The sequence below is a fragment of the Muntiacus reevesi genome, chromosome 1 (assembly GCF_963930625.1).
Source record: "Muntiacus reevesi chromosome 1, mMunRee1.1, whole genome shotgun sequence".
Taxonomy (NCBI): Eukaryota; Metazoa; Chordata; class Mammalia; order Artiodactyla; family Cervidae; genus Muntiacus; species Muntiacus reevesi.
The window spans coordinates 21,441,207-21,506,162 of record NC_089249.1 but is presented as its reverse complement, the minus strand read 5'-3'; the positions used below and the strand labels follow the sequence as shown (position 1 = coordinate 21,506,162).

The 64,956-nt window shown below is 52.9% G+C and overlaps 3 protein-coding genes across 4 annotated transcripts; all 3 read left to right on the top strand.

Moving 5' to 3' along the window:
• The first annotated feature begins 3,497 nt into the window (after positions 1 to 3,497).
• Positions 3,498 to 21,856, top strand: RAC2 (Rac family small GTPase 2). Of its 2 annotated transcripts, none has more exons than XM_065921578.1 (7): positions 3,498 to 3,710; positions 5,951 to 6,022; positions 14,113 to 14,230; positions 14,927 to 14,989; positions 15,316 to 15,475; positions 18,724 to 18,856; positions 19,463 to 21,856. In XM_065921578.1, exons 1-6 carry the CDS (start codon positions 3,550 to 3,552, stop codon positions 18,852 to 18,854), a joined length of 705 nt encoding a protein of 234 aa, XP_065777650.1. In that variant the 5' UTR covers positions 3,498 to 3,549; the 3' UTR covers positions 18,855 to 18,856; positions 19,463 to 21,856. The 2 variants fall into 2 exon arrangements, with proteins under 2 accessions (XP_065777650.1, XP_065777658.1); XM_065921586.1 differs by lacking the exon at positions 3,498 to 3,710 and adding an exon at positions 3,739 to 3,894 and having other exon boundaries at positions 19,463 to 21,853.
• An 18,412-nt stretch (positions 21,857 to 40,268) lies between these two features.
• Positions 40,269 to 41,537, top strand: SSTR3 (somatostatin receptor 3). The gene has a single exon (XM_065921568.1). It carries the CDS (start codon positions 40,269 to 40,271, stop codon positions 41,535 to 41,537), a length of 1,269 nt encoding a protein of 422 aa, XP_065777640.1.
• Positions 41,538 to 53,525: 11,988 nt separating this feature from the next.
• C1QTNF6 (C1q and TNF related 6) lies at positions 53,526 to 60,893 on the top strand. Its single transcript, XM_065921557.1, has 3 exons — positions 53,526 to 53,681; positions 55,939 to 56,197; positions 58,544 to 60,893. Exons 2-3 carry the CDS (start codon positions 55,945 to 55,947, stop codon positions 59,089 to 59,091), a joined length of 801 nt encoding a protein of 266 aa, XP_065777629.1. The 5' UTR covers positions 53,526 to 53,681; positions 55,939 to 55,944; the 3' UTR covers positions 59,092 to 60,893.
• The last annotated feature ends 4,063 nt before the right edge of the window (positions 60,894 to 64,956 follow it).

Sequence of the window (64,956 nt, the reverse complement as noted above, 5' to 3'; positions counted from 1 at the left end):
AAATGTGGGCGAGGGTGTGGACCATGAGGGTCCCTGAAAAATGATTTCTCACTCTGCATTCAGGTGAAAGATGAAGGTACCTGACAGCTCTACTGTCCCTCTTCTAGAGAAACCTCATCCATCAGCTTTAGGTGTCCATAAACACCCACAGCAGAACCATTTGTAAAGCAAACATCGCAAGCCTCATGCATATCCAGTCACAGGAGATGGGATAAATGCACTTTGATGCAGTCATATCACACGATATTACACACAAACAAAGATAACTGAACAAAAGCTATAGGTTAAGCATTTACCAGCACACTGCTGGGTGGAGGTGATGCTTCCTGAATGCTAAGGCCTGTGGTTGGGGGAGGGAGCTGACCTGAGCAGCCCCTGGATAAAAACTAGGACCTCTGTGAGCACGATCTAGAGAGGTGGGTTGGATTGAAAATGAGGAAGGATTTTCTAACAGGCCCGGCTGCCCAAGGATGGAAGAGACTGTCCCCTAAGGGAATGAGTTCTCCATCATCGGAGGTATGTGAGTTGGACTGGGCAGCTGCTTCGTGGGCCAAGCCTTGGATACAAGAAGTTCAGAGGCAGGACTGGATACAGATGGCGTCTATGATCCCTCTGCGCGTGCCCAGAGACCCCGTGCTTCTGTGAGTCAGTGAGCTTGCACAGTGTGGTTAAGAGAGGACCGAATGAATAATCAAACTGTGACACATCCCTGGATGGAACTGCTCACTAACGGAAGGGGATGGACCATGGGCATACAACAGCACGGATGGAGCTCAAAAACACGCCGAGGGAAAGAATCTGTGCAAGAGGCTGGACACTGTGGTTCCATTTATGTGAAACACTAGAAAATGCATGGTCATCTGTAATGATAGAAAGCAGATCAGAGCTTCTGTGTGGGGGGTACGGGGGTGGGGGAATGGATGCACAGGAGTGAGAGGAAACCTTCCACAGGAATGGGAAAGTTCTCTGATGTTTGGCGTCTTGACTGTGGTAGAGATTTCATGCATGTATGTATTGGGTTGGCCAAAAAGTTATTTGGATTTTCTGTAAGATGTTATGGAAAAACTTGAACGATCTTTTGGGCAAACCCAGTATCTGCGAAAATGAATGGAACTGAACACTTTAAATGATTTCAGTTAATGTATGTAAACTATGTCTCAATATAGATAATTAAAAACAAAAAAGAAAAAGTGAAGAGGCCTGGACAGGAGGCCAGTGCTGCTTATTTTGATCTTGATCACATGCACAGGAGCTTCAGATGCCCCATCTGTAAAATGAGAGTGTGCTTCCAATGTAATGGTTACAAGTGCATCGAGTCACCCTGGGCAAATTTATGGACCACTCTGGGCCTCAGTTTTCTCATCTGTAAAGTGGGGGAACAATAGAGACACCACAAGCCAGGTTTAGAGCAGTGGTCACCTCATTGGAGGCCCACAGAGACTGCTACTGCCCTTCTTGCTTGCGGACACCTGGTAGTGGTCAACCAGGCTGCCTTACTCCCCATTTATTCTCCTGCTATCCCTGCCCTGTGCTCACAGCCATAGGGCCACCTGCAGATCGGGGCCATCCCAAGATGTTCTGTAGTCCTCAGGCCTCTGAGTCACTCTCGTTACAGGTTATAGATTCCTCAGGGGCAGCTTCTCGTCTTCCTGGTTTTGTATCCACTGCAGTGCCAAGACCAGAGCTAGGTATTCAAGTGGTATATAATGGATGCTTGCAGAATGAAGGAGGGATCTGGGTGGCCCTAAGTCAGGGAAGATTTTGCTTGTGTTGTCCTGGAGATCGGCTTTCTCATCATGGAGGGCAGGTACAAATTTATGGCCATCATGGCCATGTACAGTTGAGTAGATTGTTCACTGCACAAGGAAGTTCCACCCCAGGGGACAAATGGGGGATAAAACACAGTACATATATCTGCTCCAAGTCACATGGCTATCTTCATTGGCTGTGTCTTCTTAAAGAGGTGCATTCTTCTTTTTTCTTTTTAAGTAAACATTTTATTTTGGAATAAATTTAGATTTCCAGAAAAATTGCAAGGACAGTGAGAGAATTCACCGTATCCTTCAGCAAGCTTTCCCTTATGCTCACAGCATTTATATAACCACAGAACTTAACCTTGGTATAATACTATTATTTAATTTCAAATTTGTCTTGGAGTTTACTGCCTTTTCCATTAATACCATTTTTCCCCCCTTTGTTTCAGGATCCAGTCCAGGATCTCATACTGCACTTAGTACATTGTTTTCGTTAGATTAACACAGAGATTACCCTATGGGATCCCAGTGGTTGGGAAAAGAATGTGGATTTGGGGGGAGTAGCCAGAACAAAGTCCTTATGTGGCCTGTGAGGAGCCCAGCCTGGGTCGTGGGGGGACCCTTGACCTTCCTGACCCCGGCTGGGTGCCATTAAGTCTTTGCAGTGTCTCCGCTGAGCCCATGCAAAGCACAGAGAAAAGACATCAGAGTTGGTTGGCGAGTTTTAATCATTGGCTGGCCAAGTTTTTTCAGAGCAGGTCCTCAGGGAGGACCATTCCCTTTCTGTGGAAGCAGTTTTTGGCAACCCTGTAGCTTGCGTGGAAGGTTCAGCTCCTTGTGTCTGTGGGCGGGAGGGGGGGTCGTTGACCCAGCACCTGGCGTTCCACACTCTCTGGCTGGTGTCCTGGTTTGTCCTGAGTGACCAGTGAGCGACTCTGCCCACTGCCTCCCTCCCCTTTTCCCTAGAGCTGGAAGGGTGCTGGGTGTGGGGAGCTCTAGCAATGAGAGTAACAGCTAAGTGAACTTGGAGTTCCCTGCGGAAAACCAGTGCCCCTGGGATCCTGAGTCTCCTGGAGGCTGAGCGGGCTCACTCCCCTGCCCTACCCAGCTGCAGAACTCAAGTTTTGTCCCCCAGACAGCAGCTGGGGTGACAGAGGAGCTTGAAGTCACCTGTCCCTGGGTTTGACTTCGGGTTGGGCAATCTTAGTGAATCAACCGAAGTCTCAGATCTTCAGTTTCAGCATCGTTTAAACAGGCCACAGCTCCTGAGCCAGGGCGCCTGTCCTCAGGGCTCCCTCCAGCAAAGGGCCTGGCAGGTGTAGCATTAGTGGTCACTTCTCTTCTGTTTCCCCTTCTCCATCAGCTGACCCCCACCTCTCTTCCTGCCTCATCGTATTTCCCCCATCCTTGCACACTCAGGGAGTTCCACACTGGCCCCTGCTCATGGAATTCTTCCTGTCTTGCCTAAGCAGTCCCCTCTGGAGTGCCCTTTCTCTGACACCAGCTTTACCATACCTGCTTAAATGCCACCTTGAAGGTCCCAGCTCACCCTCTATGTGACTCTGAGATCCCCTCCCTCCCAATCTTCTGTGCCCCCATTACTTCCTGCTTTGTTTGATGGACACCTGTGATGAAGCTGTATCTTCCTGCTCACACCCTGGACTCACCAGTACTAGCTCCTGTTCCTGGCACACAGTAGATGCTCATTAAATGCTTATTGCTTAGAACTGAGGTGAACTCCACTCTTGGAAGCCTCAGGTTCTTAGAGAACAGCTCTGGCCCTGCTCGTGGAAGTATGTCTCCAGCCCCGAAGGTCCCAGGATCTCCTGCTGGTGCCTCAGGACAGCGATACCCGCCAGGGCCCAGCCCAGCACCTGAGGGCCACCCCGCCCTCGAGCCGTTCTGCCAGACCGCACGCTCCGCCTTCTGCAAACGGCCGTGGGGGCAGCAGCTTGGGTAAGTTCCCCTTCCGCTTCCTCCTGCCTCCTGTCCCGCTGCTGCTGCTCCCCGCTCAGGACGCCTCCCCAGCTCTCCACAGCCGCACGCCTGCAGAAACGCTCGGGCTCTGAGCTGTCACCACTACCAGCCCCCAGGCCTCAGACACCATGCAGGCCATCAAGTGTGTGGTGGTGGGAGATGGGTAGGTATCTGGCTGGACTTGCTCACAGCTCCCTCTGGGGGTAGCCCTGGGGCCCTCCCACCCTGGAGTCCCTGGGGAAGCCCCCTGCCTGCAGACGGAGGGGGTCCCTAGGAGGCAGCCAGAGGAACCCCTCCCTTTTTGTCCCAGGGCCCAGAGGGAACCCCAGGGGTGGGCTGCACACAGCTTCACTCTCTCTGCCTCACTCACCCCGGAAACTGCCTGGGTGGAGAGTAAAAGCCTGCGCTTAGGTGTACCTGGGGCCTCTCGCCTGCACCCTGAGAGCTGGGGCTGGTCTCCTATGAGCCTCTGGTCTCCAAATCTGTGGCTGCCGGTGGGGGGTGGGTCCCCAGGCTGGCCTGGGCTCTAGTCCCTGACTTGCTCTGCTGTGTGGCCTTGCGCAAGGCACAGTGCCTCTCTGAACCAAAGCTTGGCCATCTGGGAAGAGGCCCACACCCTCAGGGTTGATGTCGGGTCGCTGGAGCTATTTTGAGTGGTTGTCCTGCACGTATTTGTGCTCCGTAAAGTTCGCCTTCTAAGTCTCAGCCTGCGTGGCTGGGGAGGTGGTGTGGGGGATGCAGGTGAGGAGCAGAGGGGGAGGGGCGTGAGCGGCAGAGGAGGGAAGGAGGAGGGCGGGGTGGGGGTGGCTGTGGGGGTCGGCCAGGCTGGGACTGAAGGCCCTTCTCAGCGGTGGGATCTCTGTGACTTCAGCTTGTCATGTGCCCTTACAGGCCTCAGTTTCCTCATCTGTAAAATGACAGGTTTGATATCCCATCTCTTGGGCCTGCCAGCAACAATGCCTCAGGGTCCAACACACAGGCACCACCTGAGGTTTTCTCCCAATAGGTTAGGTTTCACCCAACGTATTCCAGCATGTTCTAGCCAGCAGGCCTCTGCTCCAGGCCTCCCATCCTACAGAGGGGCAGCCTGAGGCCTTAAGAGACTCGACTTTCCTGTTCAGGGGAGGGTGGTGTGGGGGGGGCTGGTGTATCACGGGGCTGGGGTGGGGAGAGTGGGGGTGGGGGCTGGTTTATCAGGCAGCCCTTAGCTGATTGTGATACACGGCTCCTGCCCGTTATCTGCCCGCCTGTCCAGCCCTGCTCACTTCTGCTTTGGATCTGATCTGAGGAGGGGAGGGCGGAAGCCGAGGGCAATGTTCCAGTCACTCAGAGGTACCTTGCTGGCAGGCGGGGGTGGGAGGGGATGGGGAGAGAAGAGGGTGGGCGGCCCCCGTCAGAGCCGGAAGTGACGAAGCCAAGGGGGGCAGGGAAAGGCCCAGGGCTACCTGTGGCCCCCACCCCCTCCCAGCCCAGCAGACTCAGGGCGCAGACAGCACCAGTCATGGCACTCAGTACTAACTTAGTGCTTGCCGTGTGCAGGCCCTCCCTGGGCTTCGTCACGCTCCTCTGTTTTATCCTCCCAGCAACCCTCATATCAGGCCCGTCTTACAGGTGGGAAAACTGTAGCTCAAAGAAGTTAAGTCATTTGCTTAAGAGCTCATGGGATCTGAGTCCCCCACATCTGGTGACTGCTATGCTGTGCCAGGACTGTGCTTCAGCCTTTTACCGGCTTCACCTAATTTACCTCTCTGTCCTTCCTGTGATGATGGACTCATCTCATCCCTATTTTCTGAATGGGGAAGCTACGGGGAGGTTTATGTGGCTTACCTGAGAGCGCACCCCTGCTGGGTGGGTGATGAAGGATCTGGATCCCAGGGCAGTAATGGCAGAGCCCTGGTCAAGCTTCTGGAGCCTCCCTGGGACCCCCTGCTCTTAAGCCTCTGTTTCACATCAGAGTCACCTGGGAAAGCCTGTTACAAATCCTCAGATCCACGCCTCACTCGTGATTCAGAATCTCGGGTAGGACCCCGAAGTCTGTCCTTTAATAGACATCTCAGGTGTGATAACACTGACACAGAGATTCTCAGATGGGGACACTGAGGCCCGTGGTGGTGGGGCTTGGGTTAGCCCTGAAGGCTGGGCTAGGGGTCCTCAGAAAACCTCCCCGGGTCTTGGGCAGGGCCCCTGACTGCTGTCCTCTTGAACTTCCTGTCTTTCAGAGCCGTGGGCAAGACCTGCCTGCTCATCAGTTACACCACCAACGCCTTCCCTGGAGAGTACATCCCCACCGTGTGAGTTCTGCGCGTGGGTGGGACGCTCAGAGGTTGGGGAGACACGCATCGATCACCAGGCTCATCCCCCTTTTAGGCACTTCCTGTGTGCCAGGCACTTGGGGGTCAGGCTCCAGGCAGTCTCAGGCCGGCAGAGCTGCCTGCTGATCCAGAAGGGGAGGTAGCCAGCTGCGCCAGGATGAGCGCCCTGGGCTCCCAGAGGGGAGGGAGGTGCAGGAGGCAAGCCAGGGAACAGGGGCCTTCAAGCAGGGAGACGTGGAGAGCTGGCCTGAGCAGAGTTGGGTAGAAGGGGACTGGGACAGAGGAGTGGAGTGCATGCAGGAGGAGGGCCTTGACACTAGGAGACCAGAGATGTCAGGCCACACGCGTGTGCAGGGGGAGAGGATGGTGCCACCGCAGGCCAGTCAGGACCCACCCCCGTGTTGGATGTGGAGCAGGGGGATGGCTGTCACCTGATGTGCAGGTATGGAGGAGTATGTGGGGTGAACGGAAGCACCAGCCCCTCTCTCCTTGTTGTTCGGCAGCCCCACCCCAGCTCTGCAGCACAACACCCAGGGCTCTGCGTGGCCTTCTCCAACCTTCCCTTCTGGCTTCACCACCCAGTACTTCGCTTCTTGTTCTGTTTCTGGCCGCCTGCTCACCAGCCACACCCTGGACATTTCTACGTCAGGATCTTTGCTCCAGCTGCTCCTTCTGCCTCAAGTGCTTTTCCTTCCTATGCCCGTGTGTCTAAGACCTCCAGGCCAGCTCCAGCATCCCTCCTCCAGAAAGCCTTTCTGACATAGCCTGAAGGGGTCTCTCACTCCCTAGACAGACTTTATCTGATCTTTTCCATGACCAAGAGTCTACAGAGGGTGGGGTGCCATGTCCAGTTCTTTAAGGGTCTTAGGGTCTTACGTGCAGTATAATCTACACATTGTCTTGTGTAGATGTATATATCTTGAGTTGACCTGAACTGAACTTCACAGAGAGGCCCTAGGAGAATGGATCACAGCTACCATCTCTCAAGGGCCTACTGGGTGCCGGTCCCTGGAAATGTCACACATGTGACCTCATTTGATGCTCGTGGGGGGAGTTGGGATTATTTCAGTCCCACAGTGTCCATGGGGGGAGCTGAGGCTCACAGAAGCTAAGGGACCTGTCCCCCAGGGTCACCAGGTGGGCTAGGATCTCTCTATTTCTCCCTGGCACAAGGGGCCAGGCTCCAGTTGCCTCAGGGACCTCCGCCCAGGCAGGAGGATGGCAGCTAGGAGAAGGCAGAGAAACCTGGGTAGGGAAAACTGGGAAAGCAATTTCTAGCCCAGTTCTGTTTCCAACTCCCCATAAGGGCACCAGTGGCCCTCTTCGCATCAGCCTGTATCTGCCCACTCACATCCAACACCAAACGTTTGTCAGCGCCTCCTGGTGCTGAGGGATGGTGGGCTCTGGACCTGGCAGGGAGGCAGGTGTAACATTAGGCCAACCAGCTCGTGCAGAAAGTTCTCGTCACCAGGACAGTCACTGGCACCACCTACTCTCCTGCCTCTGCCTGTCACAGCTGGGCTGAAGGGTCCACTTGCTCAAAGACCTTAGACCAAATGCTTCCCCTTTCTGAGCCTCAGTTTCTCTTTAAGAAATGGGGCGGGGCTGGGAGGTGCCAAGTTCCTTGCCCAGGCACCTTCCCTGTGCAGGGAGATGGGAGGTGAGTTCTCTGACGCAAGGTGGGGGGACCAGCGGAGGCCAAGGAAGGGCCAGGTGCTCTCAGCAACCCCTGGTGGCCCCGAGCAGATTCGGTGGTCCTGGACAGCTTTATAGGACAGACAGGATGGATCAAACAGGGTTTACCTTCCCAGGAGTCAGGAGCTGGGTCAGAGATCAGGGCCTGCTCCCAGGTGGGCCATCCAGGCAGGCTCAGAGCATCCCACGCAGGAGGTTCCTGCACTTTATTTAATGCTCTGAGGCCCCCATCCCCAAATGCTTAATGTTTGAACAAGGGGCCCTACGTTTTCATTTTGTGTTGGGCCCTGCATGGTATGTAGCCAGACCTGCACCCCACCCTCTTTGTCTTTCATACGGAGTCACTTGGCTCTGGACAAGCCCCTGGAGGGGCTCCTGCTTCAAAGCCTGCACTCCTGTGACAGAGAGGGGAAAATAAGCCCCCCTGAGCCCTTGACACTGGAGGGTGGGGACAGCTGGGGAGAGTAGAGTTGAGGAAAACAGGCAGCCTGAGATCTCCAGCAGAGAGATAAAGGTCAGGGCTCTGGGGCTCAGGGTGGCAGGGTTTGCTGGGGCCAGAGGCCTGTGCTACCGGAACCAGATCAGATAAGAGAGCGAGCGAGTTCAGCTTGCTGATTGGGGTTGGGGGATAAGAGCTCGAAGTCAAAGCCATGTCTTACAGACAGGGAGACTGAAGCCTGCTCTGTGAATGCTCAGGTGCTGGGCGTGGAAGATACAAAGACAAGGTAGAAAGACCCTGCTCTGGGGCATCTGTGACCTGGGGATCTCCCCCTTACCCTCTCCTTATGACCATTCTCAAAGGGAAGCCCAGGTGAGCTTTCAAATGCAAAATTTAGATAGAGGAATACCTTGCTGAAATTCTCCTCTCAAAACCCATTTCCTACCCACTCCCTTTTGGTCCTTGGGGACCAGACATGCCAGCCTCCCCCAGGCCTCTGCACCGGCCGCTTCCCATCACTCGGTTCCCTGCTGAAGTAGCCCATCCCTGACCCCCTGTCTAAACAATCCCTCCCTCCACCCAGGCCCCCTCCATCCCTCCACACCCTGCTTGATGGTCTCCGTAGCCCATCCTGATCTGACTTCTCCTGCCAGGATGTCAGCACTGGTGAAGACAGGGCCCTGGGCCATCTAGTTCCCTAGACCGGCTGCTAGAACAGAGTTGAGCACCTCACCCTGGCAGGCAGAGAGGGCATGCTCCGGTCTGCCCTGAGAAAGTGCTGGAACTCAGCCACCACCAGGGAGCTCAGCTCTGCGGGGCTTCTCTCTGGGAAGAACACAAGGAGTTAATTTGGGTCAGATGGGTCAGTATTTGGTTTTCACTTTCCTTTGTACACTGGCAGTCCAGCCTGGATTCCCATGGACAGGATGGCACGCAGCCTCCCTAGTGGAGACACCAGGGGTCCTGCCAGGTTTTCCCACCTGGCCTCACAACCCCCCCTTGCCCCACACTGCTGCCACTGGGTGTGTTAATCCCTCCCTGTGTCCAGCTGGCTCAAGCCTCCTCACTGTTCCTACACAGCTTCTGTCCCCTCCCATCCCGTCTGGGATACCCATGCCTCCGTGTCTTCCCCAACCACCCGCCTCTCTCACTGGCGGTTCTGTCTTTCAGCTTCCCCTCTGACCCTTCTCCAAGATGTTCCCACCCAGTGACCAAGAGAACCTTTTCCAAATGCAAAGCTGAGCACGTCACCCCCACCTGGTGAAGGCCTTCGGTGGCTCCCTATTGTCCCGAGGACCGGGCCGCGAATCCTCACAGTGGTCCATGCCTGGCCTGACATATCAGTCCTCCCTGGTCCCCAGATCAGGAGCCATGCGTGCCCCGTGGTCTTTGTGTTCTGTGAGTCCACCTTCCTTCCCCTGGAGGCTTGGGTGGTGGTCAAGTGATGCCCAGGGCTGAGAGTCATTTCATCTGTTGCATGCCCCTCCTCCTCTCCATGGGGGAGGGCGGCAGAGCTGGGTGTGCAGCCTAGGGGTGCAGAAAGAGGCCACATAGATTCTGGGTAAAGGTACACCAGCTGTGTGACCGTGGGCAGGTTACTCCTGGGCTCTGAATCCCAGACACTGTGTAGAATCCACTTCCTGGGTCCACTGAATGATCTAAGTATAAAGGACCCGGGTGCTCAGCAAGCATGGATTCCCTGCCCTCTGCACAGGCCCGGGTCAGCCCCACGTGCTGTGCTGTGCTCAGTCGCTCAGTTGTGTCCGACTCTTTGCGACTCCGTGGACTATAGCCTGCCAAGCTCCTCTGTCCATGGAATTCTCCAGGCAGAAATGCTGCAGTGGGTTGCCATGCCCTCCTCCAGGGGATCTTCCTGACCCAGGGATCGAACCCATGTCTCCTGCACTGCAGGCAGATTCTTTACCGTCTGAGCTACCAGGGAAGCCCAAGAATACTGGAGTGGGTAGCCTATCCCTTCTCCAGGGGATCTTCCCAACCCAGGGATGGAACCCACATCTCCCAGACTGCAGGCAGATTCTTCACCATCTGAGCCACTAGGGAGCCCCTGCGCCTGAGCTCAAACTTCCCTGAGCCTCCAGCCATGAACTCGCAGTGATCCTTTCATCACAGGCTTTTCTGAACTGGGTAATAGGGTCTAGTCCTGGCTCTGCCACCAACTGACTGTGAAATCTTGGGCAAGCCCCTTCCTATTTGTGAGCCTCAGTTTCCTCATCTGAAAGATAAGAGTGAGGGTTGGCCACAGTGGTGGTGTAGGTTCCGTTGGTCCTGGCTGCCTGTGGGTCTCTGGAGTGGGGGACTCAGGGGTTGTGGATCACTGTCTCTGCAGGAATCCCTCAGACTCTGGGGAGGGGCCAGTGAGGGGGGTGTTTCGGGATGAGGTTGCTCCGCTTCTCAGCATCTCCCCATGGGATGGCTTGAAGGTCCTCTGTGCCTGGATCCTCTTAGTGGCCCTAAGAGATGGGGCTTTTTTTTTTTTCATAGTGAAGAAACTGAGGCTCAGAGAAGCTGGGCTACTCACCCGGGGTCACATAGCCAGGACAGGGCTTCACAAGGAACTTTCTGCTCTCTCCCCACTCTGGGGGGCTGTCCCCAGGCAAATCCACCCTCCCATGGAGCATTAGTCTACTTTCTCTCGCTTATAAATGAGTGCTCAGAAGGAGACCAGATCAAATCCCAGCTCCTGTGCTCCTGAGCTGGCTGGCTTTGGAAAAGTTATTTGACTTCTTGGGGCCTTGATTTCCTCAACTGTCTAAAGGGAATAATTTGAGGTTCTTTTGTCTTGGGTCACATGGGACTTAAGTCCCAGATATGAAGGTCCCTAGCCCTCTGCCTGGCCCCAGAGCAAGTGCTTAGTCCTGTGACAGGTCCTACCAATCAGCTCTTTCCCCATCACCATGGCCTCTGAGACCCTAGAGCTGGTTCAGAGAAGATAGATATCTTTGGCTCAAGGAATCTTGGGGGACTTTTTGGTGTCAGAATTTCAGACTAGAGATTAGAGGAGATAATGTCCCTGTATCCTAAACTCGCCCCAAAGGAGTGTTTCTGGCCGAAGCCAAAGAAAACACGGGGACTTCTTTTCCCGTTGTGCCCTGCGGTGTCTCCCTGAATGTGCCTTTGGCCTGAAATCCCATGGCAGTATGGGTGGTACCCAGAGCAGACACAGGGCATCTGTTGCTGTTGTCGTTAAGCCGCTCAGTCGTGTCTGACTCCTTTGTGACCCCATGGACTGTAGCCTGCCAGGCTCCTCTGTCCATGGGATTTCCCGGGCAAGAATACTGGAATGCATTGCCATTTCCTTAACCAGGGACTTAACCTGGGTCTCCTGCATTGGCAGGATTCTTTACCACTGAGCCACTGTGTGCCAAATGTGATGCTGGCCTCAGTGCAGTGAGGAGCAAGCCAAGCCTGATGCCTTTGGGTGCTGAGTTCACCACAGACTACTGAGTGGGAGTGGGGTGGGGGCCCTGACCTGGCTGGGGCTCAGGGAAGGCTTCCTGGAGGAGGTGACCTTGAGATGGGGCTGGAAAGAGGATGAGTAAGAGTCAGCCTGGCACCAGGAAAGAAGAGCAGGAAGCCAGGGGAAGGGCATTTGCAGGAACTTCTCAGGCAGGAGGGAGCAGGGCCATCTGAGGAAATGAAGGCTGGACAAGCACGGGGTATTAAATGCATCAGGTGGCCCACTTTTTTGGTGGAGGGTGTCCATCACAAGACAGATGTCTTTGAGTTGCTCTGAAGCACTAGGGCTTCTGCAGCCTGTCACTGAGCAATGTTTTGGGAGGGCTTCGTGGAGGAGGTGGCATGCCAAGTGCTTTGGTTCAGTTTCACTCTGTTCTACCTACAGTCACTAGGCACCAGTCCTGAGACTTCAGAGATAAAGAGACATGGGCCCTGCCCCCACGGAGCCCACAGCCACATGGCAGGAGAGACACATTAATGCCAGCTCATAGTCTAGGCAAAGCAGTTGCCGGAGGGAGGGGATGACAAACTCTTTCCAAGTGAGGGACAGGGAAAAAGGTGGCTGGGATGTTTCCCCACAGAGGAGGAACTGCCTGGGCAGGGTTTTGAAGCATGAATGGGAGACAGGGTGATGAGGGCACAGAAGGATGTTCCCAAGAGAGGCATGTGCAGACAGGAGCACAGGCTGGAGAGTGCGGCAGACTGTGTGGTCTGGGAGGGAGGATACACCTTCGACAAGGAGAGGGTGGGAGGGCATTCCAGGCAGGGGGCACAGCGTGAACAGACTCAAGGAGGCAGGAAGTCTGAGCCTTGCCAGAAATGGAAACGGCTTGGCTGATGTGTGAAGGGAGGAGCAGGGGGAGAAGCTGGAGGAGACAGGGGTCTCAGTGGGCCAGGTCAGGGGACAGGAAGCAGGACCTGTGTGGGTGACCTCAATGCAGAGAGAGAAGGTGGTGGTCCCTCGCCCGCAGGGAAGCTGCGGAAGCAGCTGTGGCACCCGGTAGTGAACACTGGACGTGGAATCAGAACTGGCTTCACACCTGGTTGGATCACTTGCTCACTGGCTGTGTGGCCTAGGGTCAGTCACTCTACCTCTGTGATCCCAGTTTCTTTTTGCACAGCATTAGGCCAGCTGCTGCCTCTCAGGAAGTGTGTAGCGAGAAATACTATTGAACTGAACCTTTAAAAAAATCTGGAAGCTCGTGTGACTGTCCCAGAGGCCTCTCTGGTGTCAGCAGCGAGATTTTAGCATGTACACATCCTTCAGCATGTGTCTTTCCAGTGTGTGCCAATGGCATTTCCTGAAATCTCCGGTGACTGGCAGCGTTTGGAGTGGGCTGGAAGGCCACTGAATTAATACCCCAGGATATCCCTCTGCCAGTGGGAGATGGAGAAGGCAGATAAATAACCCAGCTCTCTGCCTTCTCAGGGGGATGCCCTGAGCTCAGAGGCCCCAGCAAGATGGAGTCCCAGTTCCACTTTGCCCCCCAATAACACCTCAATATCTTCTTCCCCCTCCCTTGGCTCCTGGGATCACTTCCCAAGTAAACTTTCATCTCAGGGTTTGCTTCTGGGGGGACCCAAACTAAGATGGGAATGAGCATTCATTCAACAAATAATGGTACCCGCAGGACTTCCCTGGGCGTCCAGTGATAAAGACTTTGCCTTCCAATGCAGGGGGTGCGGGTTTGATCACCGGTTGGGGAACTAAGATCCCACAAGGCTCTAGGCCAAAAAACCCACAGTATAAGACAGAAGCAATACTGTTAACAGATTCAATAAAGACTGTAAACATGGTCCACATAAAAAAATAACTTAAAAAAAATTGGTTGACCAGTTGCAGCGTTTAGCCTCAGAGGTGGGTAAAGTTTATTCTGATTGTGCCTTCGAGAGAATGTTATACAGTCTTGAAAAATCATCTCTTCAAAGGATGTGTGCTGTGTGCTGGGCTTAGTCGCTCAGTCATGTCCACCTCTTTGGGACCCCGTGGACTGTAGCCCACCAGGCTCCTCTGTCCATGGGATTCTCCAGGCAAGAATTCCAGAGTGGGTGGCCCTGCCCTCCTCCAGGGGACCTTCCCAATCCAGGGATGGAACCCAGTTCTCCTGCATTGCAGGCAGATTCTTTACCAGCTGAACCACGAGGGAAGCCTAAGAATACTGGAGTGGACAGTCTATCCCTTCTCCAGGGGATCTTCCTGACCCAGGAAGGATAGACAGGGCAGAAAAAGAGTAGAGACAATGTTTTGTTCTCTATGCTCTCCTGCTTAAATGCATTTTTTTTAATATAATGGGTTGGCATTAAAAAATTAAAAATTAACCGCAACTGCAGAGTGCGGTGTGACGTGGGTCCCACTGTAGTCCCTGTCTGGGTCTTGGCCTCTGTCTTGGAACCAGGGGCTGCAAGTCCCCAGACTCTGGGGCTGGAGACGGACCCTCTGTCTTGCTTGTTGCCACAGGTTTGACAACTATTCAGCCAATGTGATGGTGGACAGCAAGCCCGTGAACCTGGGGCTGTGGGACACGGCCGGACAGGAAGACTACGACCGCCTCCGGCCACTCTCCTACCCGCAGACGGTACACCGCCCGCCCCTCCTCATGGTCCTGGCCTTCACATCCCTGTTTCCTCCGCCTGGAATGCCAGCTCAGCCTGGTGAACCCTGACCCTCCCCTTAAGGCCCAGCTCAAGGAGTCCCCGCCCTCCATCCATCTCTGTCATCACTGTGCCTTCCCCGTCTTCCCGTGGGCTCTGGCTCCTCCTGGTGCCCAGTGGGTGCGGCAGGCAGACCCCGGATAGGGATCCAAAGGAAGCTCAGGATGACCAGCCCCCGGGGGGCGTAGCAGGGGGAGGGGAGATAGGGGCACGCCAGCAGGTGGTTCTGTGACTTCTCGGCTCTCCCTCCAGGGTGGCAGAGAAGGGTCTGGGACCAACAAACCGACAGAGGGGTAGTGAGAGCATGGATTCTGGAATCCTAGATGGCACACCCTTTAATCCTTGTAAACCTCACCTTCCCTGTCTGTAGAATGGGGTAGCAGCAGCATCGCTACAGTGTGATGTGAGGATTGCCCTCTTAGAACAGACCCTGGCCTTTAGGAAGTGTCGGATAAACAAGCAGCAGCCTGATATAGAGAAAGGAAACCCTGCTCTGCCAGATCCTAAAAGCCCAGCATCCCCTGGGCGGCTCCAGCCCTCAGTGGCTGCCCAGGTGCGGAGGGCCCAGGTTGGATGCCTCCAGGCCTCCCCTCACCAGTAACCCTTGCTTGATTCCCCAGGATGTCTTCCTCATCTGCTTCTCCCTTGTCAGCCCAGCCTCCTATGAGAACGTCCGGGCCAAGGTGAGTGGGACGGAGAGGGACCTTAGGGGTTAGGGCAGGCGACCCTGAAGAGGGGAGCATGAAAGGGAGGGACTGGAGACTTTGGCCTTCCCCTGGGCAGCAGAGAATGTGGGCAGAGAGGGTTCCCAGTGCCAACCACGGCTGGTGGGCGGGGATGGGGGGGAATTCGGGTCTCAGAGACGTTTGGGATAGTTAGCTTTACTCTCTGACCTTGTCCTCTCTCCTTTCTGCACACCCTCATGCCCCCTTCTTATCTTCTCCCAACCTGGGGCCCCTCGTCTCCCCTGACTCCTTGCATGGCCTCCTGCTTCCGTCCGCCGGCCAAGTGGTTCCCCGAGGTGCGGCATCACTGTCCGAGCACACCCATCATCCTGGTGGGTACCAAGTTGGACCTGAGGGACGACAAGGACACCATCGAGAAGCTGAAGGAGAAGAAGCTGGCGCCCATCACCTACCCGCAGGGCCTGGCACTGGCCAAGGAAATTGGTAGGGGTTTGGGCTCAGAGAGGGGAACTCCGACACAGCCTCGAGGTGACCGCTAACATAGCCTCCAGGGCCAGACTGTGCATTCCAGCCCTGGCTGTGCCGGATACTAGCTGTGTGACCCAGGACGAGTCACTTAGCCTCTCTGTACCTGTGTTTCCTTATCAGTGAAATATGGCAATAGAAGTGGTTCTGAGTGGTTAGGCAAATTCAATGAATTCACACCCATGAAGCCCCTAGAGAAGCACTGTGCATGGGAAGCACTCTATGTTAATCATTATTAGTATTAGAGGAATCCATAAGCAGATACTGACATGACAGACAGAAGCAGGGTTGGAGTTGGGGGTGCTGTGGTTTCTCAGAGGACGAGCAGTCAACTCAAGCTTGGGTTTTCCGGGAAGGCTTCCTGGAGGAGTTGTTTCAGCTTGGGTTTGAAGGGTGACGCCTTCCCTTCTGCCTCCTTCTCACGCCCCATTCCCCACCCTCCTGGCTTCTCAGCCCAGCTCCTCTTTGCTTCCCGGTCACTGGGCCAGAGACGTGAAGCGACTTCTCAGGGTCACACAACTGGTAGGTGGCAGAAGCAGGATTCGAAGACAGGACCACAAGGCACTGGCGTGGGGGCCTCCTCGCGGCGGCCCAGAGCTGCCTGCACCAGCTATGACTGGTGTGTCCGGCCTCTTCCCTGGTCCAGGCCCTGACCTGCCTGCCACCTGGAGGCAGGGCACTTGCCCAAGAGCCTGGGACCACCAGCAGGGTTTGGCCACTATGAATTGCAATCCAGTCACCCAGGGCTCTCTGTGTCACCACAGGCTCCCACAGACCCAGGGTCTGGCCCCTGAACTAGTGGGGCCTCCTCCAGCCCCTCCCTCCCTCAACCCTAACCCTCTTCCTTCCGCCGGAACTGGGAGGGCTCTGGGGACTCACATCTCTCCACAGGAAGAGAAACCGCAGCCTCCACCTCCCCTTTCTCATGACTTGCCCAGTGACATGGCCATCTTTCCCAGGGGGCCTCTGCTGCCGCTTAAACACTGGGTCCTATGTCCCATCCTGGAGGCTCTGACCCCCAGGCTCTCTGATCCTTCCTCACGGATACTGGGGATTGACCCTGCCTTCTCTTCTTTCTGATCAGCCTGCCCCCGGACTCCTTCCACCCAAGACAGTGCCTCTGAGCCTGAGAACTTTTCCATTTTAAAGCAGAGGCTTTGGGATAAGATGGGGCCTGGAAACCTGGATTCCAGTACTAGCTCTGGCACTATCTGTGTGACCTTGGACCAGGGGCTCCCCTTCTCTGGACCTCAGTTTTTCCATCTGTACAAGCCAGCCTCCACACTCCCTAAAGGTCCTTTCTCTGCCAGAAGGAGATGACTTGGGGATCCTGCCTTGGCCTCTAGCCAGTTTTTCTTGGAGCTGATCCCAGATGAAAGTGGGGCAGGGGCAGTGACTAATGACTTTGAACTTGCCTCAGACCGGCCCAGGCCAAGGGGGAGGCCTGGGGGGCCTTCAGGGCTGATGAGACAGTGGTGGCCTCTGTCCACCAGCCCAGTGTGCTGACTTGTGCTGCAGCTGCCAATTCCAGCTGACATGGATTAAGCACTTCCTGGGTGCTGGGCCTGTGCATTCTCCTGCTTCATCATCATAGCACCTGGGAAGGAGGGACTCTCATCACCCAACTTTACAGAGGATGAAACTGAGGCTCAGGTAGAAGTCAAGAGCTCAAGGTCACCCAGCTGGGATGTGGCAGAGCTAAGACTGGAACCCAGGCTGCATGGCTCCCTCAGTCATGATCAACATGGTCTACTGCCCCCAGAGGTGGGAGACTGGGGTGCAGAGCCAGGCCAGGCCCCACAGTCAGGACTCTTTCTCTAGATACTCCTAGCCAAGAAGTAGGAGGGTGGCAGGTGCCAGGGAGGACACAGTTGGTGGGTGTGAAAGGAAGAAGTGGACATTGGCCACAGTCCCTCACAGTCCCTTGCAAGGAGACAATGGCCAAATGCCCAGGGAGACTCTTCTGGGCTCAGAGGGTTATGTGAGACTCCCAGACCTAAGTCATGGTGTTTCGTGCCTGCCAGCCTTGCCCTGGGACCACAGCCCATGCTCCCTGCTGGGACAATGCTCCCATATGCAAGGGTGATGGGAGAGTCCAGAGTGTGACTTTAGACAAATGACATCCTCTCTGAGCTTCACTTTCCTTGTTCCTGCCCCATCCTTTCTTTCCCTCGTCCTGGGTTACCCCTCCTGAGATCCTGGCTCCCCTCTCCAAGCTGTGTGTCTCTGGACCTGGGGCATCCCCTCTCTGGGCCCGTTTCCTCACCCAGGAAGTGGGGACTCACAGAATTTCTTCACAGGGTTGTCGGAAGCACCCAGCTCAGCGCCTGGCAGGGAGCAGGTGCCGATCAGTGTCAGCCTGCTTCCTTCCTCACAGAGTGAGCTCTAGGGAGGAGGCAAAGTTCCCCGCTCCCGCCCCTCTCCTCCTCTGGTTCCTAAAATCGGCCCCCAGGCTTCTCTCAGGGAGAACTTCTCAATTGCTCACTTCAGGGAGACAGATTGGGTTGTTGTGGACACAGAAACTCACACAGGTTCCTTCCAGAAGTTCATGGAACACTGCCCTGGAAGTGGGGCTCAGCCTGCCTTCCTCACTGTGCCCTGGGCTCCAGCCCTGAGTGGTCACATGGGAGAAGGACAGTCCCCTCACAGGTGAACAAGGCTCCCCATTTCTCATTCTTCTTGCTGAGAGTTCTCAGCATCCCCTGGGGGCTGAGAAATGTCTAGTGTGTGACTTTGGACTAGCAACTTTTCTGAGCCTCAGCTTTCTCATCTGTGAAACGGGGTGATCCGAAGGACCAGTTCGATATTTGGAAGGGCCTGGTGAGCAGGCCATGGGTTCTTCAGGCCTCCCATGGGAAGGTGGAGGCAGGTATGTGGCAGTCTTTTGAAAGAAAGTGAAGTGCTGAGATATTTGGTCACTGTAGCTTGAGCTCTTTTCTCCACAAGAAGGTATCAAAATTCCTGCCACCTTCCATAAATTACGGGCTTATGTGTTAGAGAAAGACACAAACCTGCTGTCATGGGTCTTAATCTTTCCCCCTGAATAAAGCTCCTCCTTTCAGATATGAGGAAACTGATGCACAGAGGGGTAAATGTGTGAGGGACACAGCCCGGGGGCCCCCACAGCCTGGTGTGGTTGTATGACTTGGGAGGGGGTTTTGTGCAGCCCTGACTTAGGCCTCTGTTCTCTTGCTGCCCTGACCCAGACTCAGTGAAATACTTGGAGTGCTCGGCCCTCACCCAGCGAGGCCTGAAAACTGTCTTTGATGAGGCGATCCGGGCCGTCCTGTGCCCGCAGCCCACGCGGCCACAGAAGCGCCCCTGCAGCATCCTCTAGGGGTAAGAGTCCCGCCCCCACGGCTTCGTGACACTCCCTGGCCCTTCCCCCACTCCGCACACACAGCAGGCCGTGGCTGGGAGGGAGGCGTTCAGCCACTGCTTGGTAGCCCTAGGTTTCACCAGGAGTGGCATTTAGGCCAGGACAGAAGAGGGACCACTGAAGGGGCCTCAGTTTGCCCATTTGCCTGAGCTGGGCCTGCTCTGTGAGCCCAATTCCCAGAAAGAAGGTTCAGAGTACCAGAAAAAAATGCCAGGTCACAGGAGCCAAGCGTGGTGTCACTGAGCTCCCAATCTGCCATCCCTGCAGGAGGGCGGAGAGGACCAGGGTGAAGAGATGCTTCAGCTCCTGTCCCTCAAGAGAGCCCAGTTGAGCCGGGGGGACCCGACACTCACATATGGGATAGAGGCAGGGCAGACTCAGCTCTGAGGCTATTAGGGCAGAAGAGGGATGGGTGGGGGTGGGAGGCACCCACAAGGATAGAGAGAACTTGGCCAACCTTGAGCACAAGCTAGGAGCTGGAATGAGCCGGGAGCCAGGAGAGCTGGGAGCGGACTGTGGATTCTGCTTGGCCCCAAATTCTCACCCCCTGTTTGTCTTCCTTCCAGGACGCACCCAGCCTTCCCAGCCAGATGATTCTGCCTCTCCAAGGCCTGCCACCCAACGCCCAGTGGCCCCCCTGGCTGGCCATGCTGTTCCCTTCCTGTGGCGTTTCTTAGCAAGATGCTGCAGAGCTTGGTTGACCATCTTCTCTGTGCCGAAGGTCCCCCTGGGGGCCCAAAGAGTGTAAATTTGTAGGTGCTGTGCCCCCATCCCCTCGTGCTCCAGCCTTCTCAAGGGCCAGAGGGGGGCCCTAGCACCCAATAAGCCACCCCTGCATTTCTGTGGTCAGATGCCACACATGGCGTCGTCTACCCGTTTACGCCTCCCCTCACCCCTCAACGCCTGAATCCCCTCTAGGAACTTCAGGCCAGATGGTCGCTGGCCACCACTTATATACCTTCAGAGATGGGTCTCTCACTCCCTCCTGGGGCAGTAGTATATACTGCAGTATTGATGGTCTTTCTTATCTGAGAGTTCTCCTACTGAGCTAAATTAAGTGTCTCAGAAAGTTTGTTCCTCTATGGTCTTATTTCTCCTTTGGGGACAACATATTACCTTCAGATTTTCTAAATCTCCGTGAGTACCTGCCCAGTCAATCAAAAACCAGGGCTCTGCTGACTCCTGCCATCTCTCAAGTCTTTCTGCTCCACTCACAGGACCCTGAGCTGCATTTATCTGTGAGAGTCTTAAAACTTTCAGACCCTGCCAGTCAGGACTTTTGCCGTTGCAGATAGAAACCCTGCTTAAGCAGAAAATAAATTTATTGATTCAAGATTGGAAATATCATGACTTCACGTGCAGCTTGATCAAGGGGGCTCAAATGAAGTCATCAGGGCTCACTTTCCTATACCTTCTGTTGTCTGGTTCATTCTTAGGCACAGTGACTCTCAGGGCTTCACCCTTCCAATTTCAAGTTCAGCAAAAAAAGAGCAAGTGTCTTGCCCCGGGCAAAGTTCTGATTAAGGCTTACTCTGATTGGTCCAGCTTAGATCTTGGGCCCCCTCTCAACCAATCACATTTGTCAGGAGAATCCTGTGCTCTGATTGGCCAAATCTAGACTACTTGAACCGCTAAAGCGTGGAGAGTAGGGTGAAGGTGGGGGGATTTGGTTCTCAAGAAGAGGCAGAGAGCTTTGTCAGAATTTGGGAATATGGGTGTCGAGCAGCCAGAAACCCCAGTCTCCAATATTGGCAGTCCCAGGAAAGTGTCCAAACAGTGTAAGGAACCAATGCCGGACCCAGCAGGCGCTAAGCACAGGCAAGTTTCTTTAAGAGATGGGGCTGCTGTCAGGATTAACGAAGCTCATCCCTAAAGCTCCACTGACGGGTATGGAGCCAATCTCCCCTTAATGTTTGTTGATTCACGAATGCTGGACTTTCCAATCCTGTAGATGATTGTGCTTCTCTATCTGAGCTTCATCCTCCCATTCAACACAAATTTACGAAGCACCTACTGTGTTCCAGGCACTGTTCTGTTGTCCTGCGATGCACCCGAGTTATTGCCCTCAGGGGCTGTCTAGAGAAGCTAAAATAATGAATTTTTAAAAAGAGATAGGAGACCCTGTCCCAACAATCCAGAAGTCTCCCAATTCCCAGCCAGTGAAATGCTTTGAATTTCCATTTCCGGCTCCCCCAGGGCTCCTAGCCATTTCTACTGCCCCAAGACCTGAAGTTCTGATGCAAGATCTCAACTCACTGACCTTCCCTCTTGAGAGCCCCACCCTCTAGAAAGGGATGGGGTGTAGGCGGGGAAGCCCCATAGCCTTTCTCAGTTTCAGCTCAGACAAGGTTGTTGTGTTTTTAAAGTTATCTCTGTTCTGAAACAAACCAAAAAAACCATTAACACTGTTACCTCACCCCACCCCCAGCCCACTCGACACAAACATAGATATGTGTGGGTCAGAACCCACACTCTAAAATGTCTAATGTTTAAAAACCCTGAGAAGGCCTTTTCCAGCAGGCCACAGTCTAGAAGAACCTTTTTCTGTTCCCTGCTCTTCTGGGGCCTCGGGATAAATTCAGGACCATCCTGGTGGCCTCAAGCCTGGCCATACCCTGCCTTCCTCTCTCCTGTGCTCACACCTCCTCTGCCAGGTACCTCTTCTACCAAGCCTACCCCAGTGAATACAGTCCTTGTTTTATACCAGTAAAAAAGTCAGGAAATAAAAACTCTCACCATTGTGTAGTTTCACGTAGAACATATGATCTCATTTAATTCTGGCAGCCTCCCAATGTAGTACTAACAACTCTGTTTTGCAAAGAAGGAAACAGAAACATAAGAATTAGGGCTCAATTCACTGAGGCAGACACTGTACTTTTCAACCCACTATCACTACTTGCATCCCCCTTGCTAACAGAATCCTAGTTGTGTTCAGAGCAACAATGTATCTAACCCCAGACAAAAATACTTGTTCCCTGTCTGCTTTGCAGCTGGAGTTCCAAGTTCATACAGTTCCAGTCAATAAAACATAAATGAAAGTAATTGGAGAGGCAGCTTCTGTGAAAGTTTTGGTTTTCCTCCATAAAAAAAATGATAGGACCAACCAACACTGCTCTGTGTCCTGGCTCCTTCTCTAATGAATTCTGATGAGATGTCTGGAGCTGCAGCAGCCATCTCATGAACTTGAAACCACAAACAGGAAAATACAACCTAACATGCTAAGAATGGAGAAGCAGAAAGATTAAAAAGCCTGGATTCCTCAAAACTTTGGTCAGCAGTTGAACTACTGCCGATGGCTGCCTTGTTAAGGGAACCGAACAAAAATGAAACCACTTATTTGTTTACGCTGCTGTTACTATAGTTTGAGGTCTTAGGACTCCTAGCTCTGTGCTCCTTCCTCTGTATCATTGCGTACAGAACTTGCTGGACATTGGGTGAGTCACTTGTTTCTGCTTTGCAAATTGGCTGAGGACCAGAAGGCCTTCAGATAGGAAAGAGAAACCTTGAGGGAAGTCAGTGAAGAATTTTGAAACAGGAAGAACTGTTAGTTATGGGCAAGAGCTGACAACATGGTGATGTTCGCTCATTTGACAGCAGCCACTTCCAAGCACCCTGCTACTGCCAGGCTTGGACTGGGTATCAGGGATTGGCCTCTTGCAATGAAATCATCACCTGATGGGCAGGAAAGCTCCTGCCAGATAAGCCTACTTCATTTGGGACCCTCTGTCTTGGAGTCTGGCTTATCCTTGTATCTTCTAAAACAGAGGCCAGTGGTGCCCTGGCTTTTCCCATTCTGTGCTCCCAGCATTCACTGGTTACCAAGACTGGAAAATTCAGCTTCCCAATATCTGTTAAACCTACCCTGTCATCTGGCCCATCGTCACTTCCTGCTCTAGGCCTTGCAATCATCCCCTAGACAGTAGCTATACCTTCTCACAAGCCTTCCTGTCTGCACTCTCCCTGCCTTGTCTAGCCTCTATCGGGCATCTTGGGAGATCATCTTCATTTACAAATGTAATTATGCCACTCAGAATCCTCGATGTAGGGTCCCCATGATCCTAGCAAGTACCTGGCATCTAGTGGATGCTGGATAAGCCTCAGTTGCTTATATAAATGAACAAGCAGACAAAAATACGGACTTTAATAGAGAGAGAGACCCAATCCTTCTAGTGTCCCAGCTGAGCCCAGCCTTCCAGCATCCTCATCAAGGCATCAGTCATGTGTGGGAGCCACCTTGGATGCCTGCCCAGTCGAGTCCCCAGATGACTGCAGGCCCCAGCCAACATCCTGTGGAACAGAAGAGCCAGCCGACTGAGCCCAGCCATCTCACAGGATCATGAAAGATAATACGATGGTATACTGAAACAATGCCACTTCTGGGCCAAAGTCCCTGCTGACTCTTCCTTTGATCTCTTAACTCTCCTCCCTATCCTCTTAATTCCTCCACTGCCCAAGAAATAATCACCACTGGGGCCATTTGACTCCATCTAGGCCTCATGGGATGTGGGAGGTAGGGCAGAGCAGGCTCTGTGGAGTTAAATAGAGATCTAGGATATTTCTAGAAGACTTTGGAAGGCTTTGGGAAAGTGAAATAATGAGCAGTCATCCATGTAGTCTGAAGTTCAGTTCAATTCAGTTCCCATATGCTAACAGTACACTCTGTGCCAAGTGCTGGGAGCTGGAGGGGCAAAGAGGGGTGAGACCCAGCCTCCTGCTCCCCAGAGGCTCAGAAGACAGACGTGTAACTCAACACCTGCCACAGGGTTTGATCAACATACCACAAAAGTGTATTCAACAGAAAAAGGAAGAGACCTTGGTTTCAAGGTGCCAGGTAGAGATGCTTCCGCCCCCTCACCCCTGGCCAAAAAGCAGCCTGACAACAAGGAGAACATGAAACAGAAACACAGAACTCTCATCTTCAAAGAAACCAGGAGACACCTGTGGCCCCAAACCGCAGCACATAAGCATGAAGAGCAGATGGAGGGGTGGTAAATGATTTAACAGAGCCCAGGAAAGACAAATCTAAGTGCCTGCTCTTCCATGGCGGGGTGGGGTCAGGGGGGCTGGAGACAGGAGAGATGCAACCAACTGGCCTTACAGAACCATGAGGGGGCTCCAAAGTGGCAGACCCAGGTACCACAGATGGTGAGGAAGGAGGCTGAAAACAGGCGGTTGTTTGGAAGTCTGTATAGTTAGTTAGACTGCCTGGTCCTCTCCCCTGCACTATGCAGCCAGGCAACCACCCTTCCCTAACCCAGGCAGGGAAATCCAACCAGAGAGTTCTGGACCCGAGGACACTAGCCACAAAGCAGACGGGGTGAGGCCCCAGACCGATTTACTGAGGATGTGGTAGATTTGATTACACTTAGCAGATAATCACTCCCTCCTTCCTCTCCCTCTGGGGGAGGGGTGTGCTTCCCCACTCCGCTGGTGCTGCCTCGGCTGTGTGACTTGCTTTTGGCCAATGGCATGTCAGCATATGCCTCAAAAGGAGAGGCTTGATGAACTTGCACCATGTTCTCTTGTACTGATGAAAGAAATCCTAGGAAGCCTGCCATTTCCAAGAGTATATAAGGAACAGGGAGCAGGAGTGTCCAGATGACCTGCAGACCTGTAGCTCAAAGCAGATCAGCCTATCTGAGCCCTGCCTAGATCAACCAATCCCAGCGAACCTGAGGGTGTGTAGTGAAATAAAAGCTCATTGTTGTGCACCACAGAGGATTTTTGTGGTTGTTTGTTACACAGTAGTAGCTGACTGACACGAGAGGATTCAGTGAAAGTTTGAAGACTTAACAGAGAAGACCCCAACCTCCTTCTCTTATCCAGTTTAGGAATGCAAGCACCCAGGGATACGTTCATCCCAAATAGGGAACCATGGACAGGCTTTGACCACCCCAGTGAAAAGCCATATAGATGGTGACCGCTGATGACATCTGGATGTTCTTGACAAAACATCCAGCTACTCCTACAGAAATGTTCACTATTTTGCAAGTCCTGCCTTCCTACTTTTTAATACTTTATTCTGTAAAATGAATGGATAACCAAAGATGACTAGTTAATTGAGGAAAATTCTAACATGAAAGAGATCCAATCAAACAAATAGAAAAAAAGGAACTAGCGTGAAATAGAGACATAGTAGTGATCAGAAGAAAACTTCAAAGAAACTACCATTGCTATCCTTAGAGAGAAAAGGAAATGCGTTATATCCACAAATAAATATACAATGCCAAACAAAGCAATAATCAGGAAACAGAACTCTTAGAAATTAAAATGTGCTGATGAAAATTTTTAAAAATAGAAGAGTTGGAAGATAGAGTAGACTAAAAAAAAAAAAGAGAGAGAGAGAGAGAAAATCCCTCAGAATATAGAGTAATATGGTAAAAGTAAACAACAAGAAAACTAAAGGATTAATCTATGAAACCAGTAGTAAAATAATAAAAGTTCCAGCAGGAAATAATAAAAAAAAATCTTTCCTAGAGCTTAATAATATAAATCTTCAGATTAAAATGTTTCACTGAAAATAAAATAAAATAAAATGTTTCACTGAGTGCCCCCAAACACTTGAGGTTGGTGAAGACACAACCGTAGCATTATAAAATTTCAGAAATTTAGGGATAAAGCAAAGATCCTAGTAGCTTCCAGAATGATATTTAAAAAATTACCTAAAGTTATACACAAAGGATTGAAGATAAGAATACAGCTTGAAGCTAGAGACCTGGACAACTGCCCTTTGCCAATCTAGAGTCAGTCTAGATTTTCAACCTAGAATTCTAAGCACAGCTGGGCCATCAATAAGGGCAAGAGGAGAATTAATGGTTTTCAAGCCTGCATGAATCCTTTCTCAGGAAGTTACTAGAGGATGTATGTCAACAAAATAAAGGAGTAAACAACTAAAAAGGAAGACATTGGATTCAAGAAACAGGACCCAACAAAGGAAAAAAAGGAAGGGAATCCCAGGTATGATGGTGGAGAAAGAATTCTGGGATGTCAGAGAGGAGGAGTTTAGGAGTCTCCAAGAAAAAAATTACCACTGAGATTAAATCCTGGAAACTCCATTACATGGTTTTTATGGAGCTTCAGGAGTGTATGGAAAAGCTTAGTCCAAGAAAACTAAGATTAAAAAAACCCTAAGCAAATGAAGGCTTTCTTATCTCCCTTTGCTATTCTTTGGAACTCTGCACTCAAATGGGTTTATCTTTCCTTTTCTCCTTTGCCTGTCACTTCTCTTCCTTTCATAGCTATTTGTAAGGCCTCCTCAGGCAAGCATTTTGCCTTTTTGCATTCCTTTTTCTTGGGGATGGTCTTGATCATTGCCTCCTGTACAGTGTCACAAATCCCAGTCCATAGTTCTTCAGGCACTCTGTCTATCAGATCTAATCCCTTGAATCTATTGCTTACTTCCACTGTGTAATTGTAAGGGATTTGATTTAGGTTATACCTGAATGGTCTAGTGTTTTTCTCTACTTTCTTCAATTCAAGCCTGAATTTGGCAATAAGGAGTTCATGATCTGAGCCACGGTCATCTCCTGGTCTTGTTTTTGCTGACTGTATAGAGCTTCTTCATCATTGGCTGCAATCTGGTTTCGATACTGACCATCTGGTGATGTCCATGTGTAGAGTCTTCTCTTGTTTTGTTGGAAGAGGGTGTTTGCTATGACCAGTGCATTCTCTTGGCAAAACTCTGTTAGCCTTTGCCTTGCTTCATTCTGTACTCCAAGGCCAAATTTGCCTGTTACTCCAGGTATTTCTTTCTTTTTTTTTTTTTATATTGTAGTGGGTTTTGTCATACATTGACATGAATCAGCCATGGATTTACATGTATTCCCCATCCCGATCCCCCCTCCCACCTCCCTCTCTACCCAATCCCTCTGAGTTTTCCCAGTGCACCAGGCTCGAGCACTTGTCTCATGCATCCAACCTGGGCTGGTGATCTGTTTCATTATAGATAATATACATGTTTTGATGCTGTTCTCTCGAAACATCCCACCCTTGCCTTCTCCCACAGAGTCCAAAAGTCTGTTCTGCACATCTGTGTCTCTTTTTCTGTTTTGCATATAGGCTTATCATTACCATCTTTCTAAATTCCATATATATGTGTTAGTATGCTGTAATGTTCTTTATCTTTCTGGCTTACTTCATTCTGTATAATAGGCTCCAGTTTCATCCATCTCATTAGAACTGATTCAAATGAATTCTTTTTAATGGCTGAGTAATATTCCATGGTGTATATGTACCACAGCTTCCTTATCCATTCGTCTGCTGATGGGCATCTAGGTTGCATCCATGTCCTGGCTATTATAAACAGTGCTGCGATGAACACTGAAGTGCACGTGTCTCTTTCAGATCTGGTTTCCTCGGTGTGTATGCCCAGAAGTGGGATTGCTGGGTCGTATGGCAGTTCTATTTCCAGTTTTTTAAGAAATCTCGACACTGTTCTCCATAGCGGCTGTACTAGTGATGTCCATGTGTAGAGTCTTCTCTTGTTTTGTTGGAAGAGGGTGTTTGCTATGACCAGTGCATTCTCTTGGCAAAATTCTGTTAGCCTTTGCCTTGCTTCATTCTGTACTCCAAGGCCAAATTTGCCTGTTACTCCAGGTATTTCTTGACTTCCTACTTTTGCATTCCAGTCCCCTATAATGAAAAGAACATCTTTTTTGGGTGAAGGTCTTATAGGTCATAGAACCATTCAACTTCAGCTTCTTCAGCATTACTGGTTGGGGCATAGATTTGGATTATTGTGATATTGAATGGTTGGCCTTGGAAATGACCAGAGATCATTCTGTCACTTTGAGATTGCATCCAAGTACTGCATTTTGAACTCTTATGTTGACTATGTTGGCTACTCCATTTCTTCTAAGAGATTCTTGCCTACAGTAATGGACATCTGAGTTAAATTCACCTATTCCAGTCCATTTTAGTTTGCTGATCGCTAAAATTCCTAACAGAAGCAGAAGATATTAAGAAGAGGTGGCAAGAGTACACAGAAGAACTGTACAAAAATATCTTCACGACCCAGATAATCATGATGGTGTGATCACTCACCTAGAGCCAGACATCTTGGAATGCAAAATCAAGTGGGCTTTAGGGAAGCATCACTACAAACAAAGCTAGTGGAGGTGATGGAATTCCAGTTGAGCTATTTCAAATCCAAAAGATGATGCTGTGAAAGTGCTGCACTCAATGTGCCACCAAGTTTGGAAAACTCAGCAGTGGCCATAGGACTGGTAAAGGTCAGTTTTCATTCCAATCCCAAAGGAAGACAACGCCAAAGAATGCTCAAACTACCGCACAATTGCAGTCGTCTCACACACTAGCAAAGTAATGCTCAAAATTCTCCAAGCCAGGCTTTATCAGTATGTGAACTATGAACTTCCAGATGCTCAAGTTGGATTTAGAAAAGGCCAAGGAACCAGAGATCAAATTGCCAACATTTGCTGGATCATTGAAAAAGCAAGAGAGCTCCAGAGAAACATCTATTTCTGCATTATTAACTATGTGAAAGACTTTGACTGTGTGGATCACCACAAACTGTGGAAAATTCTTTAAGAGATGGGAGTACCAGACCACCTTACCTGCCTCCTGAGAAATCTGTATGCAGGTCAAAAAGCAACAGTTAGAACTGGACATGGAACAACAGATTGGTCTCAAATTGGGAAAGGAGTATGTCAAGGCTGTATATTGTCACCCTGCTTATTTAACTTATATGCAGATTGCATCATGAGAAATGCTGAACTGGATGAAGCACAAGTTGGAAACAAGTTTGCCAGGAGAAATATCAATAACCTCAGATACGCAGATGACACCATCCTTATGGCAGAAACACTGAAGAAGAACTAAAGAGCTTCTTGATGAAAGTAAAAAAGGAGATTAAAAAGTTGACTTAAAATTCAGCATTCAGAAAACTAAAATCGTGGCATCTGGTCCCATCACTTCATGGCAAATTGATGGAGAAACAGCAGAAACAGTATCAGACTTTATATTCTGGGGCTCCAAAATCACTACAGATGATGACTACAGCCATGAAATTAAAAGAAACTTGCTCCTTGGAAGAAAAGCTATGACCAACCTAGACAGCATATTAAAAAGCAGAGACATTACTTTGCCAACAAAGTTCTGTCTAGTCAAAGTTATGGTTTTTCCAGTAGTCTTGTACGGATGTGAGAGTTGGATTATAAAGAAAGCTGAGTGCTGAAGAATTGATGTTCTTGAACTGTGGTGTTGGAGAAGACTCTTGAGAGTCCCTTGGACAGCAAGGAGATTCAACCAGTACATCCTAAAGGAAATCAGTTCTGAATATTCATTGGAAGGACTGATGTTGAAGCTAAAACTCCAATACTTTGGTTACCTGATGCTAAGAACTGACTCTTTGAAAAGACCCTGATGCTGGGAAAGATTGAAGGTGGGAGGAGAAGGAGACGATGGAGAATAAGATGGTGGGATGGCAACACCAACTCAATGGACATGAGTCTGAGTAAACTCCAGGAGTTGGTGATAGACAGGGAAGCCTGTTGTGCTGCAGTCCCTGGGGTCACAAAGAGTCAGACATGACTGAGCGAATGAGCTGAACTGAACTGAAGCAAATGAAAAAATGAGACAATTATTAACTCCTGGCTGAGCAGGGAATAATATTTACATTGAATTAATAACAAAAACACGCATTTAACAGAAAGTATGCTATGTTGAGAGGATGGGGAAAAGAGACTAGAGTGTTCAAGAAGTCTAAAATCTTTTTACCATAATATGAAGTCAGTATTGATGGGTAAAACTGGGGATTAAAGTGATAGAAAAATAAATGGGGTATTTAACAAAATGGAGATAAATACAAGGAGAAATAGCTAATGGGGTGAAATTTCCTCTGGGATAGAGAATGGATCAGGGCCAAAGGAGAACTCCCTTTTTTTTTTTTTTTTTTTTTTTTTTTTTTTGCTGTTACAAATCTGTTTAGCACCATTGGTTTTTAACATATACTTACAAATGGTACTTTGATAAAAGCAAATTAAAAATAAATGCATTACAGATAAAAAGGAAGCACAGAGGAACAAGTTCAGAGGATAAAAAGGCTTCAGAGAAGGTTTCCCTGAGCATCTGACACCCCAAACTGTTGAAGGATGGTGAGAGAGCCTGGGAATAACTTGTGCAAAGGGCCTGGGGCATATGTGTTTTCCCTGAAGGCCATGTCTCTTAGAAAGAGAGGAAGGGTACGTGGGAAGAGACACAGGCAGAGGCAGCTTAAATGGGTACCCAGCCATGGTGGGGACCGTGGATTTCATTCTACAGTTACAGGTGGTCTTAGAATGGTGTCAAGATGGAAGCAATTGACATGACTTGTTTTTAACAGACTCTTTCTCCTTGGTGAGGAGGGGATGAGGGCAGAAGCAGGCGGATCAATAAGAGGTAATGGTGGTCTGGCCCAGAAGGGAGCTTTCAGGGATGGAGAGCAGGGGACAGGTAGAAAGATGAGAATTTCAAGTTAAAGCAGTAAAGCTTGGTGCAGGGAAGGGCAGAGACAAGCTGGCAGGCATTTCCTTCATCTGATCTTTTCATGAAACTTTGGGGCTGGGTGAGACGTGGGGGCACATGATACTGAAGAAGAAAATTTGCAGACGAGTTTCTCAAAGTCATGCTGCTTGACTGAAGCAGACCAGGGACTCAAACTCACCAGCCCAGTCTGCTAACCCATCTCTCTCGACTGCAGGAAGTGTCCCTGGGAACTGTTGCTGGGTAAAAGAGTTAACTAATTCTCATTCCCTGTGATCTTGTGCAGTAGGTGTTTAAGATGATGGACTACGGTTCAGAGAGGTTAAGTCACATATCTAAGGTCACACAGTCAAATAGTGGCAAAGCTGAGATCCAACCCCAGGAGGACACAGCAGGGGCTGATGAACCAGAAAAGAAAGTGAAAGTGAAGTCGCTCAGTTGTGTCCGACTCTTTGCGACCCCATGAACTGTAGCCAACCAGGCTTCTTGGTCCATGGGATTTTCCAGGCAAGAGTACCAGATTGGGTTACCATTCCCTTCTCCAGGGGATCTTCTTGACCCAGGAATTGAACCTGGGTCTCCTGCACTGCAGGCAGACGCTTTACCCTCTGAGCCAGGACACGCTTAATAGGGACTTTAGTGATGATGAAACCCCAGGGCCTGGGCTGGGAAAGGGTTTTGGCTAATCTCTTCTTAGTTGAGAGGACAGGTCTCAGCATCAGTAGCTGCCCAGTGGCCGGCTCTAACCTGTGCGTTGTGGAGGAGAAGGAGGAGGAGAATCTATCCTGCTTCTCAGGAATAGGAGGAGTCTGGGCCCCAGTTTTTGGAAAACCACCCATCTGATGGCAGAGACACAGTCAGTCTTGGGGTCAGACACAAGTTAGACACAGTCAGTCTAGGCTGAGGCTGGAGGCATGACCCTAGGTTTGAGGAGGTCAGAGTCTGATGGGGGAGACATAACATTGTTCTGTTTGGGGGAGTTGGGCTCGACAGCCCCTCCAGGACACCAGGTAGACGTGACAGACCAAGGTGCCAGGTTCAGGCCCAGGTTAGAGGTGCACCATGGACCTCAGTGTCAAGCAGGGCAGGGCCACTCCACCGCTCCCAGACACAGCATCCCAGCTCCCCAGAGCTCACAGGTATGGAGTTGCATTTCCTTCCGCCTTGCCATCATCAGGAGGGGCTGATGGAGGTTCCAGGGCCACTCCTGTTGAGGGAAGTCTCCCTGAGTGGAATCAGTGTCTGACTAAGGTCACGCTTCCCCCAACCTGGTGCCCGGGATCCCTCACCACCTCTTCAACCTCCAGCTGATGTTCAGCAGATCGGTCCCCCCTTCTTCCCTTCACTGCAGCTACCCATCCATCCATCCATCCATCCATTCTCTCCTCACTGGACGTGCAGTGCCAGGCGGGTGCCAGGTCTGGGGACACCACGGGGACACACACAGAGTCTGCTCTTCTGGAGCTCACAGCCCAGCACAGAAGACATGAAGAGTATCCAAACAAACGGCACAGCCTGTGCAAAAGCCCCGAGGATGGCCAACACTTTCTCACTGGTTCCGGACTGGTGAGCCTTTGAAAACCATACACCAGATCACAAGACTCCTCTGCTCATGTCCTGCGAGACTCCCAACACATTCAGCCTGAGATGACAAATCCCTGTGTGTTCTGGCCTCGGCAGCCTCCCTGCCTTCCTCTTCTCCAGCCATGCTGGTCTTCTCTGGTCCCTCAAAAACACGAGCAGGTCCTCACCTCGGCACAGAGCACAGCCCTTCCCACCCCATCTCTCTCGCCAGCGGAAGGTCTTCTGAGATCACCCGTCTAATGAATTAATGAAAGACACAGAAGAGTGACTGAAAGAGGCTGGATGTGCCTAACCCACAGGTAGGTGAAGGAAATCAGCAGAGGAGACTCAGGCAGGCGTCAAGGCCGGGAGGATGCAAAGCCTGCTGGATTGCAGGGGCTGAGAAGCTGCCAGAGGGCCTTGGGTGAGAGAGGGACAGTGTCTCTGATGTCACCCCTCATTCCTAGGAGTCTCAGAGCCTACCTACCCCTTTTAACTTGTGCACACAGGTCACTGATGCCTGGAGGGAGAGCCTTGTTGGGGAATGGGCTCTAGGCAGAAGCGCTGTGTCCCCCATAGTCCTACTGTGTGCTGACTGCCACCTCTGCAGGCATTGTCTTGCTGGCTCTCTGAGGGTCTATAACACACGAGCACTGGGGACCTAACCAGAGTCAGTCCAGCCCTGATCCTGAGGAATGGCCCTGTGTGGAAAGAGGCCTGGTGCCTAGTAGGTGCTCAATAAAGATTCCTGCCCTACTTCCTTCCCTTTCTGGCTCTTACCTCCCCTTGCCTTCTGAGAAGGGGTCAGGCCACCCAAGTGGGTAAGGTACTTAAGAAGATGTCTTTGGCACAAAGTCACTCTGCCTCTCCACTCACTAGCTGTGTGATCTGAGCAAACTGCTCACCCTCTCTGACCCTGACTTCTCCATCTGGAAACTGGATATGCTAACACTGCTCACCACTGGCGGTGTGGTGGCCAGGAGGCTCGGTGATGCGGCCGGTTGGGGATGCAGGCTTCATAAAAGAAATGAAAGTGAAAGTCACTCAGTCATCTCTGACTCTTTGCAACCCCATGGACTAGTCCATGGAATTCTCCAGGCCAGAATGCTGGAATAGGTTGCTGTTCCCTTCTCCAGGTAGTCGTCCCAAACCAGGGATCAAACCCAGGTCTCCTGCATTGCAGGCAGATTCTTTACCAGCTGAGCCACCAGGGAAGCCCAAAGGGCTGTTGTTTCTACCTGATACTCATGTGCTTATGATGCTCTTGTTGAAAGAGGAACTTAGGAATGACTGAGTCCCTTCTGCCCAGAATCTGGAATCAAGATTGCCAGGAGAAATATCAGCAACCTCAGGTATGCAGATGATACCATTTTAATGGCAGAGAGCAAAGAGGAACTAAAGAGCCTCTTGATGAAGTTGAAAGAGGAGAGTGAAAAAGCTGGTTTAAAACTTAACATTCAAAAAACGAAGGTCATGGCATCCGGTCCCATCATTTCATGGCAAATAGAAGGGGAAAAAGTGGAAGCAGTGACAGATTTTATTTTCTTGGGCTCCGAAATCACTGTGAATGGTGACTGCAGCCACGAAATTAAAAGGTGCTTGTTCTTTGGAAGAAAAACTGTGACAAACCTGGACAGCATATTAACAAGCAGAGACGTCACTTTGCTGAGAAATGTCAGTTAAAGCTATGGTCTTTCCAGTAGTCATGTTCGGTTGTGAAAGCGGGACCATAAAGAAGGCTGAGTGCCAAAGAATTGATGCTTTCAAACTGTGTTGCTGGAGAATACTCTTGAGAGTCCCTTGGACAGGAGATCAAACCAATCAGTCCTAAAGGAAAGCAACCCTCGATATTCATTGGAAGGATTGATGCTGAAGCTGAAGCTCCAATACTTTTGCTACCTGATGTGAAGACCCAATTCATTGGAAAAGACCCTGATGCTGGGAAAGACTGAGGGCAGGAGGAGAAGGGGGCAACAAAGGACGAGTTGGTATCACCGACTCAATGGACATGAGTTTGAGCAAACTCCGGGAGATGGTGAAGGACAGGGAAGCCTGGCGTGCTGCAGTTCATGGGGTCACAAAGAGTTAGACACGATGTAGCAGATGAACAACAACCTCCCCATGGTCCGGATGAGGAAACTCCCCACGGCCCAGAGAGGGGACAACTTACCTATGGTCACATGGTTGGTTGGCACGAGCCGGGGCATGGCATCCAGGGGCAATCAGGCCTGTGTTCAAGCTCTAGACAGAGATCTTAAGGGTTGGCAAATATGGTCCAGGGGCCAAGTCTGGCTCACTGCCTGCTTTTTTTTTTTTTACAGCCTGCCAGCTAAGGATGGGTTTTACAGAAGACCATTTGCAACTGATTTGATGAAAGGAAATGCTAACTTTGAACTCCAATGTAGCAAAATATTACCCTTCTCCAAAAAAAAAAGGGAAAAAAAGAATTCTTCTCTTCTCAGTAGTAGATCTGCATCACCAAAAAAAAAAAAAAAGTCCTCGATTACTATTATTATATTTGAAATGTTGTCAGTTGACAAAGAGTGGGAATTTGTTTTCTCCTGTATAGCAGCTTTCATGTTGTCTCTTGGCCCCCAAAGCCTGAAGTAGTTATTCTTTACCCCACATTTCTATTCCTCACCCTGCCTGGGGGCTCCCCAGACTCAACCAGTCTCAGGGCTGAGAGCCCCCACCCAGGGTCCCTCTGTGGCTGGGGGACCCAGACCATAGCACTGTGGACTCCCCACCCAGTGCTCACCCCATGCTCTCAGCCCTCCTTGCAGCACTGACCTTGGAACCCAGCTGTCTCCCTGGGGGATGTGTGCACCGTGGCCTCGGAGGCGTCGTCCCGCCACTGGCTCTCAGCCCCCAGCTCCCCTGAGTACCACACTCTCCTTTCCAACCCCTTGTGAGAGCCAAGGCCAGCGTGGGTGGCTGAAATCTCCCCGGTAACAAGATCTGTCCCCCCCCCAGCCTCCTCCCCTAACCTGCCGCCCCTCCTCCCTCACCCGCACCTGCGCTCTGGCCCCTCCTCCGGCCCCTCCTCCCGGCCCCTCCCGCACCCCCACTCCTGCCGCCTCCTTGCCTGGCTCTCCATGTCACCATCTGTGGCACAATCCTTCTCTGTCACTCTCCCTGCCACCCCCTCCTTCCCCTCCCTCCTTCCCCGCACTCTCTCCCTGCATCTCTCTCTGCATCCCTCCCTCTGGCCCCTTCTCTGCTCTTTCCTCCTCTTTCTCTTCTCCTGTCACGCATTTCTCATCACTCCCCCTCATTCTGGCTTTCCACCCACTCACCGTCTTCTCTCTCTGTCTCTTCCAGTCTTTCCACCTCCGACCGACCCCCTTTCCCCCTCTCTTTCTATTGGTTTCTCATAGTCCTCTGGTCCTCATTTCTCTTCTTTTCCTTGGGAGGTTTCTCCCTGCACCCCACCCCCGCCTCCTGCCTGCAGACCCCCCATCGGTGTCCCTTCCCCCCACCACCCAGGACGTGTCCTGCAGTTGGGGGGGGGTGACGCACCAGGCGGTGGGAAGTCAGGGCCGGAGACCAGATGGGAGCGGCTCTGTGGGCAGACGTGGCCGTGGCCGCTGCAGGCCTAGGAGGGGGCCCGGTCCCGCCAGCAGTCTAGAAGTGGGCACTGTGGGGGGACCCCAGCTCAGGGGTGCTCAGGGACGCCTGGGGACTGGGCAGGGAGAGGGGACAGCGGAATGATAACCAGCCTGGCTGCAAGGAGGGAAGCCCTCGCCCCATGGGCAGGTAAGGAGGCTGGGGCCTGGATGGGGTCCCAGAGGGTGGGGTGCTGGAGCCCACTCTCTGCCCAGGATGAACTTGGGAGGCTGGGACTGGGGGCTGGGAGAGGATAGGAAGGTCCAGGGAGAAAAGAGGACTTCCTGTGACCTCTTGGTGGACAGAAGGGGCCTGGGGGTGGGGGGTGGGCATTAATCTCGGAATCTCATATCATGACTCCAGAGTCTTGGAATCACAAAACAGCAGTGTCGGAGCTGGACAAACCAGATGCTTCATGGCATTTAGCTTAAGTTCCAGCTTTCCTGAGCTCCTCTTCTGGACTGGGCACTGTGCTCAGCACACTCCTATTTAATCTTTACAACAACCCTGGGAGGTGGGTATACTCGTCTTCATTTTAATAGGAGGAAATTGAGGTCCAGAGGTGGAAAGTGAGTTGTCCAAGGTCACAGCAATTTGGCATCATTCCTTTGTGGCAGACCCTAAGTCCCCAACCTAGGGGCTGTGGGCTTGTGGGCTGTGCTCCTGGGAGTCAGGTCTGAAGCAGGCACAGACCATCTGGGCCTCTTCCTGGCGGGCAGGCCCAGGGGAGCAGAGAGCAAGCAGAATGCGGAGTCAGCCAGGGATCATCAGCCTATGTTGGCCAGGGCTGTCTCAGTCCTTGCTGTCTCTCAGCCCAAGGCCTTCAGGGAAGCCTGCAGAACCAGGAGGCACTGACGGTTTACTAATAGGCAGAACTGAGCTCAACTTCTGGCCTCTCATTTACCAGATGATTGACGTTGTACAACTTACCAAACTTTTCTGAGCCTCAACTTCCTCCTCTCTGAAAACCCTCCCTCTTGGACTTGGTGAGGATTTCATGCTGTATGTTTGAGGCCTATCCCAGGAGCATCCCCCCACCTGGCTTTGAGTTCTACTTGCTGAACTTCTTGGTCTATTCACATCTGCAGATGTCTTGGGTGCTGCCCTGGGTGCTGTGCTGGGTGCTAGGGTTACAGGTACAAATAACTCAGGGTCCTGTACCTAAAAGCCAGCAATCTAGAAGGGAAGGGGGTGGGATATAGACAAACAGGGAATGATCTGGCATCCCTGAGGGCGGTTCTGAATTGCTATGGGGCTCAGGGCAGTCACTCATCCTCTGGACCCTTGTTCCTTCTGGAAAAGTCTTCCAGGGAGTCTGCCCACGGTTTTCTGGCAAGCTTGTGCCAAAGATAAACCAGACAGGGAGAAAAAGGCCCTCTTCTCCAAAGGATGAACCAGATCATGCACAGTACCCCAGCTCCTTAAAAGACAGCATCTAAATTGCAGGTCTGACTTACACCCAAGGAAAGCTATAATTTCCTTGCTTCTGGCACTCTGGCCTGTTAAACTTTGACAGGGAAGATCTGCCCAGATAAAGGCGGAGGCAGGGAGTCTTCCAGGGGGGCCAGCGGCTCTGGGAGGGGCTATTTAATTCTCCTGCACGAAGGCAGGGCCTGGCTGGTACACTGTGTTCCTGTCAAGGCCATGTGTGTTAGCACGTGTGTGTGTGTGTGTGTGTGGGTACACAGGTGTGTGTCTGGGCAGGAGATGCCATCCTCAGAGCTCACCCTCCGGCTTCCCCCAGGGCATCTGTCCCTGCAGCCTGGAAATTAGGTTTGCCTGGCTCACTGCTCCTCTCTTAGGAGCCTCCCTCCTTCAGCCCTGGGCTGTGATTGGCCACCTGATGGGGATGCTGTAAAGAGGATCTGCACACAAGGAGGTGAGGTGGATGGATCGGTGACGTAGAGCTCCCCAGCCCAGGAGGTTCGGACTCTTAAGTGCCCAGATTCACAATTCTGCGTCTAAGGGCTGATTCCAGCATTCTGGAAATCTGACTTTCTCCAATTCAAAGACACAGAGTCTAAAAATCTATGACTCTACAAGTCAGTTCTAAGATTCTAAAATTCAATTTTTAAGTCTCTAAGGGTCTAGGGACTTGGGTCCCTGATCTTAATAGTTTAAGAGCCTAAGGAGCAGTAAAGAGAGTTCTGAATAGGCTGGTAGGAAAGCTGGATGCCAGCTGGTTTCCCTGACCAGTTATGATCCTAAAATAAGTGCCTTCTCTAGGCCTGGCCTCAGTCTGCCGGCCTGTGAAATGGATGGGTCGGGAGTTGGTGTAACGCATCCTCCCAGCTTTGCCCCTTCCCAACTGCATGAGCTGAGCGCAAGGCCTCATTTGGTCCCTGTGTGTACTGTGGGGACAGCCTAGTGCCTTCCTCATGAGACCCTATACGATGCGGCACGTCACTGCTGAGCCGGAGCCTGGCAGTCAGGGCTCAGTCACCAGGGACTGGCAGTACTGTGAAGGTCCTGTGAGCCCACCATTCAGACTGCCCCTCAACTAGTACCTGGGGTGACGGCAGGTTGAGGGCTCTCCTGAGGCTTGGAGGAGCAAGGAGGGGATGCTCTGAGCCCAGTTGGCCTGGGGAAGCATCAGGAGGAACCAGGGTGAAGGGGTTCTTTCCCATTCTTGGCATCACCCTGCCTACTCAGAGTCCTTGGAAAATCCAGGTCATCGGGCAAGGGCAACCAGCCATGCTCACCCACCCAGAGGCGTCTGCTCTGAGTTGGAGTGCCTCCCCTCTGAAGGAGCTTCGCATCTGAAAAGCAGTGTCAGGACAGGGCAGTGGGGACCATAGGTCCTGCTGAAGGCATTTCAGGTCCAGTGCTGGGAAGGCAGGGGGACACTGGAGGAAGGTTCCCCTGAGAGCTTTCTTTCTCCCTTGGGGTTTCCCTAGGGAGTCAGGGAAGCCAGCAGCCGAGGGACTTGAAGAGGGGGCATCATTTGGAAAAGGGAGAAGGTCCAGTCCCAGAGGAGGCTCTGGCCTTCAGTCCTGGCCTATAACTGGGTCTCCAGAGAGCCAGGGAGTCCTGCTGAGGAGGCGAGGGCATCCTAGGCTGGGGCCCTTCCCCAGCAGGGCCTGGATCACCTCCATCAGCAGTTCACCCTCCCTTTGTGTTGAGATTTGTCCACCTGGATTTTCTCTGATTCACTCAGTGCCTCAGACACTGAGACAGAACTTGTGTGGAAGGGACGCCAGAAAGGACCAGAGCTGAATATGAGCATCTCCATGTTTAAGGAGAGTCAAGTCCAGCAGGGACGCCGGGAGGAGGCCCGGCTCCTCATAACACAGAAGTGCAGTAAGGAGGGTCTCACACAGTGGATGGGGTGCTGGTTCCCACTGAGCCGCTGGGCAAGCTCTTACTCACCCTTCAAGGCCCCCTTGAAGCGCCCTCTTCTCAGAGGAGCCCACCCCACCGGTACAGGGGGGAGCTGACTATTCTCGTCCTCACCTCCAGCGTGTTGTGAATTTCTCCACCATCAGTCAGCCTTGGGAGCAGGAGGGATGGCAACCGCCCACCCCCCAGGTTCACAGTCCTTCAGCCTGGGTAGGGCCTTTGTTGGGGGCGCAGTGGGATGGGCCAGCCTGAGAGGATCCTCAGGGGCTTTGATTCCCACGGAAGAGGACACCTCTGAGTGTACGGTTCTTAACTGCATTCAGAATCTGAGGAATGCGCTGGGCTCTGCCCAGAAAATACAAGGAGGTGTTACCTTTCACCGGAGTTTGGGCAGGGGGTGGAGGGTGGTTACGGATCCGCTGAAGTTCATCTAGAGACTTGGGTGACATGCAGCAGTATTTTCAAGTGTGCGAGCTGAGACCTGTTGGGGGTGTCTTAGTCTGTCCGGCACGCTCTAACAGAATACTGTAGACTGGGTGGTTTATACACAACATACACCTGCATTCTGGAGGTGGGGAAACCCAAAATCAAGGGGCCAAGAGATTCAGTATATGGTGAGGACCTGGTTCCTGGTTCATAGCTGGCTGTTTTCTAGTTGTTTCCTCCCATGGCAGAAGGGAACCTGGGACCTTTCATCAGAAGAGCACTAATCCCATTCACGAGGACTCTACCCCTGTGTCCTAATCACCCCCACTGAAGCCCTCCCTCCTAACACCATCACACTAGAGGTTAGGGTTTTAACATATCATTTAGGGGTGGGAAGGACATAGTCTGTATCAGTGGATGATCCACTTGGGTCTCTGCCAGTGAGGCGATCATATGTAAAAAGGGCATGTGTTATGGAACAGTATGACGTCATTGAGTTGCAATATAAAAGGCACTGGTGTCAAAAGCATTTGAAAAGGGCTGGTATAGAGAAAAGGACCTGTGTTGTCAGCAGCTGACTGAATGATCCACTCGCCCCTTTACTGAAACATTTGTGGAACACTTGTCCTGTGAACAGGGGAAGGGACCAGGCCACTGCTGGTCTTGCCCTCTGGAGCAGGCAAGCCCGAGTCCCCTGCTGCACCCCTACTGTGTCGTATAGGGTGTTCACTTTACCTCTCTAACATTCAGTTTTCTTGTTTGAGAAGTGGGGCTACCTTGCCAGCCTCCCTTGCTGGCCTGTGCAGAATAAATGAATGACTTGTCCAACTCTGGGCAGGTGCCCAGGGAGTCTCCAAGTTCAGTGTGATGGGGGAGGGGCCATGGAGAGAAAGTCATGACCAAGCTGTGTCCTCCCTCCTCCAGGCCAATAGCTGGCTGCTGACCCACCGTCTCTTGGCCATGAACACCCCTGGCTCTCTTTCACTGGTGCCCACGACCTCGGAACCCGGGAACACCTCCTCGGCCTGGCCCCCAGATGCTGTCCTCGGAAATGTGTCCGCAGCGTCAAGTGCAGCAGGGCTGGCTGTCAGCGGCATTCTGATCCCACTGGTCTACCTGGTGGTGTGCGTGGTGGGCCTGCTGGGCAACTCCTTGGTCATCTACGTGGTCCTGCGACAGACAGCCACCCCATCGGTCACCAACGTCTACATCCTCAACCTGGCGCTGGCCGATGAGCTGTTCATGCTGGGGCTGCCCTTCCTGGCTGCCCAGAACGCCCTGTCCTACTGGCCCTTCGGCTCCCTCATGTGCCGGCTGGTCATGGCCGTGGATGGCATCAACCAGTTCACCAGCATCTTTTGCCTCACGGTCATGAGCGTGGACCGCTACCTGGCGGTGGTGCACCCCACCCGCTCGGCCCGCTGGCGCACGGCGCCCGTGGCCCGCATGGTCAGTGCGGCTGTCTGGGTGGCCTCGGCCGTAGTGGTGCTCCCCGTGGTGGTCTTCTCGGGCGTGCCCCGTGGCATGAGCACCTGCCACATGCAGTGGCCCGAGCCAGCGGCTGCCTGGAGGGCTGGCTTCATCATCTACACAGCCGCGCTGGGCTTCTTTGGGCCGCTGCTGGTCATCTGCCTCTGCTACCTGCTCATTGTGGTCAAGGTGCGCTCCGCCGGGCGGCGGGTGCGGGCTCCCTCGTGCCAGCAGCGGCGGCATTCTGAGCGCAAGGTCACGCGCATGGTGGTGGCCGTGGTGGCGCTCTTCGTCCTCTGCTGGATGCCCTTCTATGTGCTCAACATCATCAACGTGGTGTGCCCGCTGCCCGAGGAGCCTGCCTTCTTCGGCCTCTATTTCCTGGTGGTGGCCCTGCCCTACGCCAACAGCTGTGCCAACCCCATCCTTTATGGCTTCCTCTCCTACCGCTTCAAGCAGGGCTTCCGAAGGGTCCTACTGCGGCCCTCCCGCCGTGTGCAAAACCAGGAGCCTCCCGTGGGGCCTCCAGAGAAGACGGAGGAGGAAGAGGAGGATGGAGACGGGGAGGACCGGCACGAGGGAGCAGGGAAGCAGGGGGGCCAGGGGGAGATGAATGGCCGGGTCAACCAGATCATACAGCCAGGTCCCAGTGGACAGGAGCAGCCTCCCAGCAGCACCACCAGCAAGGAGCATCAGTTCCTACCCCAAGAACCCTCGGCTGGGGAGAAATCTGACACGCTGCACATCAGCTATCTCTAAGGGCCTGTGGAGGGCCAGGGTAGCCCGAGGAATGGGCAAAGACTGTGGGTGCACCTAGGGTGTGCCACCCAAGGTAGCAGGGGCCCACGATGGAATATTTGGAGGCTTGGGCTCTAATCCCCTTGCCGTCTGACTTATTGTGTGACCTCAGACAGGTGGCTCCCCCTCTCTGGGCCTTGTGCTCTCCCCTGTGACTCAGAGATGGGAGAGAGCGGCCTGGATGAGCTCTATCCGATGAAAAGTCTGGAGGGGCATCACTGCTAGGCTGATCTTCCTGAATAGGGTCAGGATAAGGGGAGGAGTGGGACTTCCCTGGTGGCTCAGGGGTAAAGAATCTGCCTGCAATGCAGGAGCCACAGGAGATGAGGGTTCGACCCCTGGGTCAGGAAGTCCCCCTGGAGAAGGGCATGGCTAGCCACTCCAGTATTCTTGCCTGGAGAATCCCATGGACAGAGAAGCCTGGTGGGCTACATTCCACACGGTCGCAAAGAGTCAGACACGACTAAAGTGACTTAGCACGCACAGCAGAAACAAGGGGAGAGGTACAGATGGGCTCTCCCCTTCAGAGACAGAGCATCCTGAATCTTGGCCCTCAGAGGGATAAACCAAGGCCTTGGATTTCCTGGGCTCAGTCAGGTTCACAAAAGAGGGAGTGGGGCCCAGTTTTCATAGGGGTCACTACTGCAGCCCCAAATAGGAGGAAGTCTTCCCTGGTAGGGAGAAGGGGTGTGACTGCCCAGGCCCCACGTCAGCTCTGCTCCTCTTGCTGCAAGGCCGAGGGCCAGCCCTTCTCCTCTCTGGACCTCAGGCCTCACCTGCTGAACAACCCAATAACCTCCAGGCCTTCTTGGCCCAGATGGTCAGTGCCGGGACTCCTGTGTTCCTGGACAAGAGGAGAAGAGGCGGAGTTTTCAGGAAGCTAATTAACTTCAGCTTCAGGGTCCCTGACTGCTTGGGCCCTTCTGAGGCTCTGAGTCAAATTTTGTCTATGTAATTTTGTATTCCTTTTCTTAAACAAGGACCCCATGTTGCATAGGCTCCCCAAAGGCTAGCTCGGTCCCTGTTGGAGGCAGCTGACCAACCCTCAAAGCAGCTTGCTTTGTGTCCTATGGCTGGAGGGGGTCTCGGGGTCTTCGAGGGCTCAGGAGCCGTCTCGTAGGAGAAATTCTCCCTGCTGATTGACTAGGGCAGGGGCCTGGCCTGGGCAGACTGGCATGGAAAGGCAGCACGTCTAAACAGACGTGAAAGGAAGAGGAAGGAGAGGAGGAGGGAGAGGGGAAGAAAAAGGAGGAAGAGATGGGGGAGGGGAAGGGGAAGGAAGAAGAAGTGGAGGTCAGACCTGTCTCATGACCTTGGGGTCAACGTTGGCCCCTCTGGGCTGAGTTCAGTGGCAGCCTCAATGAAACTGAGTTGCCAGTCTGTGCCTGGCCTGATCGAACTCAAGGAAAGGATGCCGTCAGGGCAGAAAAGCTAATGCCCTGAAAGGTGTGGGGCCAGCAACCCCTGAGGGCCTGCAGCGCGCTGAAGTGTTGGGCCTTGATGGGAGCCTGGGGGCAGAGCTGAGAAGCAGGGCCTGGCTCCCCAGAGAGGTTGGGAGGAGTGGTATGGCCCTGGCAGGCTGGGGAGCAGGCCTCCCGGTCTTTCACATTCCCCAGATCCAGGTCGGGAAGGCTCAAGTAAGAAAAGACTAGAGGAGGCTGGAGGGAGACCATAGGGAGAGGCCACTGTCCAAGGCTGGGCCTGGGCTGGCCTGGACTCCCTCCCCGAGATGACCCCTTAGAGCCACAGTGAGACTGGTTCTGAGGAGGGTGGTAACTCTTGCTAAATCTCCCAACCCCCACCCTTCAGAGGGTAGGGGGTTCTCAGAGAAAATGTGGGAATCACAACCTGGGAGACCTCCAGATCCTGTCCAGCCTGACCTCTCTGGGCCTCAGTTTCCCCATCATAAAATGGCAGTGGTTGTCCCAGTTTGCCTGCCTCCGGGGATTTGGGAAGAAAAGGAGTCATCTGGGGTAGACTGCCATGTACACTGCAGAGGGTGAGGTTGGAGGCATAGCAGATTGTAGAGTGGAGGCAGCCTCCTTCTCTTTCATGAAGTGGCTTCTCTGTCTTCCAGTCCTTGGGGGTAAGGACATGACAGGACACAACGAAGGGAAGTTGAGGTTCAGAGGCCAAGAACTGGGGGGCAGGGCTTGGGGGAGAGTGAGGCCCCATCAGGGGGAAGGAAGTGTACAAAACTAGAGCTTGTACAGAGGTTGGAGGCTGGAGGCCCAGTCCTCATTCTAGGGTTCCCCTGAGGAGGGTCTGGGGGTCTGAGGGATGAAGATCCCTGGCATTCCAGCATTTCTTGCTTTCCTGATTCCTGGGGCAAGTGAGCCACTTCTAAAGGGTGGCTGGGAGGCCCCTAGGAAAATTCTGAGCGAATTCTTGTCAATAAAGTTGGTGATACACGATGACTGACCTGGGCGAATTGCTTTGACTAGCACTGTGTTTTTAGATTGGTGTGCCTGACTGGGGGTGTGTCCATGCATGCATTTCTATCAGGATACCCCTTCTCTCCCGTCTCTCAGCTCTGCATGCCCAGGCCTCCTGGTGTATTGCCTTCCAGAATCCTGGTCCTCCAGGAGTCATGGGAGATGCTCCTGACAAACCTCAACCTACATCCTTAGAAAGCTTGATCCAAAAGCACTCTTTTCCTGTGTCCAAATTTCAGATCTCATGGGAGAGAGCTGATTGGTTCTATTTGGGTCACATGATGGCCATATGGACCGATCACCAAAGACAAAGTGATAGAATGCCATGATTGGTCAGATGTGAGGCATAAGCCCATCTTTCCAGCTACAGAAAAGGTGGGACCCTGTGGTGGACAGTTTGGCCTGACCGACGGGGTAGGAGTTAGGCAGGGAGAGAAGAGCCAGGCAGCAACAATAGCAGGATGGAGGAGGAGTGTGTAAACACAGTGGCAAGGCACACAGTAGGTGCTCAGGCATCTTAGCCATATCCACGAGTGAAGGTGCACTGGGTGAAACACAGGGCCTGCTGTGAGTGTGGCAGGTGTGCCTGGGCTGGGGGCAGAGGGACTGCTGGCAGCCACGGCTGTGTGGGGAGTGGGGCCTTGGCTAGGGTCACCTCTCTGGAACCCACAGCCCTCCAGCTTCCCTGACTTCCCATGTGTCACTCACTACCTGTGCACACACATGTGCGTGTGGGAGGGGGAGTGTCCTACTAGCCTTGTGCTTCCAGGCAGGGTTCAAGCCTGATGCATCTGTCTTTCCAGGGCCTGGCAATGCTGTGGGCCCTTCATAAGATGATCTGGGATAAATGAGTGAATGGGAGAAATTCCATTTCACAGCTCCAGGGGGAAGTTTTCACACCGTTATTCTACTTCCTTTGGTTGGTACAGTGTGGTTGCTGTTGTTGTTCAGTCACTCAGTCGTGTCCGACTCTTTGTGACTGCATGGGCTGCAGCACGCCAGGCTTCCCTGTCCATCACCAACTCCTGGAATTGCTCAAACTCATGTCCTTTGAGTCAGTGATGCCATCTAACTGTCTTATCCTCTGTCATCCCCTTCTCCTCCTGCCTTCTATCTTTCCTAGTATCAGGGTCTTTTCCAATGAGTCAGCTCTTGGCATCAGGTGGCCAAAGTATTGGAGCTTCAGCTTCAGCAACAGTCCTTCCAATGAATATTCAGGGTTGATTTCCTTTAGGATTGACTGGTTTGATCTTGCAGTCCAAGGGACTCTCAAGAGTCTTCTCCAGCATCACAGTACAAAAGCATCAATTCTTTGGTGCACTGTGGTGACTCTGAATAAATGTGGGGAGAATCGAGGGGGTGGAAAGAGTCATGTGGGGGGTTGGGGAGAGAATCTGTGGCTTATGGGAACCACAGGGGCTATGGGTTCAGGGGAGGCTCTGGAGCTGTGAGCCCAGGCAGGCAGGAAGGGGTAGTGATGGCCCTCCCTGCCTGATTCCTTCTCTCCAGATGTCCAAGTTGCTCAAGACGTCCAAGACCCAAGACCTTACCTTAAACTTGTCTCTCAGAGACAGTTGCCAGGCAACAGCCCATGGCTACCAGGCTCTGGACTAGGACTTCTTACATCAGCCTCAGCACCGGCAGAAAGGAGTCTGCAGGGCCTGGGACAGGGAAGCCAAGGGCCCAGGGCTACAGCCCTTTTCACCTCCAAGGAGTGGGGGAGGCAGAGGTCACTGTCCCATAGGGAAGTGATAGCCTGGGTTCCAAAGGACTCCAGACACAGAAGAAAGCACTCTAAAGACAGCAAGAACTCCAGGCATAAGGTGAGGGGAGTTGTACAAGGCCACAGTCCCGTCAAAACATCAGGGTGCTCCTCTGTGGCCGGCAGGCCCTGGTGAGACTTGGTGAGTCTACGGGAAGACCAGAGGCAAACACATCCCTTAAACGTCATGAGACCCAAAGTCAGGAGACCCAGAACATAGGCCCACTCTGCCACGAACCTACCACGTGGCCTTGGCCATTCACTTGACCTCTTTGGGCAAAGTTCCTTAAGTTGACAAAGGTTTTCCTGTGTGCAAGGCCCTGACACTGGACCAGGAGTACAGCGGAGGGAAATAGACATGGTTCCCATGCTTTTGACACCCACAGGCAGCCACACAGGTGAATGGACCATTATCCAGTGGGAATGCTAGTGCAGTGTTCTCTGGAGGAACACAAGTGGGGGGAGAGGTCTGTGTTGGGGGTGCACTGAGAGCAGACGGTGAGCCTGAGTGTGTCTGGCAGAGGGACAGTATGTGCTAAGGCCCTGGGGTTGGAGAAAGGCAGTGAACGCAAGAGAGAAAGGCCCAGTTCAGGGACAGAAACTGTGTCAGACAGGACCTCGTAGGAAGTTAATTCCCCCTGTGCATCGAATTGTGTCCCCCTCCCTCAAATTCACATGAAGCCCTAAACTCCAGTACCTTCACATGTAACTTTATTTGGAAATAGGGTCCTTGCAGTCATAAGGAGTTCGGATGACATCACCCTGGAGTAAGGTGGGTCTCCATTTCAGTATGACTGGTGTTCTTAGAGAAGGGAAGATCTGGACACAGACATGAGCATGGGGAAAATGCTGGGTGATGCACCCAAGAGTCAGTGCCAAAGACAGCCAGCAAACCACCAGAAGCTGGGAAAGATGTCTGGAACATGTCTGTCCTCTCAACCCTCAGAAGGAAGCAGCCTTGCCTGACACCTTGATCTTGGACTTCCAGCCTCCAGAACTGTGAGAAAATACATTTCGGTTGTTTAAATCACCTAGTTTGTGGTAGTTCAGTCCAGCAGTCCTAGCAAACTAATACAATTACCACCTGCAAAACAGAGCCAGCAGCCCTGCCTCTCCTGGGCCTCAGGAAGACCTTGGACATTATCATTCATTCATGTCTTCACTCACCAAGTGTTTATAGAACAGATGCCAAATGCAAAAAGTGGAAGGCAGAGAAATACAAGGTCTGTCTTCAGGGGCGAAGAAAGTCACATTGAACATAAGAGACAAAGGGGTGGTTCTTAAGCCCCTGGAATCTGGAAGTGTCTGGTTTTGAATCCCCACTCATCTATTCACTAGCTGTCTGATTAACCTTTCAGTGCCTCAATTTCCTTTTCTCTGAAATGAAGATGAGGGTAGACATCTATGTTAAGACGATTATGTGAGTAGTACAGTGCATTGTACAGAGCTTCTCTGGTGCTCAGACAGTAGAGAATCTGCCTGCAACATGGGAGACCCAGGTTTGATTCTTGGGTTGGGAAGATCCCCCAGAGAAGGGAATGGCTACCCACTCCAGTATTCTTGCCTGAAAAATCCCATGGACAGAGGAGCCTGGTGGGCTACAGTCAATGGGGTCGCAAACAGCTGGACACAGCTGAGTAACTAGCACTTCACTTTCACAGTGCATTGTAGGTACTATGTATTAAATAAACCTGAGAAGTGCTTTAACAAAAGTGAGAAGCCATCCATGGGTGGGGGTGGAAATCTCGCTGGAGGGGTTATAGCCCAGTCAAGCGTCAAGAGGGAACTGGAGTTTGTGCTCTGGGAAGAAGTGTGAAAGATGTTAAAAGTACTAATGAACAGCTCTCATACCCATTTTACAGCTGAAAACGGTGAGGCCTGGGATGGTCACATGATTCACCCATGGTCACAGCACCAGAGGCAGACCAAGAACCCCATTTTCCTAGTCCCCAGTCCAGTTCCTATAGTTTTTAGAAACTACGAAAATGAAGGTGAGCGTGGCAGGAGTGATGCTGGGTGTGCAAAGAACTTGGAGGCCAATGGTGTTAGCTCCTTGGCAGCCACTGGTGGTGACAGGCGGTGTCCTTGAGCAAGACTCAGCAGCATGAAGGGCAGCCCAGGCCTCTGGATTGCTGATGTCAGGACCGAGAGGGACAGTGATGTCATCATGCTGCTGGTGGGCAACAAGATGGACCTGGGCAACAAGATGAACCTGGCCAACAAGAGGCAGATGACCACTGAGGAGGGCAAGCAGCACACCAAAGAATTGAGTACCACGTTCATCGAGAAAAGTGCACAGACAGGCTGCAACAGGAAGCAGCTCTTCCCACCCGTGGGCTCAGCTCTGCTCGGAATGGCAAATGTCCAGGAGAGAAGCAAAGAAAGGATGGCTGACATCAAGCCGGACAAACTCCAGGAGCCCCTGGCCAGCGGGGGTGGCTGCGTCCACTAATGCAGTCTGACCTTCCTTGGACACTACTCATTTGTTGTGACCTCAGTTGTGTTCTACAAGCCCAGTCCAGCCACCCTCCAGCCAGCCTTGCAGCCTCAGCATAGGTCTGTCTGGCAGGCTAAGGTGGTCTGCCCAAGGAATGAACATCACTGATGTATCTGAGCACACACATGTGCATGGAGGGCAAGGCCAGTCTTCACTTTTTCACAAGCTCAAAGACAGTGCTTGCAGCCACACTAGGCCTCCTCCAGGGTCCCAGACACCCCAGGTCCTGGCTCACACAGCCCAGGGACACAGCCTGCAGACAGCCGGGAGCTCCTGCCCTCTGGCCACCTTGTAAACAGGAAGGGAAGATGAGGCCTGCAGTCGTACAGGGCCTCTCCGACCTGCTTTCTGCTTTAATGACCAGGAAACATGTCAATATTTGCACACGGAACGGCTGGCCCGGCTGTGCTGGGTCAGCGCGCCCAGAGCCCACCTGGTTTCACCACTTGTAAGAACAGGGGTTATCTCTGTGCTCCAGGGTGGGTTTACCCCGGATCATCAGACAGGGTAGGTCCCCCTCCTCCTGAATGATCATGATAAATGGCAGCAATTACTGTGAGATCAAAGCAAACACAGTGATCACTGCAGTGGGTGGCAGTGGCAGGTGAGCTCTCTGCCATACAATCTGTTTCGAACCTTACAGCCACCATTTCTTAGCTCTGTGTGCCTTTGGGCCAGGCTCGAAACGTCTTGGAGCCTCAGCTTCCACATCCATAAAACGGGCTCAGTAGCCCCCGACTGTCGCAGGACTGGCGCGTTAACTTCGGCTGAGGCCAGCGCCGGTCTCTGTGTCCAGCAGGGGGCGCCGAGTGACCTTGCCTCTCCCCTTGGCTCCACTCGGCCGAACTCGGCTCTACTCGGCACCATTCGGTCAGATCCGGCTATGATCCGCCAGACCCGCTTGACTCGGCTGGACTCGGCTCCGCTCGGCCAAGTTCGGCTTTGCTCGGTTCTGCTCGGCTCCAGCGAAGCTGAACTCTCAAAGGTCCCTCCCCGGCGCCGCTGCGGCTGCCTTCGCCCATCTCGCGTTGGGCTTCTGGCTTACAGGCGCGGTGGCCGGAGCGAATTCGCCGGCGGGTTTCTTTGTGGCGGGGATCTGTTCTAGCAGAGCCCTGGGTGTTGCCAAGAGTGGCCGCAGCTGGCGGCAGTTTTTCCCAGGGTTTGAGCCCGAAGTGGGGGTGGGGGGATGTTGGGGCTTCCGCGGCTTGGGGTGGGGGAGTCGCGCCCCTTAATTTGGCCGAGAGAACTGGGAGGTGGCAGTGGCCTCCCGCGTACCTTGCCCGCGCCGTCATCTGGCTCTGCCCCTAGTCGGCCGTGAGGAGGAGCCAGTTGGCGCACCTGCTTCCCTGAGCCTCAGTTTCCCGCTGTGTAACCACCGTCCTTGTCAGGGGCCAGGAGGGCTGGGATGGGGCTGGCTCTTCTTTTCTGTAGTCCTCTTGTGGATTCGGTTTCCCCTTCTGTAAAATGGGATTAAACTCGCCCAAGTCAGATGAACACCTGTAGAACAGACGTGCGTTGCTGAGAAAGCCCAGGACGGAGAAATGGAGTCTGGAGAGCGACGTTCACCCTCGACTACTCAGCTGGTCGAAGGAGGGGCTCTGCAGATCCAGGAAGCCGCGTAAGCTAGCAGCTTGGGAGAGCGAAGGTCCCATTGGACCCCCTATCCACGTTGTTGGAATAAGTGCGGGAACAGCGCATCTCAGTGGGCCCTCCATCTCCCCCCTTGGACGATGGGGTACATCAGAAGGCCCGGTGGCTGGGGTCGGTGCCGGCTCCGTGACCTTCCCCAGTGGGTGGCGCTCACGGTTTCCTTTGTTTAGTTTGTCGGTGACTGCCCGAGAACAGTTATTAATAGATCGGTGGCTTGCCGTACACCACTTGCATAGCTGACTCCAGGAATCCTGTTTTCTGTTCTATCTCACTTTACCACGGGCACATTTTATTTTTAAAAAATGCATGAAGGGTTCTTGTTGCAAGCACCAAGTGTCACTATTTTTATATCTTTGTCCAAACTTTGGGCTGCAAGGTGGGTGTGGCTAGGAACTTGGTTCTGAGAGTCCGTGAGTCTGTGTCTCAGATGTGTGCCGGAGGAGAATGGGCTCATGTCCTCACCATATTCAGGATTTAACCCGGAGGAAGCACTGGTTGGTGGCCAGTGTGTATCCCATTGGATATCCTGCCAGGCTGCTCAGATGGTCTTGGTCTCCTCATGTCCCTCTGGCCCAGGGACACCAAGGCTCAGAGGTAGGGGGACGTGGCCAAGGTCAACAGACCTGGAAGGAAGTGGAGCTGAGATGTAACCCAGTCTTGTCTGACCCAGGGCTGTGACTCTGTCTCCAAGCTGCCTGGGCTGCTGTGGAGAGCTGCAGAATGGCTGAGAGACTAAGGGCCCATGCACAAATGCAGAAATTTTCCAGATGATGAAAGAGAGTGGGAGGAAGAATATTATTAAAATTGTGTATAATATTCCAGAATCCAACCCTCTTGTCTGCCCCGCCCCTCATCACTGCCAGGTGCCTGGGAGATGGGGGTGGGGACAAGAGGCCCTTTTCTGGGGCATTGACCACAGCTGGGAGTCAAAGAAGCTGGACCTAGAACCTGGTGAGAATGGTTTTCTTGTCCAGACCTCAGCCTCCTCACCTGTTTAGTGAGATGAGGCTCCTTCTCCACCCCCCACCCATGTATATACCTAGTTTATTAAATTTATATAGCAAAGTTAAGTCATCAAAATGGCATTAGCACCTTCCTATGGCATTCCAGAGAAAGTGTGTAAAATATAGTTGGCTCAAATGTGTGATTAGTCCCTCAGCTGTGTCTGACTCTTTGCGACCTCATGGACTGTAGCCCACCAGGCTTCTCTGTCCATGGAATTCTTGAGGCAAGAATACTGGAGTGGGTTGCCATGCCCTCCTCTAGGGGATCATCCCGACCCAGGAATCAAACTGTGGTCTCCTGCAGTGCAGGCAGATTCTTTACCAGCTGAGCTATGGATCAAATGTGTAATATGGATGTTTCCAATTCTTTTCTACAAAGGATTGCGTTAACAATCCACTTGGAATTCTGTACCACTTTTAATAACTGATGTAACACTTCCCTTAAAAAATATTATTTTCTGACTAATTGGAGAAGACCTTGATGTTGGGGAAGATTGGAGGCAAAAGAAGAGGGTGGGTGAGTAGGAGATGGTTAGATAGCATCACTGACTTGATGGACATGAATTTGAGCAAACTCCGGGAGACAGTGAAGAAAAGGGAAGCCTGGCATGTTGCCGTCCATGGCGGAGCAGAGAGTCGGACATGACTTAGCAACTGAACAACAGTGTTTTCTTCCAAACCTTTGAGTTGAGGCTCCTTCTCTGCAGAGGGCCTGTTGAGCGTGGCAGGAGCACACAATGGGCCCTGGACCAAAGCAATCCTGTGTCCCCACCCTGCCTCTCCGCATCCCCCATCCCTTTGTCCTCAGATGCTAGGCTTTCTAAGCCAGATCTCTGAGAGACAGCCAGGAGCCCTGTCTGCCTCCAGTGCTGCTGATTCAGCCCTTCTCCCTCTGGTGGCAGCAGCGAGGGGAGGGAGGAGAGGGTGGCTCCGCTTATTTCCCTCCCTCTACAGCCCTGGCTCAGTGCCCTGGGAATGCTGCCTGGGGCAGGGCCACATAGAGGGCACAGCCAGTGTGGACCTGATAGCTTTCCCAGGGTCCACAGTCCTTCCATCTGTGTTCCTTTGGGCTGCTTTGGACCCCTAAATAGGTCTGGGTGGGGGGCACGCCAGGTGGGCTTGAGAGAGGGAAGCAGCCCAAAGCTAGAAGTTGGGAGAGTCCGGCTCTCATCCCAACTATTCTCCAATCTGCTATGTGACCTTGAGTCAAAGATTTGCCGTCCCTGAGTCACAGTGTCCCTGCTGGACAGGATAAGGGATTGGATTAGATCACCTCTAAGGGTCCTTCCAGGTCTGGATATTCTGTGTGACTATCCCCCCGAAGTAATAGAAAAACAGAAGCTCAGAGACAAGAGATGGTCAACAACACACAGCCAGGACTGTTCCCTTCTTCACACTTTGCCCAACTGTGAGTGGGGCCTGGAGTTAATGCCCAAAGCCCCAGACTTCAATAAAGCCCCCTTAGGTCGCTGCACTCCTGTGTCTCCTGAGAGGCAATGTCACCACCTCTCTCTGCCCAGGAGACAGACCCTGAACTGCAGCCTTTGCCCACAGCTGTACCCAGTTGGGTCATCGTGGGAACTCCTTCCATTCTGTAGGGCTGTGGTTCCTCTTCACTCACTGACCCTGGGTGAGTCACATCAGCTCCACCACTAGCTCCTTTTCCCAAAGCTGGGGTAAGAAGAGTAGAAATAATGGATGTTAATACCCTTTGGGTGACAAAAGCCCCTCTGAAGATGAAGTCTGGCACAGGCAGTAAGAACTCAACAAATGTAGAGGGGGTTGGAGGGCAAGAGACCTGTGAGAGAGTCTTTGTACAGGGCTCTCTGACCCAGGGAGCCAGAACTGCAGCCTTTGCATAGCCTTCTGCAGCCTAACCAGAAGGAAGCAGAGGCAAGACCCTTCCTGGGGCCCTGGGGTCTTCTGTACAGGCTGCCCTCCTATGAACTTGAGAGTTATCTCCATGGTCTAGAAGACCAAGAAGATGGATAACCATGACAAAATTCCCAGGCAGAGTAGGACTTTGGTGTCATTGGGGGTGGAGCTACTGACCTGGTTGCCACCCTTAGCTGATCTCCAAGGAGATGAGACATCACTCAACAAACACTTACTAAGCCTCCCTTTGTGACTGGCATGGATGAAGCTGGGGACTGGAGTTCTACAGATAACCAGGTCCTGAGAGGGGAAGGGACTGGCCAGAGGGTGCCCGAGCCAGGATTTGAACCTGTGGCAGCTGGGCTGGTGCCCATGCCCTCTGTACGCCTCCTGTCTTGGTGACTTAGGACTAAGGAGCCCTTCAGCTTAGGCTGGAGCGTTCCCCTTTCTGAGCAACTTAGGGGGCTCCTGCCCTTACCCCTTCCAGGGCTTGATTTTCCAGCCCGCACATCAGGGACCTCAGACCCCTTCCTGCTGGAAATTTATAGGGTCTCTGAATTAAACAAGACCCTCTAGGACTACCAAAGAGTTAAGCAAAGGGAATCCACCGGCTCCCTTCATCTCCGCAGAACCTAGAGGCTGGAGGGGAGGGAGCAAGGAGGAGGGGCAGTGGGAAGCCAGCCTGCTCCCTCCGCCCTCCCTCCCTCCCTCCCTCCTCGCTGCCTCCATCCCTTCCTCCCTCCCTCCTGGGCCAGCCCGCCAGACCTGGGGGTCTGGGCCAGCAACAAGTTATTATCATCATCGCAAACATGGATCAAGGAACCAGAGGCTGCCGGGAGGCCCGGGGTCCATGAACTGCTGTACGAAGCTGTCGGACACTGAGTGAGTGATGGGAGGTCCTGCAGCTTCATCCAGCAGGGCCGAGGGGGTTGGGGTCAGAGCCTGGAATGCCTATCCTTCCCCCTCTCTTCCTGGACATATGTGGGGCCCTGCTCTCTCCCTCTGACCCCGGCCAGCCCCTCTAGGCTCTCTCCTCCCCATCCCTTCCTCTGGCTGAGACTTTCCGCTGCTGAAGGGCTGCCCTCCTCCGATGCTCCTGGCTTGTGCTCACTCCTGCCTGGACAGGCACCGAGTCTGCTCCAGCAGGACTTGACTCTCCCTCGACCCCGAAGAGGCCCCAACTCCATAGTGGAGGCAGCAGGGACCCCCAAACCACCCCCACGGCATGGTCCCTCCACTTGATGCCTGCATGACACCCTCCCCCAGGGACAGCCAGTGACCGTGGCTGTGGTTATTACTTTTGTTAAAGGCTGCTTTGCTTCCTGCTTCCTGCGTCCCCCTCCCCCCGCCCCAGGTCACAGTTCTGTGTCACAGATATTTTGACTCCCAGCTGTCTGGCCCAACAGAAATGTCCCCAGACCATGCCAGTTCTCTGGGAACAGTTCTACTCTTCCTGTCCCATGCATGACTAGGGGAGAGGTCATGTTGGGCAGCAGAAAGAGGAACAAATGTTTAAGAGTCTTTTACCAGACAGGTGATTTTCCTGCCAAATAGCCTCCCAAATAGCCTGGTGGGGGAGGTAGTGTTGTTTCCTCCTTGTAACATGTTAAGCAGCAAGAAGCCCAGAGAGGCTAAGCCCCTAGCCTTAGGTCACACAGCTTGCAAACCATTCTGGAATCTCAGGTCTGATTCTAAAGTCTCACATCTGTGGCCAGGAAAGAGGGGGTTCTGCTTTTCTCAAAATCGCTGGGATGTGTATTATAATTTACAAATAAAAGGTAAGGGTGATAATCTTGGCCGGAGGGGGTGCTGTTCCCTGAAGACCTAACCTGACTTATTGAGCAGAACCGGGAGACCGGCACAGGGTAGGGGTGGGGGGCAGGGAACAAGGCCACCTCCAGGAGAGGGTGATGACTCTGGAGGCTGCTGCCCACTGCTACGACCCAGCTCCGGGGAGCGGGGAGTCGGAGAGGGCTGGTGCAGGGGCTGCTCCTGCCCCTTTAAGACTCAACTCTTACCTTCAGTGCTCAGGTTAGGATAGAAGGGCATTTAAAAAAAATAATAATAATTTTACCTTCTCTACGCGTATTAACCACAGAAAAATATTTTTGAATTGTACTAAATGTTACAGGAGAACAAAAAGGAAATAAACAAAGAAACGCCAGAAGTGTAAAAACCAGTCTGGTTTCAAAAAACGAGTTTCTGATCCTGCGATAACATGTGCCAGCCCCCAAAGACTGCCACCACCTCAGAAGCTCTTTGCCTGGCTTCCTGCCCACCAGCCCGGCTTGCCTCCAGTCACTGCTGTCCAGGCTACCTTCTGCCCCTCTTCTGGAACTCTGGATCCCTTCTAGACCAAGGCCAAAGACGGATCCTCACAAATCCTTGGACTCCCTTGTTCCTTTTCAATTTTCCAGAACTCCTGGGTTCTGTCCCTTAATTCCAAATTACCACCCTGGCAGCTGATTGGCAGGTCTAAGATGATTGACACAACCACCTTCCAATGAATTTTACTCTCTCCTGCTCCCTCCCTATAGGGTTTCTTGGGTGAGGTTGAGTTGTGTAAGTTGTTGACTGCACAAAGATGCTGAGCGAGGAGGTGGGCTGACACCAGCTACGTACCTTCGGTGTTGCATGACTGCTGGGACTTCTTTTGCGTGTTTGTTTCTAATTAGTCTGTCCCAAGGGGCTCCTTCTTCTAACTTGTATTCCATTGACTATGGAGTCAGTGACAGGAAAACAAGGCTGAGGGAGACTGGGAGTGTGGGAAAAGCATTTTACAGTCTCATTGGCTATGTCACATGGGCAGCAGGGTGTCTTCCTCACCCACCCCAGCAAAGACCTCCCAGGACGTTCATCTTCAGAGGGGGTCCTTCTTTGTGGGCCCACGTTGGGGGAAACCGCCCAGGAATGGAGACTCAGACTCCAGGCCCTGCACTACCTCAGGTCTCTTTGTGAACTTGGAGAACTTGTCTTCCTGTTTAGGCCTCAGTCTTCTTGTCTGTTAAATGGGACACTAGCACTCCCTCCCTGGGTTACATCAGGAACACCCATGCTGCAGGTGGCAGCATCCACTCTAGGCATCAGCAGAGTGTAGACCTTCAGGTAACTATATTCCTGTCCTTCCTTCCTGCTCCAGGTCGCCATGGGGACGACTGCCCTGGGCCTCCTCTGGGCTGCGCTCCTGCTCCTTCTCTCGGTGTCTGGACTCCCCACCGAGGAGCCCACCTCTGGGGAAGCTGTGGCCTCTAGTTCCCCTGGGCCCTGTCGACGGTGCTGTGACTCTGAAGACCCCATGGTCCTTGCCGATGCTGCTCATGCGTCCTCAGCCTCTCCGTCTGCTTTCCCATATGTGCTGCCTGAGGTCAGGCCCTACATTAACATCACCATCCTGAAGGGTGAGGACCACACAGGACTCGGGCTGGACTGGCCTGGTTGGCATCAAGGAGGGCATGTGGGAAGGTCTCTTCCTGGGCCTGGGGGAGGTGAGGTGACAGGAGCAGGAGAAACCAGGACAGAAAACTGTCTCAGACCCTTTCTGTCATTCACACGTTGTATTGAGTACCCACCATGTGCCAGGATCATTCTGAATTCTGGGAGGGAGTGTGTACAGATCAGACAGAGATGCCATGTCTGTGGAGCTTCTGTTCTAGTGGGGAAGGCAGACAATGAGCAATAAACATATCACCCAAGTTAAAGAGATGGAAGGTGATAAATGCTATGGAAGTGCTGAGGTGAAAAAAGGTAAGGGAAGCAGCACTGGGAGTGCAGGTGTGGGGCATGGGTTGCATATTGAATGGGGGAGGTCAGGGGAGGTCTCCCTGAGAAGGTGGGGAAGAAGCCATGTAGATACCTGGGGAACAGCATTGCAGGCAGAGTGAATAGCAGGTCACTCTATTCACAGAGTGAGTAGTGGACCTGGTATGTTTAAGGAGCAGGGGACAAGCGGAGGAGCTGAGGTTAGAAACAAAATGTGGGTTTCTTCTCTGAGTGAGATAGGGAGCGAGGGAGGAGTTGAGCAGACAAGGGGCCTCACCTGGCTTAGGTTTCAAATGGATCCCTCTAATTTCTCCTGGAGACTAGACGGTGGGAGACAAGGCTAGAAGTGGGGAGAGCTGTGGGGACCCCCTGAGCCATTCAAGTGAGAGCTGACCCCCTGTCCTCTAAGACCAGAACCCAAGAGAGCTACTTCTGCTGTTGGGGCCTGCGAGCAGCTGGTCACTCCTGGGGCCAGGCCCTTGACTTCCTTACATCTGTCTTTGCTCACAACCCTGTGAGGGTGGTATGCTTCTTCCTCCCACTTCGCAGATGGGGAAAACTGAGCCTCCGAGAGAGGAGATCTCCTGGGGTCATGCCACTGTCAGGAGCAGAGCTAGGATTTATGGGGAGAAATACAGAGGACCACTCCACTCCGCGGATCTGAAACACTCTCTTCCTCTCCCCACTTTTCTCACCACCTCACACATCACCGCTTCCCCAAGGCCAGCAGAGCCCTCTGTGTGAGGTTAACGAGGTAGCTGGGTGTCGACAGTACTTCCCCGTCACTGCCCTCCATGAAATCCCATGTCACCTCTTCTGGGCCACCTCTCCAGCTGCCTGTTAGGTGGGCGGGCATCTGCTGTGGCAGAAGGCACCTGGCACCTTCCCTGGGTCCCAGCCCCAGCTCTTCAGCTTCCTCACTGTGTGGGGCAGCAGGATCTCTTCCTCCTTGGGCTCGCTGCATCATGTATAAACTATAACTACCATCCCTCGGGACTGGGACGAAGAAAGTGCTCTGCAAACTGTAAAGTGCAGGGCATGTGATGAGGTAGTTACTTCACCAATGGGGCTGGTGAGGAAGACTTCTGCAGAGACCTTGATCCCCCCCTCCTTGCTTCTCTCCAGGCTTCTCCTCCAAGGGCCTGTGTCCTCTTTTCTGCCCCTTCTTCCCCTCTTCCTAGCAACATTGCTGTGGTCAGAGGGGGCCCCGGGAGAACACAGGGCTGTCCATTTCATTCAAAGGGATGTGGCTGAGGGTGATTACCGGCACTGTAACAGGCAGTAGCGAAATATTTGGGATCTGTTTCCTCAAGAAGCACAGCTTTGCAGGTGGCTCAGTGGAAAATAATCTGCCTGCCATTGTAGGAGACCTGGGTTCGATCCCTGGGTCAGGAAGATCCCCTGGAGGAAGAAATGGCAACCCACTCCACTATTCTTGCCTGGGAAATCCCATGGACAGAGGAGCCTGGCAGGTTATAAGTTCATAGGGCTCACAAAAAGTCGGATATGGCTGAAGTGACTTAGCATGCACAGTGGCGCTTCCCTGGTGGTTCAGTGGTAAAAAATCCACCTGCAGGAGATGCGGGTTTGATCTCTGGGTTGGGAAGATCCCCTGACAAAGAGAATGGCAACCCACTCCAGGATTCTTGCCTGGAGAATCCTATGGAGAGAGGAACCTGGTGGACTACGGCCCATGAGGTCACAAAGAGTTGGACAACTGAAGCAACTTAACTTGCATGCATGCCACCCTGCTACTAAGCCATGCCATGCCACCCAGGCAAGCCCTTCACCTCCCTATGAATGGCAGTGGACATGGTGTCTCCTTTAAAGGGTCATTTGGGGCAGTGATGCCTGGCATGCAGTAGGTGTTCAGTAAATGATGCTTCCTCTGGCCTACCTTCTCTTGGTCAGGGTAGAGCCTTCTGCAGATGCTTAGAAGCAGCCCTGGGCACCTGCCCTGACTTTTCCTCTTCTTGTCCCCACAGGTGACAAAGGGGACCGAGGCCTGCTGGGCTCACCCGGGAAGCTGGGCAGGGAGGGTCCCCGGGGGGACCGTGGCCCCCAGGGCATCAAGGGTGCCAAGGGGCAGGCGGGCAGCCCTGGCAGTCCATGCCAGATGCGCTTCTCAGCCTTCTCGGTGGGCCGCAAGACGGCCCTGCACAGCAGCGAGGGTTTCCAGCCGCTGCTCTTTGACACGGTCTTCGTGAACCCCGACGGGCACTTCGACCTGGCTGCCGGCCACTTCGTTGCCCCGCTGCGCGGCCTCTACTTCTTCAGCCTTAACGTGCACAGCTGGAACTTTAAGGAGACCTACGTGCATGTGGTGCACAACGACAAGGCGGCCGTCATCCTGTACGCGCAGCCCAGCGACCGCAGCATCATGCAGAGCCAGAGCGTGATGTTGGCCCTGGCCCCGGGCGACCGCGTCTGGGCACGGCTCTTCAAGCGCGAGCGTGAGAATGCCATCTACAGTGACGACATAGACACCTACATTACCTTCAGCGGCCACCTCATCAAGCCTGAGGATGATTAGTGCCTCCCCTGGGGCAGCTCTGGCCTGGGGTGGCTGTGGGCAGGTCTGTCTCCTGTGGGAGCCTCATTTTGCCCATCTGTAAAATGGGCCCCTGACCTGGCATTCTGGGCAGACTTCCTCCTCATTTTTTCCCCTCCATCACCCCTCCTAGTCTGTTCCTGCCTCTCTCCTCTTGAACATTTTAGGAAACCTCCTAACCTACATCTTCTAGAACTTTCTCCACCTTGTAGACCAGCCATTTTCGAACTTGAATGTGATACAAATCACTGGGGCATTGTGCTGAAATGTAGAGTCTGATTCAGCAGGTGTGGAGTGGGCCCAGGATTCAGCATTTCTAGTACATTCCTGAGTGATGCTGGTGCTGCTGGTCTCTGGAACCCCCCTTGAGTAACCAGGTCCTACAGCTTTCACAACATTTTGGTACTTTCCGAACATCCTGGAATCTTCCAAGCATTCTGGAATCTTCCCAACTTCCTTAAATTTCATCTTTCTAGGATACTTCCTCCTCTTGTGTCTTGCAACCTCTTCCTTCTCTCTGAACTCCTGTCTGCCCCCAACATGCACACCCATAGTGTGTTTATTCAGTCGCTGAACATTCACTGATCACCCTCTCTGGGCCTGGCTCTGGGAAGGCTGAGGGGAAGCAGACACAGGCCCTGCTTTCGGTAAGCACCCAGTCCAGCCGGGGAGGGGAGACACAGAGGATCCTGAAAACAGCCCCAGAGAACTTCTTGGGGCCCTGATCATATACATCTGTGTTCTGGGCTTTCAGACACTGTGGCCCCTCATTACCCACCACTCCCCAAGGCTGACAGGTTAGGGTACCGAGGTGAAATGGGTATCTTCTGCCTCTTCCTTTCTTTTCTGCCCCATGCCCATCTTTAAAGCAAACCCAGAGGGACCTTGGTCAGGGGACGGTGCTATCAGAAGAGGACCCAGGGGTTTGGAGGCATTTTGGGATAAGGCATCCCCTGAAGGAGGAAGCCCAGACCAAGCTCCCTCCGAGGCTGGGATGGATCCCTGCGAGGGCTCCTACCCCCACCACCCTCAGGGCATGCCCTCTGTGCCCCGCTCCCTGGTGCTGTCAGGGCCGTGCACAGCCCTCTCTGCCAAAACCGCCTGGACCTCCGTCCTCCCAGGCTTCCAGTCGCTGTCAGACACTGATGTCTGTCCCCAGGTGCTCTGACCTCCTTGGTGCCCCTCGCCAGCCCATGCCCCTGGCCCTCCACACTCTGTTAAGGTGCTGAGGCCCTGCTGCCCAGCAGAGCTGCCCCTGGCTGCTGCTGCAGTTACAAATGCCACTGCTGGGCAATGAGCCAGGAAGGAGGGCACTGGGCTTTGGACCCCTCAGCAGGTCTGGGGAACTGAAGCCAGTCATGTTCCAGGTCAGTCCGGGGATGCTCCTCTGAGCCATGATGCCGAGGGAGGCACTGGGAGAGGCTGAGGCCAAGTGAGGGACATCAGGACTTCTGTCCTTTCCCTCCTCCCAGGGTGGGACAGCCTGGTGGCCCCCAGCCTTCCCCTTCCCCTTCCCCAGCCCCAGGTGGCCTGACCCTCTTCCTAGAGGGAGGCGGCCTCCGCCCGTTGGTGCTTGTGCAGACTCGGGGGCAGAGGTGACCCCGGTGGCGGTCTCTGGTGCTTCCTCCTGGCCAAGGGAGCCCTGGCCACGTGGCTGGGGGTGGCAGCAGGGCCTGACCCGGTGCCGTGAAGCCCGGCCCTGTGCAACAGTCCCAGCCTCCCCAACCCGACTTCACCCCTGCCCTGCTTGACCGCGTGATTAAAGGTTTTACGTCTTCTTGGCAACTCAGGTTGCTTGTTTCTGCTCCGTTTTGTTTGCCCACCTTGGGAGGCCAGTGCGTCCCATTCTGCTGCGCCCAGGTTCAGGGCTCCAGAGGAACCAAGGCAGTCCAGGGATCTACTCCACGTGCTCGCCAGCCACAAAGAAGCCCGCGCCCCCGGTCATTCACGCAGCCTGTGCGCCTTGGAAGCGGTGGAGCCAGCTGAGTCTGCTGTGCGACTCCCTGGCTCAGCCTTGGGAAAGTCCCCACGTCTCTGAGCCTCCATTTCCTTGTCTGGTAAAATGGGAATGCTGGTTGTCCCCCTTATGGGGGTGGCCACAAGGATTAGAAGAGAGCTTGGCTAGTGAGAGCAGTGTTCATCCTTGGAACCACAACTATTGAGCACCTACTGTTTGTGCTGGGTACCCCACTAAGCTTGGAGGCTTCAGTGGAGGGGGGCATAGTCCATCACCTCCCATTGGAGAACACCCATGAAGTTTATGTTCTAGTGAGGCCCTTGGACGTGCACAACAAACCACAGATCCTCACTTGGGACTTCGGTCTCACATTCTGTGTGTAACGTTTATTGGAGAATCACTTGATATTCTCTGGAGGAAAGCGCTGCACGTGGTACAGAGGGCAGTCTCTGTGGGTTCTGACTTCTGAGTTCTGACTGCTGAGTTCACAGCAGCCACTCACGTGAAGATACTTAAAGTCATCTGTGTTGACTCCCCTCACTGGCTTGCTGGTGGTACCCTGTGCTGCCTACGTGCCTATTGCTGTGCTCAGTGGTTCTCTGGGTACCACGTGGAAGAGGATGCTATAAAGACAAGCCCACCATAACTGTGCCAGGATTCCCAGGATTCACCTGAACCTGTGGCCACCCAGGCAGAGGGAGACACAAACCTTAGCTTTCTTGGAGCCCATCTGGCCTCTTGAGGCTTCCTACCACAGCTGAAGTCCTCACAGCTCTCACGCAAGAGGTCCAAACAGGGCTGCTCAGGGGAGCAAGGCCACTGCATGCTCTTTTTTATTTTTGGCCATGCCCCGTGGCCTATGGGATTTTAGTTCTCCAACCAGGAATTGAACACATGCCCCCCTGAACTGGAAGTATGGAATCTTAACCACTGGACAACCAGGGAATTTCCCCCACTCCATACTTTTAGCTCAGGCTCTGTTGAAGCACCATCGGCCTCACCAGCACCCCGCTTCAACTCTGGTGGTAAACGTCACCTCCAATGCCAGGCAGGAGCCTTCCGTCATGGACATCATGAGGACCTGGTTTGTTGATTGTTGTTGCTTAGTCGCTAAGTTGTGTATGACTCTGTGATCCCATGGACTGTAGCTCACCAAGCTCCTCTGGCCATGGAATTTCCCAGGCAAGCATACTGGAGTGGGTTGCCATTTCCTTCTCCAGGGGATCTCTAGGGGATCTTCTCGATCCAGGGATCGAACCCATGTCTCCTGCTTGGCAGGCAGATTCTTTACCACCTGGGAAGTGGTTTGCTGACTACTGAGACAGAAAAGCTTTTGACATTGCTTGCCAAGCACCTGCAGGACTGAAGTTTGTCCTTTGCAAACTGAGGCCAAAGGTCCCAGACATTTCCAGGCCACATGAGTTCAGATCTCTGAGACCAGCAGCCCTCCATTGCCTCATCAGAGTCACTGCAGACGTGTCCATCTGTGCTTCAGTGGTGGCCTCTGGTCTGTCTGGGCCCATTGTTCCAGTGGGATCCCAATTCTTGACTTGGAGGCATATCAGTGGTGGGTAAGAGCCACTCCATCTTTGTTATGGAGACTCTCCCAACAGGTAAGGTTTTAGTGGGGATTGGGCAAGGGCTCTAGAAAAGTGAAGCCCCCCGCCCAGCCTGCTGCCTGGTCTGTGTAGTCCCAGGAACCCCAGGGAGCTGGCGAAATGCCTGTCTCCCCACTGTGGGGGCCATCCCCTTCCTGTCCTGAGTGAGGACCAGATGTGATGGTGTTTGTGTGTTAGCAGTGGCAGCCACGTGGGTTCTTGAAAAGCAGAGAGTGTTTGTTGGATGAATGATTTTTACCTAACAAAGGGCAAGAGGAGCTGCGGGAAGCAAGAACCAGAGTCCTGGGCCAGGGAATAAAATCTTGCAACTCCCTGCTCCCTCCCCTCCTGCCAGCTCCGAGGGCCTGTCCCAGTAGCCTCATGCTGCCACGTGTACGTCTGGAGGCAGGGGAAAACATAGGCAGAAACTCAACAAGACCAGAGACAGATGTCAAGAACATTATGGGTGGGGCCAAATTTGGGGAGAGCTGCGGCCAGCGGGCAGCTTCGGGAGCCAAAAAGGAAGGAGAAGGATTTCCATGACATGAGTCAAGAGTGCACGGAGCTAAGCCGGCGTGGCTGGGAGCAGCTGGTCTGTGGACCCAGGAGGACAGCAGGCTGGGGAGGCCAGGAACCAGGCTTGGGGCTGCTGCACGGGGTCAGGATGAGGTGTGAGGTTGCCTGCAGGCGGTGGCGTGGGCGGGAGGAAGTAGTAATTGGGGTGGAGGCACAATGGAGGAAACAGGCGCCCCTCTGCAAGGCAGCAGCAGGGCGGGTGGGCGGCTGTCGTGGCTGACCTTCCTCTGGCTGACTGCTCTTCACCACTGCGGGCAGTGAATTGATGCCACGAACTCAGATGTACACAAATAGATCTTGCTTTGTTTCTTCACAACTAAGCTTAATTTCCATGCTGCTGAAGTTGAAGAAATGTGATTTTGGCCAGCTGGGGTTCTTCTCTTAGCACATTGCCTAGGGAACTGCATTGAGAGCCGCATCCTGGCAGCGGGATGGTCGCCTGGGAGGGCATACCCACAGGACATCTATTAAGTGCGTCAGGACCCCATTCACTCCAGGCTTCTGGTCCTACCCCCACAACCTGCTGAACCACACCTGTTACTGCAAAGCCTCATGTGTCCTCATTCCTCTTGGGACAGCCAGCTGCTCTCAGCATGCATGCTTATCTCACAAATTCTGTATCCCTCAGAGGTCTGAGCCTAGCTAGCCCCATCTGGCTAGATGCACCATCTGATCGTTCCTTCCCTGGGGTCTCAGCCACCTCACCAGGGTTCTGCTCAGTGAGAGGGGAATGGCTCCTCTGAGTCCCAGATGCCCCAGACCTGCTGGAAGTCTTCCCTGTAGCCCTCGCCACCAGGCTCAGCTGGGAAAGAGGGGCCAGGATCCAGGTTCACCAGGGGCCTCAACCCTGACACTCCTTGCCTCCCCTCGGCCTGCCTTTCCCCCCACCCTAGGGCATCTTGGGCATTGAAATAGAGGGGACTGTGTGTCCAGTTATAGTATCCTCTCCAAAGCTCTTGACTGGGAACGCAGGCTCTTTCCTTCTTATGTTGAAACATCAGTATCAGTTCAGTCGCTCAGTCATGTCCGACTCTTTGTGACCCCATGGACTGCAGCACACCAGGCCTCTCTGTCCATCACCAACTCCCAGAGTCCATTCAAATTCATGTCCGTTGAGTCGGTGATGCCATCCAACCATCTCATCCTCTGTTGTCCCTTTCTCCTCTTGCCTTCAGTCTTTCCCAGCATCAGAGTCTTTTCAAATGAGTCAGCTCTTCGAATCAGGTGGCCAAAATATTGGAGTTTCAGCTTCAACATCAGTCCTTCCAATGAATATTCAGGGCTGATCTTTAGAATAGACTGGTTGAATCTCCTTGCTGTCCAAGGGACTCTCAAGAGTCTTCTCCAACACCATAGTTCAAAAGCATCAATTCTTCTGCACTCAGCCTTGTTTATAATCCAACTCTCATATCCATACATGATTACTGGAAAAACCATAGCCTTGACTAGATGGACCTTTGTTGGCAAAGTAATGTCTCTGCTTTTTAATATGCTGCCTAGGTTGGTCATAACTTCTCTTCCAAGGAGTAAGCGTCTTTTTATTTCATGGCTGCAGTCACCATCTGCAGTGATTTTGGAGCCCCCCAAAATTAAGTCTGCAACTGTTTACACTGTTGCTCCATCTATTTGCCATGAAGTGATGGGACCAGATGCCATGATCTTTGTTTCTGAATGTTGTGCTTTAAGCCAACTTTTTCACTCTCTTCTTTCACTTTC

Excerpts from the sequence above, each read along its gene's own strand:
- RAC2 (XM_065921578.1), top strand. The coding sequence starts at position 3,550 with ATGTCTCCAGCCCCGAAGGTCCCAGGATCTCCTGCTGGTGCCTCAGGA. Across the intron at positions 6,023-14,112 it reads GGAGAGTACATCCCCACCGT|GTTTGACAACTATTCAGCCA; the intron begins GTGAGTTCTGCG and ends TTGTTGCCACAG. Across the intron at positions 14,990-15,315 it reads ATGAGAACGTCCGGGCCAAG|TGGTTCCCCGAGGTGCGGCA; the intron begins GTGAGTGGGACG and ends CCGCCGGCCAAG.
- SSTR3 (XM_065921568.1), top strand. The coding sequence starts at position 40,269 with ATGAACACCCCTGGCTCTCTTTCACTGGTGCCCACGACCTCGGAACCC.
- C1QTNF6 (XM_065921557.1), top strand. The coding sequence starts at position 55,945 with ATGGGGACGACTGCCCTGGGCCTCCTCTGGGCTGCGCTCCTGCTCCTT. Across the intron at positions 56,198-58,543 it reads TAACATCACCATCCTGAAGG|GTGACAAAGGGGACCGAGGC; the intron begins GTGAGGACCACA and ends TTGTCCCCACAG.